The sequence below is a fragment of the Anser brachyrhynchus genome (assembly GCF_964034855.1).
Source record: "Anser brachyrhynchus genome assembly, chromosome: 24".
In the NCBI taxonomy this organism is placed as follows: domain Eukaryota; kingdom Metazoa; phylum Chordata; class Aves; order Anseriformes; family Anatidae; genus Anser; species Anser brachyrhynchus.
This window is the reverse complement of record NC_137717.1, coordinates 3,202,378-3,270,887: the sequence shown is the minus strand read 5'-3', so window position 1 is coordinate 3,270,887 and position 68,510 is coordinate 3,202,378. Positions and strand designations below refer to the sequence as shown.

Here is a 68,510-nt window from a genome sequence, read left to right as displayed (position 1 = left end):
GGTAAAGGGAAAAAGCTTTTCAAAGAGCGTAAACAGCTGCTTGCGATCATGGGGAATGATGAGGAATGCCTGTGGTTAAAAACCTCAGCCTTGAGGTGAGGGCTTTGCTCCTCTGGGGCTCTGAGCTCTGTAACTCCCCTGGCTGACCTGGGGGTGGCCAGGTCCCCACCTGCCCCACGGTCCAAGCTGCAGTGGCGGTGACATTTGTGTCCCCATCCTCTGCCTAGGCCATGTCTGTGGCCAGACCTGGCTGTGGGGCTGGTGGCAGCTCAGGGCTGTGGGCATGGCACAGCCCCCAGGCTGCTGCTGGATTAGCGCTCGGTTCCTTATGGCCCCGGCCCAAATGCCACTTTGCTGACAGCATCACACGTGTTTGCCAAGCAGGACCCAGCCTGGATGGTAATGCAGGGGAGATTTGATTAGTCCTGATAACGCTGCGTTATTAAAGCTGGCGTTATGGCAGATAATGGTCCCGTCTGCAGGGGCAGGGCTGATCCTGCAAAGCTCTGGCTCAGAGGGCAGCCCCACAGCCCAGAGGCAGGAGAGGGGCTTCTGCCTCCAGGATGGGTGGGCTGCTGCGGGCAGAGCTGGCATCTGTCCTTGGAGCCCTGCTCGCCGTCGAGGGACTGCTTGGCCACCCCAAAAGGTGGCTCAGACACACGGTGTGATGCCACTGCCTGTTATATGGGCATCTGTGGCTCCATTGTGCCAAACTGCCCACAGGCCTCACAGGCCTGCAGGTGGGACAGTGCCAGAGCCCCTGTGCTCCAGGCCAGGGTTTCCCAGAGGATTTATGGGTGGCTTCCAAGGTGGTTTTTTTTGTTTTTTTTCCTTTATGGTTCTTGATGAGTAGATAAAAGGCCCATTTCTCCTTTTAATGGAGTCTCTGATGTTAATGGCCTCCCTCCACTCAGAGTAAGTCACTTTGGCCCATTTTAGTCTAATAGAGGGTGATTGAGAAGCGTCTGGCTCGTACAGGTTTGGCTCCCTCACGCCTTGCTGTGCCGCTGCCGCCCGTGCCAACTGGGAGCTTCCTGGAAATTAAAAAAATTAAAGGCTGGAGGAGCTCCTCCTGTCCCTCCCCAGGGGCTGCAGCACTCCCTGGTCCCTGTATCCTCCTTGTTGTGGGCACATTTGGGGACTGGAGCTGGGCAGGGTGTTGGGACAGGGAGCCCCGGTCTGCCCGTGGAGCGGCCCTGAAACCTGTCGCCGTCATCTTGCATTAACAAAGCCCCGCATCTGCATTTCAAATGCACGCTCCTTGATGTTGTTCTGCCTCCAAATGATCCTGGAAATGTATCGCCAGCTTAACTACCTTTTAATTAAAAGTCAGGGATATTAGAAAAGAGAAATCAATTCCTGTCACAATTAAGACTTGGTTTGAACAATCGCGGCGTGTTTCAGCAAAGGATCCTCTCTGGACTTATTGATCCATATTGTCATAATGCCTGCTTTATTACCATGGCTCAGACGGTCTTAAATGAATATTTTGTCTGAATTATGTGTGTCAGCTGGCAGACAGGGGACGCTGCCAGTCATGTCCGCGGGGCCCGGGCCCCTCTCCCTCTGTGCAGCGGGGCTCAGGAGCTCGCTGGTGCTCCCTGCAGAAGGGAAGGGAGGGCAGGAGGCTGATTAATCAAAACCTAACGTGATGGAGAACCTTTGTAACGGTAAGAGATGTCCCGCTTATGGCTCCTCTGCCCTTTAAAAGTTCTTGGGGAGCTTAGGGGGGTCTTGGAGGAGAGAAAATTGATTTCTCACAGTTGCTTTTGTAGCTTGGGGCAGGAAGTAAATTCAAAGAGGCCCTGACGTGAAAGGTCAGAGCCTCTGTTGCAGAGGCTGATAATAAGATGTCTCACAGATAAATCAAAACACCTGGACTCCACCGCAGAGAAGCTGCTGGCTTTACCAGGATGCTGGCGTTAGGAGGGGCCACGTGCTGGAATCTCGCCTGCCGTGGAAGCAGGCTTGGCAGCGGGACTGCCACAGCCCCGGTTATCCTGGGACCGGGGCCGCATCCTGCTGTTCTGTGGTGCTTGGCTCATCCAGTGGTTCCAGGCAGTTTGTGCTGGGGCAGCCCCGATGGCAGGGCACAGCCTGAATCCTGGGGCACCTGCAGCTTCCAGGGAAGCCTGCGTGCTGCAGGTAATGGTGCTGCAGGGTGAGTGTCCCGCTGGAGCTGCTTTCCCCGCTCTGTGCTTCCCCTCGTCCTGCCGCTGCATCACCCACGGGATGGCAAAGGAGAAACCCCGTGGCTTTGCCAGCATCTCTTGGAGCCCTGTGGCCGTGGCTCCCGAGGCTTCTGCCCGTTAGATGCCATCTGCTTTGTGATAAATAGGGCTCGTAATAATTTCTGGCTGTTATTAGCGCTTTTAATCTGTAGACCTCAGGAGTGCTCGGGCTTGGAAAGGTGAGCCAGAGAAGACCTGGATGAGAAAGAGATGCTGAGGGGGGAAAAAAGGAAAGCAGCAGAGAAAAGTGAGGAGGATGAACTCTTTACCTCTCTATCCCATTAGCACACCACCACAGGCTGCAAAATCCTGTTAGGAGCTTGCAGAGCTGGGAGGAAGCAGAGGTGCCCGGGACGGGGGGGCTGCAGCTCTCCTTGGCTCTGCTTTGTGCCATCCCCATGCACACGGGGAGCTGGGGGCATCCAGCCCTGCTGGTCCCTGAGCCCACGGTGAGCAAAAAAAGGGTCTTTGCTCCTCTTGTTGGTGGGTTAAGTGACTCTCAGGCTCGGCGCTCGTGCCTTTGATGTATGACTAATTGGAGAAGTGTCTAATCTCGTCCTCCACCGATGTTGCCGTTACGCAGCCTGTGATTAAACATGCTGTCAGGCTTTGCTGTTTACAGATAATAATGCTGCTTTCTCGCCATTCCTACGCTATCAGCCTCATTAGGAAGGTTTACAGATAAATTAGGCTGGGTTTGAAGAAGCCCAAGTGTATCCGCTGAGCTCCGGGTGGCCAGGTGGTGACCCTGGCAGCTCCGAGCTCCGTGCGGAGGAGAGCGGTGTTGGGCAGGGACAGAGGAGAACGGTGTTGGGCAGGGACAGGGCTCGGCCCTGTGCCAAGGTGAGCTCCAGCTCCCGAGGCTAACCGCTCTGCTTCTCCCCCTCGTGACCCTCCGTGGGCTTCAGGCCGCTGCTTCTGCCTCCGGACTCCCAGCTCTGAGCACGGCAGTGAGCGGCCGGCTTGAGAAAACTCTCCGATGCTTCGTTGTAGGGGAATCTGCAATACATGCAGAAAGATGTTCTTTTTTTTGCCGCCTTTCCTGAATGAAACACTCACGCGTTTCCAGAGAAGGCTCCTGCTATGGATGGTGCATGGCCTTTCAGATGCACCAGGAACAAACTGCAGCTGCAGCTGGGAACAGGTTGTTTCTGCCATTTGTTATTCTCTCCCCTAATTATAATGCAGATTGGACGCTCTCTCCCACATTTCCTCCCTTTCTGTTTATTTAAGCAGTATTTTTGCAAACCTACATGGCAATCTCGCCCTGGGACGCGAGCGCACCATTATAATCAAAGTGAATTAGGATTTATTGCCTTCCAGCGCTGCTGGCCGTGCTCCCACCCCGCTTCTCCTGGCCACCAGTAACACGCACTGGGGAGGTGCGGGGCCACGTGTGGGGCTGGAGAGCTCCGCACCCATCAGTGGGATGCAGCCGGTGGGATCCATGCAATGGATCTCCCTAGGGGTCCCTCCCCAGGGGCCGCATCCAGCCCAGCACTTTGGCAGCAGGGCAAAGGCTCCCCTCGGACTTGGGAAGGCTTCCAGCTCTCCATGGCTCACCCAGCGCTCCGTAATTACCAGGGAGCTTTAACGGAGCTGGACAGAGCGTGCTGGTGCCTGATTTAGAGTCTGCCCAAGTGTTGAGTCCTGGAAAGTAAAATGCATCTAGGAATTAGCCCCAGCTGGAGCAAATTGCTAATTGTCATTTGCAAAGTGCATTCCCCTCTTCTATCACGGACAAATGGAAAGAACTCGCTCTGCGTGCCCTCCCCGTCACCCTCGGGCTCTGACTGAGGAATAATTGGTGAGTGGCTGGTGGGGACGGCATTATGGAGCGAGCCCCTGTGTTTCCTTCTTCATCGGCGCGTCACGCAGCTCGCATCCCTGATTGCCTGCCGAAGGGCAGCCGAAGCTGCGCTCCCCCCAGGGAATCTGCAGCGGCACGCCGTGCTGCGAGCAGCTTCAGCGCCCGTCTCGTTAAGGGAGGTTTATTTTCACGTTATTGAGGGCCAATAAAGTTAGAAAACTTGGTGATTGATTTTGAATGGTGATTCAGTGCAGAGACTTAAAAGTGAAAAAGCTGTTAATAAATAGGGGAAACGCTGTGGAGCAGGGACATCCAGACCCTAGAAGTGCTAACGCTTTGGGGTTCCCCGCCTGAGGTGGTGCAGGCACGAAGCAGGGAACAGCCTGGCCAGTGGGGTTTTAATTTAGAAAGATTTGGGTTCAAAATTCAGCGCGGTGTTACTGGAACACGCTGCCTTGCGGCTGGCAGGACTGGCTCTGTGACTCGTCCGTCTGGCCACGAATGCTGACCCACGTTGCACGGCCCTTTGTAAAACATAAACAGCCCGCTGGGAAATTATTTCCGACGCCACTGCAAATGAAAACCCTAATGACAGCACTTCAAACAGAACTGCTGCAAATCTCTATAAGTGATTTTAATGAAACCAGCCAGGAATACAAGGAGAGCAAATCAAAGCTAGGACAACTCCTTTGTTCAAATTACATGTAATTGGTATCAAAATTATGATAATGGCTGTTTGCACCATTATACTCGAGGTGTATCATCATTTCCATCACAGACCTCAGCTCTCAGAGGCTCAGACACCTGAGCTCTTAGCCTGAAATGCTGCGTTTCAACCAGAGTAGGAAAAATAACGAGCAGAGGGTCTGTTTGCGCAGAGAAGCCCGTGTGTGCAAAGGCAGGGTGCTGGGGTCCTGCCCTGTGCTCAGCACCACCAGCAAAGCTTCCCGGCAGGGCAGGATGGTGCTGGGGAGGGAAGAGGCTCTCGTTCCTTTCCACTGCCCTGAGCTCGTGCTCTGTGTGGTGGCTGCTGTGAGCCCTGGGGACGTGCTGGCCCCGTCCCCTGCCTGCTCGGATCATTTTGGGATGCGCCATGCTGTGCCCGAGGAGGGCAGGGTCCCAGTGCCGGACCCCCCAAAATGCAGAGCTGCCTGTCCATGTGCTGGCTTGGGTTTGCTGGAGCAGCACTAGGCAGGTCTGGTGAATGCAAGCCATCATTTTCTCCTAGAAGAAGAAAAAAGAAGTGAGTGTTTCTCCTCCGTGCGTTGAAGCCCGGTGTCAGCACCGTGCCAGGATCCGTGTTGCCGTTAGGGGCTGGGATGTGACTGGATTTGTGTCACTTGTGTTGTCGGAGATTGATGCGACAGGTGTGACTGCCTGAAACCTCCTCGCAGATAACCGATTCTCTTTGTTTTTTTTTTTTTTTTCCTAATCCTTCGAAATCTCCTTTCTGATCTGGGTGACCTGTGCGTGGCTCTTGCCCAGGCGGCCCCTGTGCCGCAACCTCGTGCTCCGGCTCTGCCGTGCGTCCCCGGCACCGTGCGCCACTGGCACCGAGCTGTCCCCCGGGAGCAGCGCGGGGAGCCTAATTAACTCCAGTAATAAATCTGCAGAATTGGATGGCCCGTCTGCACTCCTCCGGCTTCCTCCTCCGCAGAGCTAATTGCATCAGACAGCTCCTAAAATAGGGTGCTTTCTGCCTCCCGGGGGCGTTGGGGCTGGCCCCATGCTCGGAGCAGGAGGAGCGCGGGGTGCTCAGCGCTACAGCGTCGGGGCACGATGGAGCCCGGAGAGGTGACAATGCCACCCTCCGCCCCGTGTTCCTGCTGGTGTCTCTCTGCCAGGAGGGAAAGGCGACAGGCTCAGCCCTTTGTAAGCAGCAAGCAGAGTCCTGGGGAGGAACCGCTCCTGAAAAAATGGTTTGAGCTCACCTTTTGCCTGGCTCTGCACAGCAAAAAGCCTGCTGCGGCTCCCTCCCCGCTAGGGCTCGCTCCCTGTGCGTGCGGACCGAGCTCAGGGCAGCTTGTCCTGCGGGTGCTGCCACCAGCGAGCAGAGCCTGGATCCCTCCTGCCTGGCTCTAATTAATAGCGGGTGGTAATTTGTCTCCAGTTGAGTTGGAACTTAACATCGACTGGATGCTTGCCCCTAGTGAAAGGCTGGGTTTCCTGTGCGTGATGACAGAATGGAGCATTACTTATATAAGTATGAGGATCTTACGCTGCCCAGAGCTCTGGATTTTCTCAATCTATGACAAATCTGAGGCATTTCAAAAAAAAAAATTAGACGCTTACTATATTTTTTTACGTTATTTTCTAGAGCGCGGATCCCTGTGGGCTGCCTAGAAATCCATTAGCAAGAAATGTAAAGATGTTTAAAGGTGCTTACCCAGATTAGCCGCATTTATGTAGTCAAGGATCTTTTATATGATTACCTTAAAAGCTAAAGAGCTGCTGCAAAACATTTATAACGTGGGGCTTCTGAAGGGAAGAGCACGCATCTGACAGAAAAATTAAGGCGTTAAAAACAAACGCGTTGCTCTGGCTGCTTTTATTTCCAGACAAACAACGTGGAAGGTAAAAAGGAGTTGGTACATATGGAGCCTTTTCCTTTTGCAGCCCACGACGGCAGGCTGTGCGGATCTGACTGTCCTACTGCTCTGGGGCTGAGCTGGGTGCTGGGAGCAGTGCCCGAGCCCTGGGTGAGCCTCCCGAGGGGGTCACCTCTTCAGAGCAGGGTGGCAAAAGGTTTGCTGAAATATGTTTCCGTGACATGCCCCAAACGGCACGAAATTGCACAAATCTCTTGTTTTCACTCGGAGGAAAATCCTGTCAAGTGTGGAAGAGGAAGGAGAGGTGCAGAAGCGTCTGTGAAGTTTCTGCCTGCTCCTCCTTGCTTCAAGGGCAGCTCTTACAGCCACATGCGGAGGCCTGCGTCCTCCTGGCTCCTTTGTCCTTCCGCATAAAATGTCATTTGTCAGCAAAAGAAACAAAGTTTTGTTTCTCAGTCTAGATCTGGCTGTCCTCCCACTGAGACTTTCAACTCTTTATCTCAGGAATTGATGGTCTCGGATTCTGATGCTCTTTCCTTGGTGTTGGTATTGATTTCTTTTTTTTTTTTTTTTTTCCAGGAGGGTTATTTTCACTGTGGTTTCAGAACTATCCTTCTGCCGCCACTTACAGCAGGTAATAGCTCAGCTCGGGGAATTACATGTTTTCTGGGCTGCGCTGGCCTCAGCTCCTTGCAGAAGTTCTCGAGGCAATCTGAAGCCTGGCTAAGCAGGCGGCTCTGCTGTCCCGCTCCTGGCACTGCGGGCTCGTCCCGTGGCTGTGGCAGGGCGAGGGAAGCTCCTGAGTGGGGAGGTGTGTGTGCCAGAGGGGATGGGACAAGCCCGCTATTCCTCTTTGCTTACAGAAGCCATCCTTGCTATGCTGGTGCTTGGAGAGATGGCTGGTCCCCAGGCACAGCATCCCTGTCCCTCTCCCTGTCCCCAGGCACAGCATCCCTGTCCCTCTCCCTGTCCCCAGGCACAGCATCCCTGTCCCTCTCCCTGTCCCCAGGCACAGCATCCCTGTCTCTCTCCCTGTCCCCAGGCACAGCATCCCTGTCTCTCTCCCTGTCCCCAGGCACAGCATCCCTGTCCCGCTCCCTCTTCCCAGGCACAGCACCCCTGCGCAGCTCACTGACCTGCTGGGGACATGTCCCTGGCACTGGCCTGGCATTACAGCCCCCCATTTGGGTTCAGGGGGCTGTCCCCGGTTTTCAGCTGTGCCTCATAATGAATAAATCCAAGCGTCTCAGTTTAAGAAGCTGCGCCGATCACCCCAGCAATGGCTTTTAGTCATCCAGTCTTGCCAAAGAAAAATTCATGAGATCGTTTCCCCAACACAACATGTTACTTTGAAATTGTAATTAAATACCTCTGGCTGTTCTAATATTAAGCTTTTGTAAGTGCTTGGAATAATATTTCAGAGAAATGGAAAAGCTTTGTACTCTATTAGCATGATATACCCTTCTTCCAGTGAAATATCTCCAACATCAAATCCTCCATATACGTTGGAAATCCTCTTCCCTGTTAGTTTCCTCAACAGAAGTGAAGGCATACACCTCCCTCGGGTCTCTCGCTGGTAAATGGAGCTGTCCCGAGGGTCTGTATTGATTTGGTGCGTGACATTAATACCTTCCAATGTACCAACAGCAAGATCCTGTGTGTGAATGCTAAATGGGAGGCTGTTGTACCCCAGAGGCTGGTAAGCAAGATCCCATATATTACGGCATGTGAGTCGTGTGTCATATTAGAGCAATCTAGTTTTAAAGGGCATCTTTCAAGCACAAACTAGCTTTTTCCCACACTTGACTGATCACACAAATAACTGTGATTAAAGGTCAAGTGCCTGGGTTTTTCTATTTTACTCCTTAAAAATTTATATGTGAAAGAAAACCTCGAAGTTAACATAGCATGAAATTGTTATGCAGTTATGAGTCTTTAACGACAACTAAATATCACTTTTCTTCCTGGGTGGCTGGAAAAACCTCCAGTAATAATGGGTCACTTCTTCCGGTTCCCACTCGAGGAAGATTATAAATAAATCCCGTCTTTTGCTTCCCTGCCCTGTGACGTGATAAAGGGAAAATTTTAATCATGTGAGCTTGTTACCTGACTCCCCGGGGTGTGCCAGGGGCTGGGCTGTGGGTCCGAGCTGAGCTCTCCCATCGGGAAGAGCAGTGATAAATGGATGGGGATTTTCTTGCCGCCTGGCTTAACACTGAGGAAATGCAGTGGCCGTGTTCCTGGTGGGGGGCTGAGACATGGAGAGGGCTGGATACACCTTCTGGCTGCACGCATCCAGCTGGGCTCCCTGTGTCCCCTTACAGATCCCTACCCCCAGATCTGCTGGGCTAAAAGTAATGCTGCAGCTGAACCGTGGTTGGAAGGGCTGAGCTGGAGTACGTGGGGTCGGTGCTTTGGGGCGGGAGGGGAGTGCAGGCAGGCTTGGAGAGCAAGCAGAAGTGTTAGAGGTCCATATTGTCAAATCCGATTGTGAATACTCGTTGGGCTTGAAAAACGTTTCCTCCCTTTGTGCAGAATGGCCGCAGCAGCAGCACCTGCCTCTCAACTGGCCAAGAGCCTCTGGTTTCCAGCAGATTTGCTCTCAGACGCAATGCCTCCCACACCTCCCGTAAGCAAATGTGCCTTAGGTGTTAAAAAAATGCCTGGAAAGATGAGATTAAAGAAACATTGCCCTTGGGGGTTTGAGCTGGTGCCTAGGTTGCTCGGGATTCCTGATCCCGCAGGGACTTCTGCATATGGTTAAATTTATTCACACGGGTGGTCTCATTGACTTCAGGAAGAGTGTACTTGGAAGCTGGGGCACAAGGCAAATGAACTGCAATCACCATATCTAATTAATCTAATTATGCAACGTGTAAATCTGAGCCTGATTGGCAGCAGGCTTCAATAGGCTACTTGCTCCGGTAAACTTATGCATGTGTGAGGCACTGCAGAACCCAGGCTTTAGTGCCTAACACTTGAAGATGGTTCAGCACAGCGAGTTGGTGCGGATACAAGCTGCTGCTCTTCCTGCAGCGCCGTGTCCCCTGCCAGCTTTCCTGCGGGCATTGTCACCGTGCTCCTGTCTCCAGCAGACCTCACTGCACCTCTCTTTTCATGCCCAACCCAGCCCTCGGCTCTGGCTGCCTCAGCTGGAGCTTCAATATTTTTATTCCCGACTTGCAATGTTTTACGTCTGACAGCACATAATCACAGCGCGGGGAACATCCCCCAGGAGTAAGTGTTGCTACATAAGCAGGCTTTGGCGGCGGGTTGTACAGCCATCAGCTGGGAGGCTGACGGGCGTTCAGCCTGTCAACGTTTTGCCAGGACTTGCGCACCTACAGTTAGCAATAACTGAAGCACGCTGAGTTCCTCCCCGCTGCGGGTCCGTGAGCACCCACGGGCTGTCTGCAAGCTGCAGCCCAGTGCAGTGTGGGCAGGACCTGCCCTGCCCAGGGCTGCGCTTCCCTGGTGTTCCTTTTTGGCCACTCTGACTTTTACAGCAGCTTGGGGGAGCTTGAGATGAAGCTGGAATTGCTTCCAGCCCAGAGAGGCAGAGCGGAGGCTTGACATGAACGTGGCACTCCCAGGTGCAGGTGAAGGCAGTAGTGAGACCCGTGAGTGTTGGTGCAGAGCCCTGACCTTGTCAGGTGCATTTAGTAAGAGCGTAGACAGGGGTGGTGGGGCCAGGGCAGGAGCAGAGATCAGCACAGAGGGACCTGCTGGACACATTTAACTTCAGGTTGCAGCGGACAGAGGCTGAGAACCCACCCCAGCACGGTGGGGGCAGCACAGGGCCCCTGTTTGTGCCTGGAGTCTGCCCCGCTGCAGGCAGATGCGTTCATGCCAGCTGAGCCTCTCTGCCTTCTCCTGTCCCTGTGGTCATGCAGTGGCCATTGCGTGGGGTCGAGCAGGACACACCCCCCCCTCGAAATGGGAACAGGGTGTTAATGGTAGCAGGAGGCAAACCTCATCCAGCGGGGGTGCCTGTAGCCCAGTTAATTAGGGCTGTGACCACAAAACCACCGCATCTCAGCTCCAGCAAGGGCTGCGCATGCCCCAGCAGCCTTTTGGCTGCCGTGGGGGGGCCAACCCCAGCCCGTGGCAGCGGGGACAGGCACCCCAAAGCCCCGCCGGGGCACCTCCGGGCCCCCCAGCCCCCCTGGAGCAGCCGCCTGGCCGTCAGTAGGCTTCAGAGTGAACATCGCCTCCCTCCTCCCCTCCCGCCCGCTCTCGCCCCGCCCTTCCTTCCCATTGGCCGGGAGCTCCTCGAGGCCCCTCCCCCTCGTCGGTTGGCCACGGGGATTGGCGGAGAGGGCCCGGGGCGGAGCGCGGCGGCCGGAGCGCGGCGGCGGCGCGGGGCGCACGGAGTCGGCGGCGCCATGGCCAGGGCGCGCGGCGGCGGCGGCTTCCCCCGGGCGCTGCCGCTGCTGCTGCTGCTGCCGGTGCTGCCCCGCGCCGCCGCCGAGCAGGGTGAGCCGGGCGGGGGGCGGGCGCGACCCCCGGTACCCCCCCGGTGTCCCCCCGGTCGCGTCCCCGTGCCCCGTACCCCGGTGGCTTGCAGCGCCCGGTGCCGCCGCGGCTCGGTGCCGGGTGCCGGTGGCGCTCCGTGGGTTTCGCTTTGGTGCCGGTGCAGCCCCCGGTGATGAGCGGGGACCCCTCGGGAGCCCTCCGGAGGAACGGGGCTGGGGGGGGCGCGGGGCACCGCGGGGAGGGTGGAGAGCCGGGTTGGGGTGCGGGAGGCAGCGACCGGAGCGCGGAGAAACGAGGGGTTGGGGAGGCGCTGCAGGGCGCCCGGGGCCGGTGCGCATCTCCCCGGGGCTCGGGACGCATCTCCCCGGGGCCGGTGCGCATCTCCCCAGGGCTCGGGGCGCATCTCACCGGGCTTGGGGCGCATCTCCCCGGAGCCGGGGCGCATCTCCCCGGAGCCGGTGCGCATCTCCCGGAGTCGGTGCGCATCTCCCGGAGTCGGTGCACATCTCCCCGGGGCCGGTGCGCATCTCCCCGGGACTCGGGGCGCATCTCCCAGAGCCAGTGCGCATCTCCCCTAGGGCTCGGGGTGCATCTCCCGGAGCCGGTGCGCATCTCCCCGGGGCTCGGGGCGCATCTCCCCAGTGCGCATTGCCTGGGGTCGGTGCGCAGCCGGGCTGTGGTGGTCCCCGCTCTCACGGAGCTCTTGCAGGGGACTGGGGGATGCCACCAAAATCCCCCGAAGCGCAGCCCCTCGCCGCTGGCAGTGCGGGTACCGGGTGGCCCTGCTGGCGGAATGACTGTCGGAGGACACGGGTGGCACCCAGCGTGGTGGAGCTGGGGCAAGGCACAACTTGCTGGGCAGGGACCGATTCTGCTCGCTGCCTGTGGGAAGCTCCCGGGACTCTGACTTCAGGGGAAATGCATCTTCATGTCACGCAAAGGATTGGCTGTTCCGTGGAAAAAGACTTATTGAGAAGCTAGGGTGCAGGCTTTCAAGGAAATTTGGGTCTCAAAAGTGCCATCGGTACCTGCTGGGACTGGGCTCTGGGATGACCCTGCTCCAAGCTGGTTGCACATCCCCCAGCCCCGGCTCTGCCCCAGCCCCGCAGCGCCGGTACTGGGCAGCACCTTGTGGCAGGAGCTGCCCACGGGGTGGGATTTTTGCAGGGCGTCACGCGTGGGTGAGCTGGCTTGTTAACGTGTTGTCCTCCCCGCAGTTGTCCTGCTGGACTCGAAGGAATCGCAAGCAGAGCTGGGCTGGACCTCGCACCCATCCAACGGGGTAAGAGCGTGGGGCTGGCGTGGTGGGGCTGGAGAGGGGCTGCCCGTGGCTGCTTGGCAGCGGTCGGTGCTTTTTGGGTGAGCACCGGCTTGTGGAGGGGTCCGAGAGCCAGAGGCCAGGTATTGGTTGTGTTAATGGTGCAACGCCTCCCCAGAATGCATGTTAAGCTCTTGAGATAAGCGAATAAACACCAGCCAGTGAAGTCTGTGTGTTGTGGTTTGTGCCCCAGCTTGATTTCTTGGGATCTCGCTGTGTTTGGAAGCACTGGGACAGGGATGGGATCGTTGGGATCCTGCATCGCACCAGGGCTGTGTGATCTGCTCCCTTCTGTGCTGCCGGGGATGGTCCCTGGCTGCTTTTGGCAGGGAATGGCAGGAAAGCCAGAGTTGTGTTCCTCGCTGCTTCAGGTTTATTTTCCAGAAAGGAAGCAAAGCTTTTAGGGTGGATGGCAATACATCCTGGAGTCATCTGCGTTCCCCAGCTGTTAGTCTGCAGAAGAAACTCTGTTTTGGGTACGTTTGGCAATCTGGCATAAATCTACCCCCAGAAAGAATTGCTTTGGGAAGTTGCCAGGTCATCCTTGAGGCTGTGAGGTTTGAATCATCGTTTTGCTAATCAGAATCTCTGCTGGTAACTTTGGGGAAAACCGTTGCGCTTGGCAGGCAGAGGATTTGTCCTGTTCCAGCTAAAACTTCGCGTGACAGAAGCTGCTGCTGGTGAAGGTACTTGTCCTTGGGCTGTGGCACGACTGGCCTTGCATGTCCTGGGCCATCGTTGCCTTCTCTGGGTGGCTCAACACCCAGATGAGCTGCTGCTGCATCGTGCTGAGCTGATGTGCGTCCCTGGGGACGGAAAGTCTCAGGCACGTGTGGGAGATGCTGGCCTCCTGTGGGCTGTTCAGCAGCTGATGTGTCTGCTCTCGTGCTGGCCCTGGGTTCAGAAGGGCTGAGGCTGCTGCCCTCTCCCTGTCTGTGTTGGGTGGTCCCGCAGCACAGCCCCGTGCCCACAGCTCGTGCTGTTGGTGGATCGGGGACTTCAAGTGTCTGTGCTATCATGGCCGGGTAGGTGGAGAGGCTTTTGGTGGTGGTATTTATAGCGATGGCTGTGTTTCTGCTTGGGCGGCTGGTTCTCGCTGACAGCAGCCCCTGGGCTCTCACAGCCTTTGTGCTCTTTCCACAGTGGGAAGAAATCAGCGGGGTGGATGAGAACTACAAGCCGATCCGCACCTACCAGGTCTGCAACGTCATGGAGCCCAACCAGAACAACTGGCTGCAGACGGGCTGGATCGCCAGGCGCGACGGCCAGAGGATCTTCATCGAGCTGAAGTTCACCCTGAGGGACTGCAACAGCATCCCGGGCGTGATGGGCACCTGCAAGGAGACCTTCAATCTGTATTACGTCGAGTCCGACTCCGACCTGGGCCGTAGCATCCACGAGAGCAAGCACACGAAGATCGACACCATCGCTGCGGACGAGAGCTTCACGCAGGGGGACCTGGGTGAGCGTAAGATGAAGCTGAACACGGAGCTGCGGGAGATCGGCCACCTGAGCAAGCAAGGCTTCCACCTGGGCTTCCAGGACGTGGGTGCCTGCGTGGCGCTCGTCTCTGTGCGGGTCTATTACAAGAAGTGCCTCGCCACCCTGCAGAACCTGGCGCTCTTTCCGGACACGGTGGCAGAGACGGCCTTCGCCACGCTGGTGGAAGTTAAGGGCGCTTGCGTGGAGCATGCCCAGGTGGACGTGGATAACCCCCCGCGGATGCACTGCAGCGCCGAGGGAGAGTGGCTGGTCCCCATCGGGAAGTGCGTGTGCGGCCCCGGCTTCGAGGAGAGGGACGGGAGGTGCAGAGGTAACGTGGCCATTCGCATCCTTTTGCAGCCGGTGGCTGTGCTGCGCTCCTCTGCCGGGTGCTGAGCACGGCTTGGAGCGGTGGCTGTGCCCTTGGTCAGTGACGTTGTTCATTTAGCTAACTGGGAGTCTGCCGCTAACAGCCAGAGCTTTGTCTGAAGGTGGCAGCTGGGGACGTGGGGTGTGTTGCTGGTGGCTGGAGCGTGGTGTTGGCCGGGCAGATGTGCCGGCACTCTGAATGCCGTCAGGCATTTCCCCGAGCTTTATTGGTAGCCGTAAAATTACTCGAGCCCGTTAATACCCCCACAGCAGTGCTTTAGACGCAGCGTAATCATTTGGTGGCTTTACAGCTCGCGAGGTCACCTTTAATGACAGCTGTAAAACCAGATCTAACCCCGGCCTTCACGGGGGTCTCTGTAGTGGACCCGGTGCTGTGAGGGATCGGTCTGGCTTTCCAAGGCAGGCAGGAGCTGGGTGTGATTCTGGCTGTGCGCCCGTGGGATGCGGGGTGTGCGCCCGTGGGGGCGGGGGGTGCGTGCGGGGTGAGGCCTCCTCCTGCTGATGTCCTTCTAAGGAACGCGTGGGGCCTGTACGGAGGGACTGGTGTGACTGGAGCCACTTTGACTGTACTGGTGTGAATATGTTTTGGGTGGAGAAGCCCCCTTTGGTGTCTGGGGTCTGTTGGCTGGGTCTGCGGCCTCTGGAGAGGCGGCTCAGAGCCTGAAGCCTCTAAGCTCTATGGCTGGAGGTAGGTGGAAAGTAGGTAAATATGGCCCAGACAGGTACAGGGTGCTCCGGGTCTGTGGTAGGGGAGCGAGCTTTGCTGGAGGAACCCAGCTTTTACGGAGCTGGGTGAGGCTGCGGAGGCGTCAGCGGTGCCGGCTGTGCCCCTTCCCCCTGACCCCGACAAGGCTTTCGCCTGCCCCACTAGTGGCTTTTCACTCAGTGCCCTCCTTTAAAAGACCTTATTAAAACTATCGAATTGAAATCTCGGCATTGTTCATTGCTTCAGTGGCTGCATGGCAGCTCGCCATGCTTTCCCCATCTGTTTGGAGTGGGAATTTACATAGTGAGTCCCAGAAGGCTTTTGCTAATGTTTCAGGTTTCTCTGTGTTGAGTTTAAATAATTCATATTCTCTAAGGAAAAATATTTGAAGTAATTTAATGGACATAATTAAGTTTTTCCCCCCTCTCACAGAAAGCAGGTCATTAGTCACTCTCTGCGGAGCAGCGTCTGATGTCTGGTCAAATATCAGAAAATAGTTTTTAAGAGTTGAAAGTTTTTATGCGTGTGTGTATGTGTCTTTATTTTTTTTTTTAAGCTCTGCATCAGCACGGCACTATGTGAGTAACTTGAAAAGATTCCTGATGAAAGCATCCCGGGCTGCAGAAATTCCCCAACAAGGACAGAAGCCCTTGAGCTGGAGGTGGATAAATGCAGTGGGTGTTGGAGGATGCTCGAGCAATCGGGCGACGTGCAGCAGGGCTGGCTCTTCCGCCGTGGTCCGTAAGAGGGCTGTGCTGGGAGTGAGCTTGATGCATCCTCTTGTGGTCTCTGCTGTGATTCTTGCAGCCCAAGAGCATGGTGCAGCTCACCGGGTCTGAATTCAAAGGAAATGGGATGGCAGGAGTGAATGAGGAGTCACCTCCAGGGCAGGTGCCTCTGCTCCAGGAGCACGGGTGTGCACTGATGATCTCCGTAAGGACAGGGTGATGCCACGAGGCTGTGCAGGTCGTGTTAACGGGGTAAATTCCACTCTGGGGGCCTTTGGCCAGTTTGAATCCCCGCCAAACTGGTCAATGGGGCTGAGGCATGCTGCTACAGGAGCCGTTGGTGTAACGAGGGTGATGGGGATGAACGCTGGTGAGAGGAAGGGTCACAGGCAGGGCTGGGCTGGGTTTGAGCTTTGTGGCAGAAGCAGAGCATAAAGAGGAGGCCGGGGAAGTGCAGGGCTTCTGTGTGAGGAAGCATTAGCTTTATTTCCTGCTGAACTCGGGAATCCGCATTTGAATGAAATCCCAAAGCTCCTTGTACTGGTGATTTAGGTGCTGAAATCATCCTGCTGCCGAGAGAACATTTGTATCCTCACACTGAAATTAGGGGAGATGAAAAAAGACTAATAGGATTTATGGCAGTGCTAATTACTGCTGCAATAAAGCCAAGCCTTTTTACTGTCCATCTTCCTATATAACACCATTTCTCTGAAGAAATCCCGGAGTACCTGACAGGCTTTCCTGGGTTTGCACATTTCTGATGAATCATTTCGGTGATCATTGAAATGCAGCCGTCTCTAGGGTGGAAGCGAGCAGCTTTAGCATCTGTTTAACATCTACGCTCAAATAAGAGGAGAGGTTCTGTCACTGTAAATACATTTAAACTGCTTTTCTTGTCTAATATATATCTATAGCCAGCTGCTGGCCTGTGCTCACTCTGATCTTAAACCCTATTTCCAGCAGATGCGTGGTGGGCAGGTGGAAAGTCTCGTTGCACTGTGGATGATCATCTGTCCATCCTTATTTCGTTGGCAGTTGGCTTCTCGGCGTTGATGTCTTTTACCCTTAATTTTGCCAGGCATGATCCGTGGCCCCTTCATGCCATTTGCGTTGCAGGGTATTGCAATAGCTTCTGTAAATGAAACCGTGATGCGGAGGATCTGCCTGGTGTTTGCTGTGAAGTTGTCTTTTGTGCTTCATCTCTTCCACCCGATCCCTTGTAATATCTGCAAGGAGAATTTCAACAAAGCCCAAGGTTAATATTTACCAGCCAGTTTTGTTGCAAATGAGACAACCTCAACCAGACGTTGAATTAATATGATGGAGACCGGTTTCCAAAAATAGCTGTCAGCCACTCTTCTTTGACAGAGACGTAAATTTGGGCTGTAGTTAGGTCTCCTCAATTTATTTCCCTCTGCTTTTGACGGGAGCGGTGGGAGCTGGCGCTGTGCTGCCAGGGCAGCCTGTGCCGGTGTCTCAGCCCGTAGCGGGCTGCATCCCTTCTGTGCAGGGATGATCTTACTGAAGCCAATTTTAGGGAGAAAATAGTTGCTAGTGCTTTGCTGGGATTTTTAAAATGCAGTTTCAAGTGATTTTGGTGTGGGTAGGAGGGGCAGGTTTGGTGCCTCCGGCGCAGCTTGCGATGCTTCCCCAGCATTCCGGGACCATCCTTGGTTTGTTCATCCCTGGTACGAGTGTGTGAAGGATTTTGGGGCTTTGCGAGGTGAGCAGCTGGCACTTCTGGTCTTGAAACAGAGGGATGAGGTGGAAGGCACAGGGGGGCAGTTAGAAGAAAGCAGCCTTTGCTTGTGGTGATAGGAAATGTAACGCACGCTGGATGCTGCATGGCAGGCACTGAGCAGCTGCAGTGAGCTTGGGGCGGTTCATCAGAAACTGCCCGAAAAGATCCCAGGGAGCATCACCGGGCAGAGCAGTGCCTCTGCCCCACGGCCAGATCCGTCCTCCTCGAAATTGGCTAGGGCAGGACGTTTTTCTGCAAAACCCAAGATTACAGTAAAAGTCCTTGATTTGTGTTTTCCAAAGGGATGCACTAAAATAGGGCAAGTGTTTGCTTTTTTAAAAGAGCAGTCTTTCCGCTTGGGTCCCCTTGGACCTCCCCTTCGACTCCTTGCCTTTGCGCTGCTGAGCATCACAGGCTGAAGGTGGAGAGAGCGATGGCTCTGAGGTGGGAGCCGTTTGCTTTACAGAGGTCTCCTGAGACGTCCGTGAAGAGCCTTTGATACCCGGCTGCTTGTGCTGGACGGAGGCACTTGTCTCGCCCTTCTTTGGGAGCGGGGAATGAAATTGTGCAGTCCTTGTGTCCGCTGCGAGGTGGGGATGCAGAGGGAGGCAGCACCGAAGGCAGGAGCTGGGACTGTGTCAGCAGAGGAGCTGTGCCTGCAGCCCCAGGACCCTGCCATGGCTCTGGGAGCTGCTGTGCCTTGGGGGCTGCTCCTGCTTGGGGAGCAGCCCTGCCTCGGCTGCCACCCTGCTGCTGGGCTCACTTGGTGCCTCCCAGACACATGTGTTCCTTATACTGATGAAATGCAGACATCAATTTAAAATAAAAAAAAAAGAAAACACCGATGACCCGGCTCTGAGAGCTACAGCTACCATCTTTCTCGTGATGACAGTGCTGCGAGCAAGGCTGGTGTCCTTGCAGGTCTCGGGGACTGTGTGCTCACCTTGCACGTTGCCCCGCATGTCAGCAGCCCTGCTGCGTGGGGCTGGCGGTCAGCGATGCGATGCTCCTGCTGCAGGTGCCTGGGGAGAGCCTCGGGCTGGAATTGCAGAGCGTTGAGTGCATTAAACCAACTGCGAGTCCTTCGTGTTACTCCAGAAATCGGCCATGTGAATTTGTCTGGTGGCAGAGGATGATGACGGAAATCATCTGAAGATGTATGAGCTGGAGACTTTCTGAGCAGGGGTTGTCTGCTTCAGGAAGTTGTTTTTGGAAAGCGAGAGCTCTGCTGATAAATAAATGCTAGCTGAAAGTACTACAGGCATTCAAATGCCAAATAGGAACCAAAAATGACCCCTCCAGTGGTAGGAACAGAAGCAGCACACATGTAGGCTGTTGGGATGAAGGGAGACTGTGCTGGCTACAGCTGGGGGGAACCTCTTTGTCTTCCCTCATGTACTCTTTCCCCCAAAGTATTGCCTTGCTGGGGAAGTTGGGGTGTCAGTGCCTCCTTCCTCCTGGCTGCACATGCGGGTGTTTGGTGTTCTGCGTCCCCAGACGAGGTGCAGGGCTCACAGGTCCCTGTGAGCCGTGAATCCTTCAGGGCACGTGGTCGATGATGCGGCCCTACTCTCGCATCTTTTTATGCACTTACTGGTGTAAAAAGGCATCCAGGCTCTGGCACAGCACAGCACGTAACGTGCGTGTGTCTTCCTCCGTTGTGTGTGTCCCATCAAAACGTTGTGTCTCTACAGTGTCTTCAGTTGGGAAATAAATAGTTTGATTGAGAATTAAAGAGATTTAGGATAAAAAATTGCAATATTCTGCCATTTAGTACACAGATACCTCCTGAAGCCTGAGGTCTGCTTTTCCATTTAAGTACAAAAAAAGATGGATCCAAATGCACAGCGCTTGGGGCTCTTGATTTGTTTCATCTTTTATACATTAGCTTACAAACCTGCATGTGCTCCTGGAGTTTATTTTATCCTCTGACTGATGCCAGGGTATTATGCATAATAAATTTCTTTTTTCTCCCGGGACTCCGCACCGAGCACTAGGCTTTGCTTCCATCCTGCACAGCCATGGTCTGCTCGCGGGACGGAGCTGAAGCTCAGATTTAGCGGTGCTCATCGGGGCTGGAGCTGGGTGCACCGTGGCCGTGCTGGTGGAAATGGATGTGAAACGAGGGCAGCGCATCAAGAGGGGGCTGAGGGAGTAAATCTGCTGCTGAAGGAGGAGTTAGGGAGGAAATTTATACTTCGGTTTCCTCCCTGAATTATGGTTTGGCTTTCACCTTCTGGGTCTTGGGTTGTAGCAGAGCACGGCTGGAGCAAAGTGACCATTTGTAAGGTGTGGAGAGCGTGGTGCTGAATGAGTTTGGAATATCCGCCTCCCTGCAGCCATTAGCAGCCTCCGGGGAAGCTGTGATGCCTTATGGTAGACGCCGCTTTCCATCAGTTGTGCAGATGAAACGCCCATGTAAAATATGCTTTCTCTTTTTGGAGTAATGATCAAGCTTGGAGATATTTATTATTCTGGATTGCATGTTATATTGCTGTATTATAGTGTGTCTGAAATAATTATGGCTATGGAAATTGTGGCAGAGCCAGACACAAATTACTCTATGACACTTAATTTTAGAGCAAACTACTCAGAAAATTACAAGCATCACAATTCGTTTGCGGAATTCTTGTCAGGCTTAAGGTTATAGATACCTGGCTGCTGGACGGACACCCACTATTCGGTTGAAATACAGAGGGAAACCCGTCTTGCCCACGGCGAAGGGAGCTGTGCATGGACTAAAGCCCTTGGCAGGAGCGGGGTGCGTTGGGCACGCGGGTCGGCCAGCCCTCGGCACGGGAGTAATTTGGGAGGTGCATCAGGGAACTGGGAAAGACAACAGTAAATTGCACTTGGCTCAGTGGATGTGCCTGCCTTAGCGTGTCCTTGAGGAAAATTCCTGCATAAATAGCAATGAGTTTCTCTTCAGTGCTGCTGTGGCACTGAATTCAAGCGAGTGTATTCTTGGTGCTGAATGAATTTTGATATTTCAGGCCTGCCTTGCTAAATATACTCGGGTATTTAATTTTCCTCTAGACTAAATCACTGAATTTAATTTCAGCTATTAAGAGCTCATTGTTGGAGACGCACAAAGATCTAGCCTCTGGACGTAGGTTTTCATTTCAGTACTTCTCAAATTATTTAACAAGAGCTAAAATTATAGAGTAGTGTTGTCCTAAAGGTTTCAGGGATGCTGGAAATGCGTTGGACTGAAGGCTGCTGAGCAGTATTATTGAAAAACGGTTATTAGAGAAAAAATCAGCACAAAAACTGCCTTTGAATTCTCTTTAGGCTGGCACAGCCTGGAATACCCATCCTGGTAGGTAAGGCACCAAGATGAGAGGAGCGGGGACCTGATCCGGTGCTCGTATCGATCTCTCCCTCCCGCTGACTTTGTCCCTCCTGCACAGGCACGGAGATTGGACAAGATTTCTTTCCCTTCCTCACAGTGGGGCTCTGTAACCGTATCGCTCGCCGCCTGCACAGTATTGATTACAGTTTTTGCAATAAGACGAGGCAGGATTGCAAACCCAGCATGTACGGGGAAGGCGGGAGCCTCTCTATTACCCGAGGCCGTGTGTTGACAAGGCTTTCAGCAGCTCAATATACCGCTGGAACTTCACCCCGGCGCTGTGTTTTGCACAAGGTGCCCTGTCTGCTTTGCGGCGACTTGTCCTTGTCTGCGTGCGCTCCTTGACAGCCGTCCTTCCAGGGCATCAGCGCGGATGCTGAGCTTTTTGTTGAAGGGGGGGGGGAAAAAAAGCAATTGTGAAGCAATCGGAGAACGATGCTCGCTGCAGCGCTCAGGGAAATAAGGTCTCTGAGATGGGAAAGGCTCCGAAGTCTGTGTCTGGGATTTAATTTAATTACATGCTGTATGAAGGGAATGTTTGTTTGTTTGTTTGTTTGAAGCCTGCTGCTTGATAATTGCATTAGCTGCACCCTCATCCTTGTGTTTTGCGAAACGCTGAATAACAGCACTCTCTTCTCCACGCTGTTAGTGATTTTATGGAGTTCAGCGCTGCATCTTCTTGGTTATCTCATCCAAGCTGAGCCACCCTGCTCTGCTAGGGCCCAGCTCCCATCTTTTGGCTTTTAGGGTCCCTTGGGTTGAGCAGATTTGCTGCCAGAGCTTACGGCAGCCGCCGTCTCCCTAGGGTGACGGTGGGCAGGGTGCAGGCTGGCATCGTCTCGCATCTTGCGCCCGCCCTGCCTGCACACCCAGCTGCCGGATCACCTCATAAAGAAAGCGCGAGAAATGATGTGCTCACCTGAGCAGAAAAAACAGCTCAGCGGAGGCTGAGCGCTCGGGCTGCTGCCTGACTTTCCTTCGCCCTCCCGGAGAAGGTTCCCGGTGTCAATTCCTTGGTACTGAGAGCCCGAGGGGTGTTTCGTGGCTGCTTCCTTCCCTGCCAAAAGTTTGCAAAAGCAGTGTGGAGACCCAAAAGTCAGCCCTAGGGACGAGAACTGCTGTTGAGGCTGCTGAGATGTGGACAACTGCCTGCATGGCCAAATCCTGCTGCTGGTGGGATGGGACGGGTGGGCACGGACCACGTGGGTGCTGCTGGGGGTTGTTGGGGCAGCTCGGTCAGCAGAGAGGGTCTGGTGGGTGCATGGGGGCACCCAGCCCCTCTGCTCCAGCCCCAGGAGGGACAAGCAGGTGCTGTGGACCCCTGTGCAGAAGCTTTTGGGTCTCCAGGAGCCCACCTCATCCCCAGCTTGCGAGCTCGCTGGCAGCAGAAGCACCCAGAGGTTCCCCTGGGTGCTGAGCCCCAGGGTGCTTGGGGGACGCGGGCATCTTCGCACAAAGCCTCTCCCTGTCGCTCCTGCTGTGCTGACATGAAGCGCATCTCCGCCGATGCGTCGATGAAATGTTTGGAACATAACAACCAGTGACTTGCTCGGCTTGATAATGGAATTAAGACGGATGGGGGCTGGATGTGCCAGCCTGGTCGGGGGGGGTCAGCCTGGCAATAGCTCCTGTGAGAGAAGGCAGTGAGGACAGCTTCATATTTTATATGACTGGTGATAACAGAAAGTGAGTCTGTAGAGGCAGGAGGGATTGATACGGATGCAGGCTCAGCGTGTGCCGTTTGCTGGCAACCTGCGTCAGGAGCAGAGGGTGCTCCTTGGTGCTCGGGAAGGGCTCGTGCGTACCTTAATGTGTGTTATTCACAGGGACGGGCACATTTCTTCTTGGTCCTCCTGGAAATAATGTCTGTGTGCACCATCTGCACAGAGATCTGCGTTTCCACAGCAAGAGGAGTGGATTTTTTTTAGCTTTTGCCCTCACTGCGGTGCAGAGCCACTCTGCTGGGGTGTCCTCGTGTTTCAGCCCTGCTCGAGCTGGGGAAGCGATTCTGGGTGTGCTGTTAATGTTTCTCGTGGGACAGGGTTTGTAAAACCTCAACACAGTGTTGTAAGGAAAACCTCTGGGAAAAGCAAGCCCTGAGGGCTGAAAAGATTGTGGTGAAGGTATGAGGGGAGGTGAGAACGCAGAGGGGCTGGGAGGAGATCCTCCAGAGCCTGTCTCCTTGTGATCTTTGCAAGGGCTGCCAGGATTGGAAAGGAAATCCTAGAAAAAGCAGTGACAGAGCTGTGCTGGCAGGAGGACTGGAGACCCTTATAAGTACCACACAGACTTTTGTATTATATTTTTTTCCCTTCCTATTTTGATGGTTGCAATCGGAGGTTTAACCGCTGCCAGATGCAAACCAAACGGCTCAGGAAGGGAAGGTCTTCTGAGCCGGTTGCTCCCTGGGGGGAACCCTTGGATTTTTTGGGGTGCCTCGACCTCTCCACGTCATGCAGCCCTCGGGATGTGCTGCACCCCTGTGTTGAGGCCAACCACACTGCTGTGGGATGGAGGAGCCCCGGGAGGTGCATGCCAGTGCTGCTGAGCAGCAAATATATGATGGGGATGCAGCTGTCCTTCCCCTGGGAGCCACTGGTGTTTGGTGCAAGACCCAAAAAGCCTCAGAAGATGCTGAGCAGGTGTTGGAGGGTGCTGGGGATGTGGGGTCCTGATGCTGCGCTCCTCAGCCCCAGCTGCTCCCTTACCTGGCTGCTGCCCTTCCTCATCCGCTGCCTCCTGGATGCGTATTCCAGCAGAGGAAATTAACACGCATTAAAAGTGGATGAACTTTGTCAAATACAATTTCTTGACAAAAAAAAAAAATGGAAAGGAATTGATTTTGGAAGACAACCGAGTTGTAGTGTTAATTATAAATGACTGTATAGGCGTTTTTGGGTGAAACTGCAGGCGTTATTGATTCCTGCTGGCAAGCACGCGGCTCTTCCGCTATCTGCAGGAATTCAGCAACACGAGAAAGTTCAATAGTGCTAACTCGGGCAGTGCCCTCCCTGTTTTTCCTTTGTTCTCAGATATCTGCAAGGTTTGTGGGTCAACAAGCTGGCTCGAGACAGCCTGGGTAGAAAAGCAAAGAGGCAGAGCTCATCAGAAGCATTCAGATTGAATGCTGAGAGGGCAAAACCAAGCTGCCAAAGTCTGACGTGAGGAGATGGTGTCAAGCAGCACGTGGCCATGAGCGTGGCCATGAGGGTGAGCTCCTCCTGCTGCCAAGGCGCTTCGTGCAGGGCAGCAGGAAACCATCCTGCAGGGCTGGGAGCATGTCCCGGAGCTGCTGTGTTAATGCGGTTAGGAGAAAAGCAATTGTCCTCTGGCTGCTGGTAAAGCCTCCTTCTGGACTTGGTGCATCCAAAGCTTTCCAAGAGCAAAAGAGGGGAGCAGAGGGGAGACAAACCCGGCGAGCGTTTCGTTGTGCTCCCAAGTTCCATTACAGTGTTTGTGGTTGAAGCTCTCGGAGCTGAGATGAAGCGTACTACTGAGCAGCTTTCTTCTCGGCAGAAAATGCAGTAGGTGCTTTTAACTTTGGGTAAAAACTAGAGCTTGCGATTCAACGGGAAGCTTTCATATGATCTGGCATAGCACAGCGTGGCTGGGAAGGCAAAGACGTAAACACACGCCTGCACACACATGCACACACATTTTTCCAGCGATGGAGGCAGGCGGGAAGTGTTTGATAGGTTTTGTCTGATTTTTGTATTGACATTAACACAAAGTTGTCTGGGTTAAGTAGCTTTATTCCTAAATCCATGATACGATGCAATTTCCACCTAGTATTTAATCTTCCATCTATGCTCATTCTCTCAATATTTTATGCTAAGCTTCAGTATTTGCTTAAGTCTTGGCCCCTTCCTCTCTGCAAAATGATGAACGCTTTTTAATTAGAAGCCTGATAAGCTGCAGGAAATAGATTTTTGGTTTCTCTGGGCCCTGCTGACTTGTCTGGGGCGGTGTCAGTGACTGTCTCCTTACTGGCATTTGTCTGTTAAAGCCCGCTGCCTAGCTCACAAAACATTTTGCAGCCGATGCTTCTCCATTACGCGGAGCGGCCAGACACTCGTGCGAGCCTGGGGAAGGACGGACGGATGAACAGAAGTGACAGACGGACGTGACGGACGTCTGCAGTGAAGTCGTGTCGGAGGAGACGTGGGGGATGAGTGTGCCAGGACCGAGCTGGGGAGCGTCTGCTCTGCCTTCCTCTGGGGAGGCTCACCCAGGTCTCTGCTTGTTTAGAGGATTCCTTTTCCTAGAGGCCACTTGCTGCCAACTCAGTCAAGACAGAGGCATGCTGCTCGCTGCTGCTCTCCATCAGGTTGCACAGGGCAGCCGTGGCGCTTCGGGATGCTCTCTGACAGCAGCTTTGCCTTGAGCTTATCTGCTCCACGGGGTGCAGCTTGCGGGAGCCGTGCCTGCACGGTAGGCTGCTGGGGTAGGACCCCAGTCCTTTGTTCTCCCTTGGTTAAAAACCTTTTATTTTTCTCTGTGTGTATAAACCAACATTTGCAAAGGAAGACTGTGAATCCTGAAGGGTCAGCTTCTCTCTTTGGCTGTGAACAGCTGAAACTCCAGAGACCTGAGCCCCGTTCTCACTCCTGTTTTTCTTTGACTCTGTGCAAATCGTGCAGTTGTCCTGCCACAGCTTCCCTGCTCGAGTGTGGTCAGTGTTCCTGTACTTCATAAAGAAAACAAAGGTTAAATTAATTGCTGGAGGTAGTCAACTGTTGCAATGATGGGTTTCATAAGTGCACCTAATAACAGGCTACTGGCCAGCTGGTAAATACAGCTGGGGTGATTAATAACTTCATTTCACTGCTGCATGCGAAATCTTGGCCATGCTTCACTTGAACAGAAACTGCAATCAAGTCCGCAGCTTGCAGAGCTGCAGTCAGTTGTCCTGCTTGATGCACTTAGTGAGTCGCTTTTAATCACTGCTCATCAATTAACAAGATAAAGCTGCTCAAACTCCAATGCCTCTCTGCCGATAAATAAGGATTTCAGCCAGGGATCTCTCTTGCTATTTTTAAAGGCGAAATTTCTACGCTCAGCTTGCTGCAGCTTAGAAAATGCCGAGGTCCTCGGTGGTGGGGGTGCCTCCTCCGTCCCTTGGGGCTGTGAGTCAGGGTCCAGGCTGCAGAGGGAGGTTTCGCCTGGGAGTCACTGCTGGGGAACTCGAGCGGGCAGGCTTCGTGGTGCTGCGGGGTGGATTTGCCTGAGTGCTGCTGGGGAGGGGGAATTAAAGCTGTCCCGTGACAGCTGACTAGGAAACCATGTCTTTGTCATGCCTCTCTGCGACCCTAACTGCCCCTGCTCTCCCTGTGTCCACGATTGTGCATGGGAGAGGATGCTGCTTTTGGCTTTTGATAGAGTCATCTGCTCGTGTCCGGGAGCTGCAGCAGATGCGTCTGCAAGAGAAACCCTTCCCGGGGGTGCGGCGTGCCAGCTTACCTGCCAGCCTGCAGCCCGAATCCACGCTGCTTGCGCTGCTGCTGGCTGGGCTGTGTGCGCGTGCAGTGTGGGAGCAAGGAGGGAGCGTGGTGCTCTTGGTGAAACGAATCAGGAATGCCTGGCGGACGGGCAGCATCTCGCGTGGGCAGAGATGATGGAGATGGAGAGAGGCAATTAATCTGTCTGACCCACCCAGCTGCTTCTCTTTGGCTCCTAGCTGAGGCATTATTGGATTTTATTATTTAATAATTAAGTTGTGATAGTAGCAGAGGACAAGGATAGAAAATTGTGTACAAAAAAGAATTTCATTCTATAAATGGATGGCCTGCTCTCTCGAGAGCTGTCACATACCCAGTGCAAAAATGAGCAGTGCAAAATAACAGGGATGCCTAAAACAGCTGGGGTCCGACAGAAGCACTTATGAGATGAGGTGGAGGAGACAGGGAGTTTAGCTGAGAAAAGAAACTGCGATGCACGTACGATGCATCAAATGTTCCAGGGTGCTTTTGTTCTCCTTCTGGAGCATGGGAACAAAGGAACAAAATTACCAAGTGTGCAGAAAGTATCGAGATTGCAGCACTCCTTGTTACTGGCTGTGATTTCACTAAAGAATTTGGCAACTTCTAAATCGTTTGGGCATCGGTATGTGTTGCAAGAAGGTCAGGGGAGTTCTGCTTCATCCTGATCTGGAGAAGACTGAAAAGAAGGTAAAGGCTGTGGGCTGCCAGCCTCCAGCCCTGCAGGCGGGGTGAGACCTCCCTGGGGGTGGCTGTGATGGTACCAGGGGCTGTGCAGCAGCTGGGGCTGAGCCCCACAGCGGCATGGTGCCTGGGATCCTGGGAAGTACAGACGGAGGTGTTTCATGCAGTTATTAGCTGACATGCTGTCTGGGAGAGGCTTTTCTACGCTTACTTCTAGCTATTAGAAGTCAGGGAAGAACTGCCTGAAAGATGCTTCTAATTGAAAACGTTCAATTTCCTAACGCGAGATGTCAAATTTATGTGACTGCCAGGCTCGCCGTTCACTCTGGGCTATGACGGCCGTGTATTCACTGCTTTTACTGCTCAGGTCCCATCAAGTTTGTAAACAAGATTGATTTTTCTGTTCCGCCTGACAAAGGGTACGAGCAGCAACCTGATGCTGGCGTTCAGGCTTTGATGCCGTAATGAGCAGCTTCTCCCCGTGGAGCGCGATGGATGAGCAGCAGCAAAGCCCGCGGGGGCTCAGCCCAGCCTGGGGTCTGCGTGCAAACACCACGGCGTGCCTGAAGCGCTGTGGGATCCCTGGCTGATGGTATTTGTGCCCCATGTTGTGGTCAGTACAGCTGAACCAAAGGAAATGCAAGCTAAATACATTGCTACGCTTATTAGTGTAACAGTAGTTTTGCTTTGGTTTCTCAAATATTAAGAGGAAGCTGGAAGTTTTGGAAGTAGTTTAAGCACCTGCTAGTTTTGTGTGTGTTATCTAGCACCCTAAGCAGGGAATGACATTTATTGCGCATTATGGCACGCCATCTTAATATTACTCCTCGGCTGTGTTTGTCAAGCCTGTGCTTTTAAAGGTCATCTTTATCTGGTCGTGGAGGCGTGCAGCCTGCGAACTGGGAGAGGCAAGTGCAAAGCTGCAGGCTCTCCAGTCCCACGCTGGGCTGTTTTTTCATTTTTTTCCCTCCATTTTAAACAATTTTACTATTCAGTTTCACAATGGAAATGTAGCATTGAGTCCCCATCTATTGGAAAATGCTCATTTCCATTCCAGGTACCAGGAAGCCTCTCTTCATTACTTGGGCATAACTGCACTAGGCTCGAGGTGGCCAAATCTGCTGCTTTCTGGGGGCTTTGCTTGCACCGGGTGACAGAGACCTTGTGTGGCAAGATTTGAGGCTTTCAGGTGGCTCCTGAAGGGCTGCATCTGATACGTAAGAAAAGCAGAAATCTCTCCCGTGCGTTGCTGCTCGTGGCTCTGCCAAGCAGCTGGCTGTCCCAGTGCCAGCAGCCGGGGGCGAAGGGACCAGCGGGAGCCGCAGCAGCAGTGCTGGCTCCCCCCCGTCCACGATCAGAGTGCACTGAATTTCTAAAAGCAGATGAAATAACGTCCCCCGTAAACGTTTGCTCGTTTTCAGCATCCCGTGCAAGAATCTTCTCTGCCCCAGTGCTGCCTGGTGCTTTGTCCTCAGATCACAGCCGGAGCTGCCAGTTTTATGTCACGCAGAAAGCTAATGAACCGGAGTGCACTGGAATAATCTGCTTTAAAAGGAACGGTCTCAGCAGCCAACTCCTTAAAAATGATGAGAGAGGGGACTGTGTTCAGGGAGCTGTTCGTCTAGGAACTTCACAAGCCTGAATATTCAGGGAGCTGATGAAGGGGTAGCAGGCAGCAGCCCCACACCACTGAGATGAAGCCAAGCAGAATGCATTTGTTTGCAGGCTGCTTCCTTTTCAGATGTTGTTTTAAGGTCAAACTGAAGCTATTGCAAACCGCTTTATGGGGTTTTGCAGCCTGTTTTCTGTTGGTTTTGTAAAATAACATGTTTTCCGTGCGGAACTAGCTCCTGGGTGTCCTGCTAAGGGTATTACTTGTACTCTGCGTGCTGCTTGTGGTAAAGATCAAGCAAATCCTTGACCACTGTGTGAACCACTTACTTGTATGAATATCAAAGACGCTTTTCAAAGGATAAAGGAAGCCTGTGTATGGCCTAGGAAAGCCAATTTCTGCTGCTGTCGTTTGGCTTCGGTACATACCTCACTGCCTGCAGTGACTGCTGCATAATCTGCAGTGATGAAGCCGCAGCTGCCAGCGACGTGGCCTTGTGGCTTGGGTTTCTACACAAGGCTCTGGTGACTGATGAGTTCTCCAGCTTCTCAATTTGCCGTATTCCTCCCCTTTTTGGGTTGTTGCTAAGTCTTGCTGCGTCTCCCGTGTAATTTCTGCTCTGCTTACCTGACTGTGCACACTGAGCCATGTATTTTCCGTATCCTGCCTCCTTCTGCAGCCGCCTACTCCTCCAAATCCCCCCCAGCCTCCAGCCCCCTTCATGCATCACTCCTGCTGGTGTCCAGCCAGCGGACATGGCTCCTCCTGTGCCTCTACAGCCCCTTGAAAGGGTCCCACAGCCCTGGAGGTCAGCATGAAGGGTCCCTCAAAACGTCCATTCTGGATCAACCCAAATGAGCATCTCCCTTGGTGTCAGGATCACACAAGCACCCATAGCAAGTAGCTCAGAGGGTGATGTGTGCTGTCCAGCAGCAGGCAAAGGATGTCCCAGAGAACAGGGCAGTGCAGTCATCAGCTGTGGCCCCCCTTCAGCTTGTGCTGTTCTTTCTGTAACTTCCTCTCTCTCTTTCCAGCGTGCCTTCCCGGGTTTTACAAGCTTTCGCTCCGTCTTCCTCTCTGCTCTCCTTGCCCTGAGCACAGCTTCACGCACGAGGAAGCCTCCACGTTCTGCTCGTGCCAGAAGAACTACTCCAGGTCCCCATCAGACCCTCCATCTGCCTCCTGCACGCGTACGTCTCGCTGAAGCGCTGACTCTTTGTAAAGCAGAGGGCAGGACTGCGGGGAGTATGGAGGGGTCTCCTTCTTCCATGGGGCTCCCAAGCCGAGTCTGAGGGCTGGTGAGGAGGACACGCAGGCTGGCTTGCAGGCACTCACTGGTAAAACTAGGGTTCAGTCATGTAGTTAATATAGTTTGCAGATTTTAATTAAATGGCCTCTAGTTAATTGGATTGGACGCCAGCTCCTCCAGTGATGGATGTGATAGAAGTGCCTGCGCAGCGGTGAGGAGCTCGCTCTGCCCACGGGTGGCTGGGCTTGAGCCTGGCTGGGATGGCAGGGAGAGGTGCCCATTGTGGCTGGATGCTGCCCACACCTTCTGTGAGCTGTGGCTGGTTGCTCAGGGCACGTTCCTTCAGTGAGGAGCCTGCTGTGGGGTTCTCCATCCTGAGAGCCCACCTGTGGCCACTGCCTGGGGACCTGGGCTTGCTCCCCCCCACCAGTGTCCCTGCTGATGTCCCCAGACCCCAGCTGCGGGAAGCCGTAGGTTCACACTTGATCCCAGGCAGCTCATAGAATCATTAAGGTTGGAAGAGACCTTCAAGATCATCTGGTCCAACCGTCACCCACTAACCACGTCCCCAAGCCCCACGTCCAACCTCTCCTTGAACACCCCCAGGGACGGGGACTCCACCACCTCCCTGGGCAACCCGTCCCAACGCCTGACCGCTCTTTCTGAGAAGAAATGTCTCCTCATTTCCAGCCTGAACCTCCCCTGGCACAACCTGAGGCCATTCCCTCTGGTCCTATCCCTGGTTACCTGTGAGAAGAGGCCGACCCCAGCTCCCCACACCTCCCTTTCAGGCAGCTGCAGAGAGCAATGAGGTCTGCCCTGAGCCTCCTCTTCTCCAGACCAAACACCCCCCAGTTCCTTCAGCCGCTCCTCACAGGACTTGTGCTCCAGGCCCTTCACCAGCCTCGTAGCCCTTCTCTGGGCATGTTCCAGGGCCTCGATGTCCTTCTTGTGCTGAGGGGCCCAAAACCGAACACAGCACTCGAGCTGCGGCCTCACCATGGATGTTCCTCTCCTTCCAGGTCCTCCATCGGCCCCGAGGGACCTCGTCTACAGCCTGCGGCGTTCCTCGCTGGTCCTGCAGTGGAGTGCCCCCGCGGATGCGGGCGGCCGCAGCGACCTGACCTACAGCCTGTGGTGCGGCCGCTGCCCAGCGGCGCGGGGCGGCTGCGAGCAGTGCGGCAGCGGCGTGGGCTTCGTGCCGCAGCAGACGGGCCTGGTGGAGCGCACCGTGACGCTGGTGAACCTGCTGCCTCACGCCAACTACACCATCCGCGTGGCGGCCCTCAACGGCGTCTCGGCCGTCAGTCCCCTGGCGGGGCAGCAGTATGCCGAGGTCAACGTCTCCACCGGGCTCGCAGGTACGGTTGGGGCGGTGAGGATGTGGTGCTGGAGGAGCTCCAGGTGCTTGTCCCTGTCACCTGCTGCCCTTGGTGGCCTCGAGACGCTCAGCAGCTGGTGACGGCCTGGGCTAGGAGAGGGACGAGGCCGCTCCGAGCAGGTTCAGGATGAGTTACAGGTCACCATAATACCTTCAAATAGACAATGTCTTCAGCCCATTCATGAAGAGTAACTCAGATATTAGTTACCCTTTGGGAACAGAAATGATTTTCTCTTTTCTATGCTGGCCTGCAGCACAATTTCTGGCAGTAAGTGTCCCACCTGAGGTTTCAAATTTTGTCCCCTTAGCACGAGGGGAAGCGAGCATCCCTTCTGCCTGTGGCCCTGGCTGGCTGCAGGGGGCTCTCTGCTCAGCTGTCAGCCGTGCCTGGGGAAAAGCAGCGTTGGTTTGTCGCATCCTTGTCTGCTCCTCTGTGGCTACGTTATTAATTTGCATGAAAACCCTTTGCCAAGCCATGGTTAATGGAGACAGATGATCCTCACATACCTCTTGGCAGGAATTGGCCAACAATTTCATCTGAAGGGATTAAACTTTGATCTTGTTATAAATAATTTTCCCACCACTTGATCAAATGGTTTTGCCTGTGTTGTTGCTTTCTCCCCTATCATCATTTCCGTGAATCTGCTTGGTGGACGCTGTGCCACAGACCGCCCTCAGCAGAGGTGTCATTCCTCATTAGGATCGTTGCTGCTCAAGGAGAGGTTTTGCTCTGGGAAGAGCTGTCCTGGAGCCCAGGTTATTCCTGAGCCAGCGTAGGGCAAGAGCTTAACGGTGTCTGGTAACGAGGGATTTCTGCAGAGGCTCCTGCGTGGGTGGCGGGGCAGAGCCTGGGACAGGAGGCAGGGTACAGGCAGCAGGTCCCTGTCCTCCAAAGGGAACAAAGCAACAAGTCCGTGACACCAGCCCGTGCCTTAGCTCTGAGGCTCTTCAGTGCAACTTTTCATCTGGGTAAGTGGGAATCTCAGCCCCTTACTCTACGCTGTATATACTCCCGAAGGAATTGAAGTATGCGTAAAGAATATGGCATAATTAATCTTGTAATCTGCTCCAAATCAATGTCGCTTGTCGAGCTGTCAAGCCTCCGGATGCAGATGGTGGCTCAGAATTAGCTGAGCAGCTGAGGTTCAGGAAGCTTCTTGAAAGCCTCGAGTGGTTTGCTGCTGAAGGTGTCCCTTCGCAGGCTGGAGCTGCTCCTTTCTCCGGCCCCGCTGGCCGGAGCCCTGGGGCTGCTCTTTGTTCAAGCCCAGCGCAGGAGTGCCGGATGGGGCTGGAGATAAGGAGAAAGCGAGACTTCAGGGATGCCTGAAGCAGAGGTGGCTTCTTTCATGGCTGCGATACGATGGTCTCAGGGATGTCATTGGCAGCAGCAGGAAGGCTCTGGCTCCAGATATGCAGATTCAGAGGAAAAATTAAACAAAGAAACAAGACCCTATTTAGCTGTCAGATCCCGGCTCCTCTAAATATAGCTCTAAGTGCAGCTTTCACACTGCCCTTCCCCTTCAGCATTCACAAGAGGGAATTAGCAGTTGTTCATTGTATTTGCAGGGGAAAAGAAAAGATGCTATTTAGCCTGCAGGAGGCAAAATTAATACCGTGTTTTTTCTAATCTGGCCCCAGCATGGGACTAAACAAAAGTGTTTGAGGAGTGAACGGAGCTGTTTACCTGCAGGAGTGGAGCAGCATTAGCTATGTAAATGTACGCTGTGGGACAATGTCATTTATATTCCCGGCAGGGATCGGCTCCTATCTTAAAGGGCTTTTAAATCCATTGCAGATTAATAATGCAGCCAGTGCAGAAAGGCGTTCTCCTCTCTGGGATGGTGGAGAAGTGGATCGTGCTGAACGGGGGGCTCTGCAGCAGGCTGCTCCGTGCACCCCAGCAGAGCCCCCAGAAGGGGCAGTGGGTGGCACTGGAGCCTTGCAGCAGCTCCAGCATGGGCTTTCTTGGAGGCTCCCTGCTTCCTTGGAGCTTGCCCTGTGCTTTGCCACGTGCTTGGGCTCTCCTGGCTTCCCGGGCACCTCTGGGATGCCGGTGTGCAGCTCGCAGCTCTCCGGTGCCAGTTCACACGAATTAACAGGTGCAAATTGCTGCTTCTGCTCCACCGTGCGACCCTGCGGTCAGTCAGGCTTTGCCTCTAAGCAATTAGTGATTGCACTAATCAGGGCCCTGGGGGGCATAATGCCATGGGGTGAAGCAGAAAAGGGGTCTGCACCAGAGCACAGTTGCTCCCCGCCAGGTCTCCCCGGGGGCTCGCAGCCCTGCCTTGGCATCTCTCCGTGCCTCGAGCTCTGTCTGGGCAAAGATCTTCCACTGCCTGAGCTCTGACGTGACTTCATCTTTCCTCGCTGGCTCTTTGACCTCGGGGCATCACCTTCATCCATGCTGTAGCTGTGGGTTTGGCAGCGCTCAGCTCCTGACCCCTGCCTCCCCCGACAGAGCTGCCTAAAGCCTGCTGTTTGCAGGGAGCGATGCTCAATTACCATGTTATTAATGGACACAAAATGGACACTTAAACCAGATAATTAAAGCTCATTTCTCAGGACAAAGATGAGTCAACGGGCTGCAAGCCCACTGTCTGTCCTGGCCTTGGAGCCTCCACGTCCTCGATGGCGCTGCCGCCCGTCTCCTCCAGACTCTCGCTCGGACGCCGTGGGCTGTCCAGGCAGGACGCGGTGCCTGTGCCTGGTTTTGTGCCTTTGCTGCTGGCACAGCGGCTAACGGAGAGGAGGAAACCCAGATGCGATGGAGTGGAGTGTATAAAACCGGGCAGAGTGGTGAATAATTTAATGTTTGCTTTTTCAGAATAGAGGCGATGTTCGGGGAGCTTAAAATATTGATGGGCAACACATTTCTTTTTCTCCACAGTGTGAAATGCTTTATAGTCTGTGTGATTTTCTTTAATCCCTTTTAAGCGTGTTGGAGGCTGGTCCCTGCTTTCCTGGCATGTGCCACGAGCGCTGCTCCACAGCAAAGCACTCAGCAAGCGTGATTTTTCCTGATGGCTTTGCTAACAGCCAGGACCACTTGTTCAGGTTTTTTCAGTCCGTTTGCTGGATACAGAGATACAGGAGGGCATCTGTGTGATGTCTTATTGATGGGAATCAAATAAAACAGCAAGGAGCACTTAACTTAGTTTACAGGAGCAAAAACCAAGCAAAGTGTCAGGCTGGCTTTGGGAGCATGCTCTGCCTGGCCTGGCGGGGCTGCCAACAACCTTTTTGCCTTGCTTCGTGCTGCTGGAATGAGTTTGCTCCTCCTTCTTTACGCGTGAACAATTTGATATCCCCTTAAAGGTCAGCTCTGGGTCCAGCGTATTTATTTGGAGAATTATTTTTTTAAAATGTCAAACCATGTTTAGGCAGATCATGGTGAGGAGGGAGCAGCGTGCAGGGGCCGTGGGCACGAGCCCTGAGCTCCCTGCTCGCCCCTCAGTGTGCGGGGCTGCAGCTCAGGTCCTCGCGTTGTCAGAAGGAGCCGAGAGGACTCGGAATCAAGGAGCAAATCGCCATGAATAAAACATCAGGAGGACGTTTTTCTGCAGCAGAGATTAATGAGCTAAGTAATAAATATGAAATTTCACAGATACTTAAGTTTACTTTCCAGGGACTTGTTCCTCTCCACGGGAGTCCTGGTGGGGCAGCCAGGGTCCTGCTTTGATGGAGAAGCAGGGGGGGACTGCAAACAGCTCATTCCCCACGCAGCTTTCCCTGGGCCTGCTGTAGGGCTGTGGGTGTAAGTGGCTGAATTGGTCACTTCAGACCCTTTACTCTGGTGTTCAGACCCCTAATGTTTGAAGGATGACACAGGTTCAAGGCTTTCCTTGGCATGGGGAGGTCGTTTTTCCTAATTAATCCAGAGCACAATAGGGCTCCAACAGAAGCACCAGGCACAGATTTTATTTTCCCTGCTAAAACATGCAGTGTCTGTCTTGAGGAGCATCCTCTGCAGCAAAGACCGATGCCCTAGCATCTCCTGCATCCTCCCTGCTTTCACAGAGTGAGCAGTGGGCGTGCTGGCCACGGGCAGAGCATCGCGTCCGTGCTGCTTCTGTCTTGCTCTGGGTGAGCATCGCTTCCTTGGCAAGCTCCAGCCATGCTGCAGACGCTCTGGCAGCTCCAGCCAGCTTTTTGCTGGCCTGGAAGGCTGGGGTGTTGGGACAGGCTGCAGGCACGAGAAAGGGCTTGGGGAAGGAGCCGGCGTGGTGAAAGCAGGCAGAGTTGGCAAGTGCATCCTGCACAGGGAGATGAGCTAAATGGGAGCAGAAAGGCCAGGGAGGAGGATCCAGCGTGCAGTGTGCTAGCTAGAAACAAACAGCCGGCTTCGGGGGCACGGCTCGGGTGCTGGCAGCAGGCAGGGCAGGCAGCTCTGCCCAATTCCCAACTCTTGTGCAGGGTGGGATGGCGAGGGGGAGAGCTTGCACAGGGCACCAGGGTGGACTTGGTGTCTCCTACCAGCCCACGGTCTGTGTTCTGCATCTCCTGGACGTCGTTAGCAGCAGGTGCAGAGCACTCAACGTCAGCCGGTACCCCTGCAGCACCATGGGTGGAGGGTGCCATTAGGTGGTTTTTTTTTTTTTCCTTTGGGTAGAGCCTTACTTGCTGCCCAGTTCCTAAAGCAGTTGAGCAGTTGTATTTGGACGATCACCAGCTGGGAGTTTGCCCTATTCCAGTCCTGGTTCAGAGGGAGGGAAGTGCAGTCTGCACAAGGTGCATGCTCTTCAGCCATTCAAATTATTAAAGTTTTTACTGTGACAACAGAGGACAAAAGCAGAAAAGAAGTGGCCATGAATGTGAGGATGGTGATAAAACCGCCTCTAACCCGTGCTCTCGTTGCAGTTATTAATTTGGCTGTTCCTAACACGCAACCCGGGCTTGGCAGTGCGGTGTTCCCAGGCAGGCAGTGCTGGGGGGTGGGTGCTGGGGATGCTCTGCCTCTGCCATCACCCTTTTTTCCTCTCCACTCTTCCAGCGCCAACTCCCGTCACCGACATCCGCACGGATAAAATCGAGCAGAAGAGCGTCTCCTTGTCGTGGCAGGAGCCGGGCTTCCCAACCACCAACAGCACCGAGTACGAGGTCAAGTACTACGAGAAGGTAGGGCTCTGGGGACATGCCCAGCCTCTGTCCATGCAGCATCCCAAATGCTTCTGCGTGTGGCCGTGCTCCTGCTGCTCTCAGCACCCTGCGGCTTAAACAGTGTGCGGTGGAAAATGGGACGTACGTGCGGGGACTGCGGCACGGCGATGATTTTACTGGCACCTAAGAGTGGCAGGAGCGCTTCCAACGGGTGCCAGTAAAGGCTTTTCCTCTCCAACAGCCTTATGCAATCTGCTTATGTAAGTTTTAGGAAATTTGGGTTATTTGTAGAGTTTATTTTAATTAGTGGTTTTTTTTTTTACCCCATCTGTGCAGCAAGATTTCATCTAGTCCTAATGTTGACATCTCCCTGGGAGAAGGAGTAAAGCTAATAATTTGCGTTCATTCATTCTTCGGATGGCTTTTTTTCAAGAATATTAGAAATCCGGGGTTTGGGTTCTTGCCATTAACCAGCTAGGAAGTATAAACCATACGGTCTTTCCAGATCTGTGATGAGATGACACCTATATTCATAGCCTGTTCTCTCGGAAAGTGTTGGACCTGTGGTCTTCACTGCTTTAGGACCGAGTCCCACCAAACCCATGACTTCAGTGAGCTGTGAGTGGCCTGGCACACTGGAGGGGACACGAGCAAACATTTTTATGACAGCCTGTTAATTCAAAAAATAGCTCTTATTTGACAGACACAGTGGGATGAGAATTTTAGAAAAGATACCAGTGGGCAGAGAGCAGGGACAAAGCTCTAAATCAAAATAAATGCAGTTTATGACACAGTTCTGCAAATTACCTTATCTGCGTGTGCTCAGGCTCGTTATGAAACTGATTGCATGTCAAGCAAACCGTGCAGGTGACATGTTGGCATTCTGTATTTAGAAACAAGCTACCTTGAAGCTGATTCATATTAATGTGATTTTGAGCATCTGATAGATTTGAAAGGAGGAATCTGGGAGTGAGGGCGAGCGCCGAGCATAATACGGTAATTCCTTTGCAAATGGGCTGCAGCAACAAGATACTCAGGGTATGTGAAATGAGGAAACATCCTGCTCGGGTAGAAAATTTAAACTACAGTTTAGCAATTATTCACTGCAATGAGGCTTTTGATGCTGACAGGAAAATCAACTTCGTTCCTAATCTATGCTTTTAAAGCCATACTTGAACTACGGAGATTCGAGTGAAGGAGCACATCAAACAGAAAACCCATTTCACGGTGACATCCCCGGCCCCGGGAGCGGCAGGATGCGCCGCCGCCACCGCCGTGCCTCGTGCCAGAGCGCGGGGCTGGTCCGGAGCCCAGCCTGCTGCCAGCTGCACGAAGGCTCTGGCTGTCGCCGTCTCCCTTGGTCGAAGCAGAGACATCTCCAGGTCTCTGGGCAAGGGAATAAAAGCCCGGGGAACAGGACCGTTAGCGAATGCATCTGCCAACTGCGATTACTCAGTGTGTGCTAACGCACGCTTATTTACTCCCAAGAGAGCATCCCTGTTGCTGCTGCCAGCAGCTCCCGGAGCTCAGCACCCTGCAGCCGCGGCTGCTCCGTGCCCTCTCCAGCCGGGCTCTTCCCCGACGTGCCAGCCGAGTGCAGGGAGCTCAGAACCATCTCCCCACGGCTTCGCTCCTGTATCGAGCAGTGCAGGTCGGAGTGCTTGCACGCATTTGCTGTGGCACCTCATCCTCAGCCCTGCACCATTGCCCAGTGCAGTTGCTCTCCTGCTGCGTGCGTGCGGCGCTGAGAGCATCCGAGGCTGGTCCTGGCGTGCAGGGGTGGGGGTGGAAGGGATCTCACAGAGCTCCAGGCCACCTGAGGCAAGAAATTGCTGGTACCTGTGTGTGGTTGGTAGGTCAAACCCATCAGGTGGGGCAGTGACAGTGCTGAGATAAAATCACTGCAGGTGGGGCACAGGGGGTTGCTGGTGGGGCAGGAGCAGGTCTGTTTGTTCTCACTGGGGCTCAAGAAGCCGTAGCAGGGGAGTAGGAAAGGGTCTGAGGGTGCCAGCAGCTTAGCCCCCGCATTTGGGGCAGTGCAGGGTGGCCAGGAGGGATGGAAAGGAGCCGTGCAGGGAACACAGCTGCTCCCCACCGCCCCGTCCTCCTCTTGTCTTCATAGCACATCATCTGGCCCTGCCATTTCACGTGACCTACCCATGTAATTTCTATTAAGGAGCCATCTAGGAAATGCATCCTTTCTGTTAAGGGCTGTGCTGGTGGGACCTGGCGGCGAGGCGGAGGTGCGGCTGGGCTGGCGGGACCGTGGCGCAGCTGCTGGTCCCATCCAATGTTGGGCATCTCATTATTTCGCAGGATCAAAGGGATCAGAGTTACTCGACCGTGAAAACCACATCAACGGCTGTGACAGTCAATAACCTGAAGCCTGGCACCCTCTATATCTTCCAAATCCGGACGTCTTCCTCGCAGGACTACGGCAACTACAGCCCCAGTATCGAAGTGGAGACGCTGGCAGAGCGTGAGTGGGGGCGATGCTCGTGGTCCCTCGCACACACAGGATGCTCCTGCTCATGATGCTGCTGGTTTCACACTGTTGGTTTCTCTCCCCTTTGAGTGAGACTCATTTTGCCACCCTGGATCTCAGAGCAGGTGCTTTCCAGGACTTGCTTTTAATCGCATTTTCCCGTTCTGTTTTAACACAATTGCTGCTGCCGGCCTGCCTGGCCTGGAGGTTTGTGTCCTTCCCGTGCAGCATCAGCGAGGGCAGTCAGTCTGTGGCTCTTCTGCTCTGCTCTGGAGGCTGGGGACGGTCTGTTTTTCTTTGGATCACCTAAGAAAATGCCCGTGGAGTGGATTTTGCTTTCCCTTGGTGTGGCGTTAGCACCAGAACAGATCTCACTGGGGGCCGGCAAGCAGGCACTGGAGGGGAGCAGCACATCAGGAAGGGAGCACATCAGTCCCTGCCAGCGCAGTGACAGAGGGGACGATGCCAGCCCAGGCTCTGCGCAGCTGTGGCAGGCGCTGCAGAGCCGGGGTGGCTACAAAGGGGGGGACAAGAGCAGCTCGGGCAGAGATCTGGTGCAGGATGTGTGCCCCAGGCACGGGGCGGCTGCTTGCACCCGCTGCCGCCGGGCTCACCGGGCACTCAGCTTCTCGGTCCCGTGGCTGAGTAAGGGCAGCCAGCATCGGGGTTATTTGCTGGGGTTTTACTTTTCACAGTTTCCATTCATAACTATAGGCCAGAAGCATCTTATTTCACTGCCTAAAAGAGGGCTTGGAGAGATGGTAGGGTTTCAGTTTAATAACCTACCCTGGCTTGAAATGAAAGCCCTGAGATGGCTGGCTCAGTACGACTCTCACAGATTGTGTTTAACAGGGCTTTAAATTGCATCCATTTACCACACAGAAGACATTTTCAGAATGAATTGAAGCCAATAAAAACTTTATATAGAATGTAGCTTTCTAATGCCCCTGTTTGCAAAAGCAGGAAGGGGAGGGATGAGCGTGGTGAAGGAAAACCATTGGTAAGCCATCGATTTTAAGTCGTTCTCCCCACCAAGCAGGAACTTTTGCTCAGTGCTGACTGGTGGCACCAGCCTGAGATTTGAGAACTGGTCCAGGGTGTGAATCCTCGTGTGGATGGGGAGAAGTAGCCTGGCACTGCTGGGGAATCGTCCCCTGCCTTGCTGGAGGCCGCAGGCTGGCACGGGGAGGTGCGGGACCGGGGACGTGCCCCGGGCGCGATGCTGATGCCTCTGCTTCCCTCCCGGCAGTGACGGTGGCCTCCAGCGAGCAGAACCCCGTCCTCATCATCGCCGTGGTGGCCATCGCGGGGCTGACGGTGCTGGTGTCCATGGTCATCGGCGTGATGGTCTGGAGGAGGTGAGCGGAGCGGCGTGACGGTGTGGAGGAGGTGGGCGGGGGACCCAAGCAGAGCCCCCGTGGTGCTGAGCCCACAGGAGATGCAAGCAGGCGGCGTGGGTAACACGGAGGGGCTGGAAGCGTGGGTTGGAGCCTGTTCGAAGCCGTGCCCAGGAGCCCCAGCGTGGGAGCTGGGTTGCTTTTGGCTTTGGTTTCCCGTGGGAGGCTGCTCCCGGTGCTGATGCCATCCCGATTCTCGTTGCAGACAGTGTGGGTACAGCAAAGCCAGCCAGGACGGGGACGAGGAGCTCTACTTCCACTGTAAGTGCCGTGCGGCCGCCGTGATCGGGATGGCTGGTGGGGTCCCCTGTATTTCTTGCTGCCACGAGCCCTTGCTGTTGAGGCGTTGTCACCCAGCCTTGTCCCAGGGCAGGGCTGAGCGCAGCGATGCTCCCTGGGGGCCGTGGGCTCAGCAGCATCCACGCCAGTGTCCGTCCTTCACGCAGGTCCCCGGCGTGCCCAGGAGGCTGGGATGCTCTCAGCAATCCCTGGGTCACACGAATTATTCTGTCAGCTTTTTCCGAACGGCTACGGGAGAATGCAGCTTTGTTTTCTGGGGCTACTCTTGGTTACTGAGCAGCAGTAATTTTACAGACAACAGTTGTCAAAGGAAATCCAAATGCCAGAACGGATGAGTTTAGCTGATGCCTGGCATATGCCCGTTAAGCACACACAGGCTCTTCTGCTCCCTGGAGTGTTTCGGAAGCAGCAGAGCCCTCGTGCTCTTGGGATGCATTTTGGCTGTTTCACCTCATCACGAAGGGTGCTGAGCTGCTCACAGGGGGGGTTTCTGCCCAGCACAGAGCCAGGGGAGCACAGCAGCCAGCCCATCCCAGCCAGGCGAGCCTCTCACATGCTCTTTTTGTATTCCCCTGCTCTCCTGCAGTTAAAATACCCACCAGGCGGACGTACATCGACCCTGACACGTGCGAAGACCCCATGCAGGCCGTGCACCTCTTTGCCAAAGAGCTGGATAACGCCAGCATTAAGATTGAGAGGATCATCGGGACAGGCAGGTTCCTCCTCGCGGCCCCTCCATGTGTCCCCCCCCTCGGCAGCCTGGTGCCGCTGCTGCCACCCTCCTGCCTCCCGAGCTGCCCACCTCACCAGCACCTTCTGGGGAAGCTCCTCGCCCCCCGTCCCCACCAGTGCCATGATCCCGTGAGGAATGGGGCTGCTTTTTTGTCCAGGAGCTGGGTTTCTTGTTCCCTGTTTCTTTTTCTGAGGCACCAAGTACGGGCCATGGATTGAGGCGCGCACCAGAAAGCATCAGCAATTATCTGCATCTGGGCAGTCTGACAGCAGCACAGGAACTATTTATAAATATGGGAACTTAATGATTTATTGATTTTCATCAACCTCACTGCCTAAAACTTAAAAGCAAATTAAAATCCCCACACCGGGCCCTAGAGCTTTAATCGCTAATGTGCGCCAGAACACGGGAAACACGATTATTCTTTGTCATTTTTTTCCCTAAAGAGAAATTCAGCTATGGAAAAAGAAGAGGTGGAGGAAGGGCAGGGGTGAGGGTTCTCCCACCAGCTCAGAGGGCAGCGGTGGAAGTGGAAGAAGTCATCTTGGTAGCTGCTGGGTGGAGCAGCTGAGGCCGCAATCCCACATAACTTTCAGAAACAAATCAGCGTTTGAAAGATCAAGAAAGAAATTAGTCAGGAAAGTGTTTAAACGCAAAGAATTTAGGGCTGTGTTTGTCTCACTGCTGACCTAACAAGTACCTGGCTTTGAAATTAGTAAAGCTTTTCAGATCTGCACTTTTTTTTTTTTCCCTATAAAGCCGATATTGGCCTTTTGTGTTACAAACTTGGTAGCTCCTGTTGCCGAGCGTGTGGCCGCGAGGAGCGGGATGCTCAGCCTCAGGCGCTGCAGAAACGTTCCTGGCGCTGGTGCTTTGTTGCTGTGGAAAGCAGAGAGCTTGTGTTGGCTGAGCTTGGAGGCGGAAAGGGCCGAACCTGGGGAGCATGAGCTTGGTGGCTGGGGGTTAATCTTCTTTTCTTGGAAAAAAAACCCACAGTATGCACTTGAGCAGAGCATGGAGAGAATGGCTTGGAGAGCTAGGCAGAGGAGGAATCTGCATCCTGCTGTATGTTTTTGAGTGTTGCACGCTGGTGCTGGCCTTGTGTGCAGGGCTGTGGGGTCAGGGGAGCCAGCACAGCAAGCTCTGCAGGGGGAAACCTGTGTCTGTGCAGGGCACCAAGCGTTTCTGAGGCTAAGGACTGGCAAATCCTCTGGTTAGCAATGGGAAGTGTGCCTTGTGTACACAGCAAGGACATGGCTTGTGCTGGAGAAATGCAATCGGTGTTCCCAAAATGAAGGAGGGGGGAAAACCTGATGGAAACCCCCCTTCCCAAAAGAGGAGTGTTGCATTGCAGCAGCATCACCCTCGCACGCCGCTGCTCACAGCTTCGAGGGAGCCGTAGGGTCTGCTTCAGGCAGCTCCTTCTTTCCCGGTCTGGAAAAAGACATCGGGCTGGTGCAAGGGGCGAAGGCGAGGGATTTTATGGCGCGGGTGCCGCTTAACGCGTCTCTCTGCCGTGCAGGGGAGTTCGGCGAGATCTGCCGGGGCTGCCTGAAGCTGCCCAGCAAGCGGGAGCTGCCGGTGGCCATCCAGACCCTGCGGGCTGGGTGCTCGGCGAAGCAGCAGCGCTGCTTCCTGGCCGAGGCGTGCACCATGGGCCAGTTCGACCACGCCAACGTCATCCGGCTGGAGGGGGTCATCACCAGAGGTAAAGGGGGCCTCGTGCCGCGCGGGACGGCTCGGCGTGCTGGAGGAGGGCTTCTGTATACGTTTCCAGGAGAAGCGAAGCAAATCCCACCTCTGTGTTGTGTTGTTATCCTGTTAGTACCTGCTGACAAGCCCTGCCTGTTCCAGTGCATTGGAAAAGGATGAACGAGCTCTCTCTGTAGGATTTGATTTTTTTTTTTTTTTAATATCTCCAACCTAAGGTGGCACTGCTGTTTGCCCTGTCATTTCAGCCTGCTAAATGCCATTTTTCTCGCTCCCTGCTTCAGAGGGTGACGTTGTGGGGTTGCACAGAGCTGCCCAGCCTGCAGGTATTGGTCTGGGGGGGTCCAGCAATGTCAGGGGGCGTGCAGCAGCCTTCACGCAGGGTAATTAAAGCACCCCCGCAAAAGGCACGATGTCGGTGCTGTCTGATGGAGACACGGCATGCAAAATGCTCTAGAGTTTTCCCCACAGGGCATTTCTGCAGCTTTAATTTCTTTTTTCCCAGCGACTTTCCCACGTGGCAGGAGTGTCTGGGCGTGCTGGCAGCCGTGCTGCCGGCACCTCGCTCTCCAAAGAGCCCTGACAGCGCGATGCTGCTGTCAGCGGGCTCCGGTACTCCATCAGCATGGAAACGGTGCAGTTGTATGCTTCATGCTCAAAAAATACCCAGTGCTGCTGGCAAAGCACAGAAATGAGTGTTGTAACCTCTTGAAGCTGTAAGGAGGCGTTTGGCTGACCTGCAGCAGCGGCTGGTGGGTGTACGGTGGGGTGTGCAGCGGGCAGAGCGCTGCTGCGTGGTGCTCGAGGAGATTTCGGTTTGATTTTCCTGGGAGAAGGCTGCAAGGATGCTGACTTGTTTAGGGATCCACCGTGGATTTCAGGCAATGTGCTGAACCTGCTGCTGCGGAGAGCGATGACCTGCTGCTGCAGGTGCCGAACTGTTGCTCTCTGGATATCAGGTGTTTCCTCACCTATTAGCCATTTTAGCATTCCGATGATTAATAAAATGCTTACAGCTCGATTAATAAAGCCGGGGAGCGGGACTGGTTTAGCAGCAAAACAGCACACTCTTAATAAAAGCAAATTGCAGTGAGGTTTTGTCAGTAAAACGGATGAGGCTGCCTGCTCCCAGCCCTCGTGGGAGTGCTCGCTGAGCTGCGCTCGGTGCTGCTGGTAAATGGATGTTCGTGGAAATCCAAAGGCATGCGAGCACGTGCCTCGAACCAGCCCTTTTATTAGGTAAGGAAGTATTTCTGTCCCGAGTCTGGGGCTGAGCTGGTCACTTTTGTGTAGTTTGGTAAATTAATAACGTATTTTTTCTAATCTCAGCTTATCAAGAGGCGCAGAGTCCCTAAAAGCATCTTGTCCTGCTCTTTGATGAGTCTGTGTATGAGCTGCAGGCTATCTCTGAGCCTGTGTCTGTGTCACGATCTTTGTACCAAGCTTTCCAGAGCAGCCGTAGAAATGAGAATGAATTCTTCAGCTAATGAGAATTTCCTATTGGCGACCGTGTTTCCGTTCCTGTTAGCCGGATCTTCACTTTATCATGCTTAATTAATGCCGGCAGTGCCTGCTCTTTAACTGCAACGTCTCGTGCGCAGGCAGCCTCAAGCTTTGCAGCAGGGGAGGCACTCATCCTTCCACCAAACCTCCGCTCGCACCGTGCTCAGCCCATGTGGTGGTGCTGTGCCAGACCCCTGCTCCTCCACGGGCCTTGCTGGCAGCACAGCGAGCCTGGCGCAGCTCTCAGGGTCCCGTGCTCATGCTCCCAATAATTCTGGAAGAGAGAATCGTGTCTTTAATGTGCAGCATCTTCCACTGCGAGCTCCTCTTGGGCGAGCTGTAGCAATGCTTCCAGCAGCAGCTGCAGGTTCAGCGGTGCCAAAGCATCGGTGGGGCTCAGCAGCAGGAGTTGCCATTCCCCTCTCACCCATCATAATAATAATCAGGTTAATCTCCTCTGGTTGTTGCCTCGTTGGTGGAGTTTATGATGCAGGTTGGATACATCAAAAATCCCGCAAGGAAAATCTGGCAAACATACAACGTTTATATTTGGAGGGGAGGTTTGAGGGCAGGGAGGTTCGCTCCGCGTTTCCGTTACCACTGGCACGGAGCTGCCTGCGGCAGGAGGCAGGACTCACGCGGTGCTCCTTGTCTGTCCGTGCAGGGAACACCATGATGATAGTGATGGAGTACATGGGGAACGGAGTGCTGGACTCTTTCCTCAGGGTGAGTGCTGTGGAGCTGGTGGGAACTGCCGGGCTCTGTCACCCGCCGGGCTTCAACAGGCATCGCTCAGCTCTGGCTTTTCCTCCTCTTTTTTTTTTGCAGAAACATGAGGGACAGTTCACATCCACCCAGCTCATCAGCATGTTGCAGGGGATTGCCTCTGGCATGAAGTACCTGGCAGAGATGGGTTACATACATAAAAGCCTGGCTGCCCACAAGGTCCTTGTGAACAGCAGCCTGGCGTGCAAAATAACGGGTTTCAGGCAGCCGCAAGAAGATAAGATGGAGACCATCTTCACCACCATGGTAAGAGGCTTTTCCAAATTTAGTTTTCAGTGCTTCCCAAAAGCAAAATGCTGACGGCACACCTGCGGAGATGTCCCCTGGTGTCCGTGCCTGGCCGTGGCCAGCATCCCTTGGACTGGCTCCTGGCAGCGCTGGGGAGGCTCGCAGCCTGCTCTGAGCGTTGAGGAAGGATCTGCATCGTAACAGTTTCTTTCCCAACTGGAAATTAATGCGTTTAGCTGGGGACCTGCCCCACAGCAGTGCTCTGTGCGTGTGGGGGCAAACCCTAGGCGGTGGCTGAGGGCAGCCTCAGCCTTCGTTATGTCTATTTTATCACTCATAATGAAGTTCATCGTTTTCAATTAAGGACCGAAGTCCTGCTCGCTTCACGCTCACGCCTCATCAGCTCGCCCCGTATCAGCTGAATCTGTTAGCGCGTCGCATTAACCAGGCATTAATATTTTAAAAAGCACCGATTCCGCAGTCAGACGAGCCCTTCTTGTTTGCAGGGAGCGTTGCTCCAGGGAGGCAGCAGCTGGTGGGCACGGCCACAGGTACCCGGTGCTGTGTCCCAGCACCAGGCACGGCCATCCCAGGGAGAGGAGCCTGTTTGTGGGGTTTGCCCCACAATCTGTCGGGAGCTGTGGTTTTCTGTCAGCTCTGAGCAGGCTGATGACAGAAAGAGTCTTGCGATATGATTTTTTTAGCCTTTATCGTGAGCTCCAGGGAGACACCTCGGGGAAAGCATCCCTATCTTGTAGACTCCCTGGCGAAGCACGACCAAGTGCTGAGCATCCCGCAGCGCTGCGGCTCAGAGCTTGGCTGCCGTGCCCGCAGGGATGGGAGAAACCTTCCCTCGGTGCCAGCGTGGGCACGGAGCAGCCTGCTGGGTGCAGGGACCCGAGCTGTGGCTTTGCGTTTGAGGTCTCCCTCCTGTTAATTGCAATTAGCTGCAGTGTCTGTCACCTGCTTTGCCCAGTGCATCTAGAGGGATCTGCAGAGGTGGAGGACAGGATGGCTAATTACAGGAGAGCAAGCTGGGGTGCAGGGACTGTGTGTTTGTGCAGCTCTGAGACGGGTTTTGTTAAATATTAATGTGTAAAATGCCATCAGCTCTTCCCAGAGCCATTCTCTCTTCCATTAATATTTCAGGACTCACATTCCCATGTAGCATACTGTTGCATGCCCATTTTAAAACAAATTGAGGCACAAGTTTTCTCTTAGTATGAAACCTGTGCATGCTACACAGGCTGTGAAACAGGGAGAGGGTGCACCAGAGGGCCACCACGTGTGTCGGCCTCTCCCTCCTTCTGTCCTACGTGACAACGCTGTTTTACCCCCATTTTCTGCCCGGCCAGCGTGAGAAGAGCCTGGTGCTGTGGTCAGCCCCCGAAGCCATCCAGTATCACCACTTTAGCCCGGCCAGCGACGTGTGGAGCTTTGGCATCGTCATGTGGGAAGTCATGTCCTACGGCGAGAGACCCTACTGGGACATGTCCCACCAGGATGTGAGTCCCCCGCTGCGTGCCCGACGGCGACGTTGCTGTGGCTGGTGGCGGGCGGTGGGGAGGGAAGGTCTCCCAGGTGCTGGATTTGGGTGCAGTCTGTATTTTGGCATCTCAGAGCTGGCCCCTCACCTCTCCGCCCCGCTCTGCAGGTGATGAAGGCGGTGGAGGACGGCTTTCGCCTGCCGGCCCCGGCAAACTGCCAGCCTCCCCTGCACCAGCTCATGCTCGACTGCTGGCAGAAGGACCGCAGCCAGCGCCCCAAGTTCTCGCACATCCACGACGTCCTCAGCAAGATGGTGCAGAGCCCGCAGCCCCCGCCGTGCACCAGGTGCCCGCTTGTCCCTTCCCCTGCGGGTCCCCGCCACCGCGCACCGTCCCCGCTCCCCTTCACCCCCCGTCTGTCCTCAGGTCCCGCGGTGCCGCCGTGCCCCTGGCTGAGCGCTCCTTCGCAGCCTTCCCGGCCTTCAGCTCGGTGGGAGAGTGGCTGGAAGCGATAGAAATGGGCAGGTACCGGGATAACTTCACCGCCGCGGGCTACTGCTACCTGGAGTCCGTGGCCAGGATGACGGCGCAGTAAGTGAAAGGGGCTGGCCGCAGCCTGGCGTCGTTGGGTGCGGGGGGAGCGAGTTGCGCTTTTAAATAACAGCCACTTGGTGCTGAATGGAAGGGCAAATCTTCCAGAATACGTCTGCAAGAGCAAGAGAACACGTCCCAGCGATGGTGTGGGTCGGGCTGCATGTGCTGTGCAGCTCAGCTGCTGGGTTTTGGAGCCGATTGAAAGCTGTGCTTTGGATTTTAACTTGTAATTTCTGGCAGGCACAGAGTGTTACCTGTCCCAGACGGAGAGCAGGGTCAAATCGAGGAGCGATTTGCCAACAGCCGGCTCTGCAGGCAGCACGGGGCCTCCAGCTCCAGCAGCCGGGGTGGGAGCTCTTGTGTACTGTGGGCTTGTGTCACCCCAAGCTCCCTGCCAAGGTCCGTGCTGTTCAGCTGGGACAGCAGCTTGGGGATTTCTTACTCCTGCATGTCCGCAGGAGCCCGATGGTGTGAAATCCTCACTGCTCTGTCCTGGAGAGCAGTCAGCACAGGACGCCGCAGTTAGGGCTTGTTCCTTGTGGCCGATGCAGGGTATGTTTTGCAGAGATGTCCTGAGCCTGGGGATCACGCTGGCGGAGCACCAGAAGACAATCCTGAGCGGCATCCAGACCCTGCGGGCCCAGGTGATCCAGATGCACGGCCGGGGCGTGCAGGTGTGACGGAGCACGGAGCACCGGAGTGGGAGGAGGCGCCGGCCACGTGCTGGCCCCAAACCGGACCAAATCTCTGAAACCTCACAGTTTCAGGTGGGATGTAGGAGTCACTGGGCTGCTGCCCAGCGAGTCATTCCATGTGGCAAGAGGGCAGGGCGTCCCATCCCCTGTGCCAGGGAAGCCGAGCATCCCTGGGACACCAGGCACGGTGTGCCTGGGCGGCTGTGGTTCTCCCGATCGCTGCTCTGTAAGACGAGTCAAATGTAACGACGCCATTTCACATGGTAATTAGGTCAACAGGGTGGATGGACATTTGTGCACTGTCTTAATCCAGAGCTGACAGCGTTTTCCTATCTAGCATCCTACTGCTGAAATCCATGGGTATTTTTATACAGGCTGACATCTTCTACCGACCCCACCAGGAGCTTTTATTGCTTTTATTTTTAGAGACTGGAGCAGAGCTCACACCCAGCGCCCTGCTTTGGGAAGGTGACTTTGCCCATCTGGCATGCTGAAAGGAAGCTTTCTTTCCCAGCCACATCCCTTCCGCTCCAAGAGTCACCTCGCTGAGTCTTGACACCACTGTTGGTGAACAAAAACAAATGTTCTCCACCGAAGCGCAGAGCAAACGGTGCTGAACGTTTCTTGTCCTGGCAAGGCAGTTGCAGCGGAGGAAATGGAGGCCGCAGCCAAGGGAGGGTGAGCACTGGCGCCCTTGGGCTGCCCTGCTGATGCTCTCAGCCTTCAAGCTTTCTGCCTTGCAAAGTCTCTTGGGCAGAGCATCCTGCATCCTTCGCTGGCTTGGTGGGGAAGCGCGGTGGCTCCGACTGCTCTGGGCTGCGGCACAAGGAGGGATGCGAGGCAGTAGGGCGGTGGGGAAGGTGTGCAAGTTGTGTCCGTGGTGGCGAGCTGCTGCTTGCTGGGCAGGAGGATGCAGGTAGGAGCCTGGAAAAGAGGGGTCTGCTCACCCTCGGCGCTAACCCAGACCCCTGTAAGGTTTGGCAGCGATGGTGCTCACTTTGCAGTCCTAATGCTGTACCGAACAGCCGGGCACAGACGCTGTGGCTCAGGGCAGCAGCGGAGAAATAACCACAGCAAGGTGAACGCTGAGAAAGGGGGGGCTTCGGGTGGATGCGGCCAGTGATGGGGGGGCGAAGTGGGCAGAGCATCGCTGTGCAGCCGTGAGCTGAGCCACCTGGGTGAAGCTGGAGCCTGGGGATGAGCATCCCTCCGGGCAGGTCGGCACATCAGCACTTTATTTCGTAGCAGCCAGAGGCTCAGCACTGTGTGCCTCACGCACTGGCGGTTCCCACTGCTACAGGCCTGATCCGTGACGGAAGACTTTAATTGCATCTGCTTAACGCTACAAGTTTCCTTGAAGTTGGTTAATTAAATGGGTCTTTGCAGCCTTGTTCGGAGCTTTGTAGGCCTTTTATTATCATCTCTAAGTATTGCAAGTGAATTATTAATGATGAAAGGCAAAGATTTACAAAGGGAAAGAATGCTGTAGAGGATGTTCACGATGTGGTTGGAAGTGTGTTTGCATTGGGTTCGGATGCTCTGCAGGTAGTCTGCACCGAGGGGATGCAATCTAAATGGCAATTAGCTGAAGGATGCTAATGCAGCCTGCTTGCAGGGCGAGCGTCGCACCCACCCCACCCAGACACATGGTCGCATCGTTCCAGGGATCCAGCTTTTGTTCAGTAAAGCCTCAGTCCTGGTGGTTTTCTTCGAACCAGCACACGTGTCCCAGGGGAATGCTGTGCCCTCGGAGTCTTCTGGCTTGGCTGCTGCCACTGGCTGAAGGTCAGGAGTGCTCAAGACTACAAGATTTCGCTTTTTTCAACTATTCAACATGATTGCATTGGAGATCAGAGCTGAACTTCACCAACACGTGGTATCAAGAAGGTGCCAGCTAATGTTTACTTCTCGTTTTTCTGCCTTGTGTTGCCATTTCCAGGTAATGTCAGTGAGCTGCCACCAGCTCTCGGTGCTCTCCTTCTGAAGTTTAAGCAGCATTCCCCAGTGTCACTCGGTCAGTTTTTTATGGAAATAACTCACCTTTAAGTTTCACCTTTGTCCGGTCCGGGTAGTTGCTCAGCATCCTGATGTTTCACACCCAGAAGAGTAATAATTGTGAACTGAAACCTTCATTTGGTAGAAATGCCAGATCCCAAGGATCAAGTGCAATTTGTATGCTCGTTATGTTTACATTTTATCTATAGAGAAAGTATATTCTAGTTCTCGAGGCAGCGAGCTGAACCAACGTGATTCCTGATCCTCTCCCACATCTCCTGCTCTTGTCCCTTTCGTGGGAGCTCCCCGGAGCCTTCTGCAGGCCAGGCTGTGTCCAGGCTGCTGTGCTTGCTCTCCGGAGCTCTGGGCAAAGCCAGGACTTGGTGACAAGGTGACACCATGCCCTTGGTCTGGAAAATGGAGCTGGCTATGAGCACACAGGCTGCCTGGTGCAGAAGACCCCTCTGTGACATGCAGGAAGGTGCTGAGGGCACTCTGAGCATCTCGAGCCCAAGGGTAGGGAAGTGAAGGCAGCAAAAAGGAAACTCTGGAAATGGTGACAGTAGTCAACAGCTACAGAGACCTCAGGGGAAGTGTCCCAATCACTGTAAATAAACCCTGTAACCTGTTGAGGGAGGCTGAGGTGATTTTGAGGACAGCTCCGTGAACCAGCTGGAAGGCAGCTGCTGGTAGCAGGATGCTCTTGGGCAAGGTGTTCGTTGTGTTTGGGCGGTGGTTGAGGCCGTGCAGGTTTCTCGTGTGCCTAGCGAGGGAGATCAGGCGGAGTGAGAGCGTGCACAGCTCTGCAGAGGTGCCCGAGAATAATGAATTCTCAGCAAAAGTTCGAAGAGAGTGTGGCGTTCCCTTTCCAGCAGATTAAATGTTATTCCTTGGGAATGCTCCTGGGTTTTATTTGTCATTTAAGAGCCTTGCAACCAAAGGCAACGTTGACAAAAGTGGCAGACCTGGCAAGCTTGGATGCATTTTCTGCATTCCCTGCAGAGGCAATGTGGGACATTAGGGTGAGGAAGAAGTCCTTGTCCTTGTCCTTTCCCAGCAGCTGAGCCCTGCAGCAAAGCCCTGGGGCCTCTTAATCCACGTGGCTGGGCACTTGTACAGTGCTCTCTCTGTGCTAGAGTGCTCCAATTAAAAATGAGACCATTTCTCAATCATTTAAGAGTTCCCCCTGCTGAATTGGGCTCCTGTACTGCATTCTCCAGCACAATCAGAACTGGAAGTGACATTTCTTCATCTGAGTCTCTCTAGCTGGTCCCAAAAGAAATTCCGTGTTTAATTACTTTCCTGATTTACTACAGTGAGGGACTTGGGCTCGGTGTTTCAGCGAGCTCTTTTTCTTCCAGACAGCAGCATTCTGTGGCTGGGACCGTGCTGTAAGGTGGCAGAAGCACGGCGTGTTGGCTCTCCTGGTCTCTGCTGGAAGGGAGAGGAGAGCACGTAACCAAAGCGTGCTTCCTAGCCTAGCTCGTGGCAACAACAAACACCTCTAACTGAGCTCCTCATCAGCCCTGGAACTAATCAGATCAGCAGATTAAGTTATAAATTGTTACTGCGATTTTAAAATTAACTTGTGCCCTCTCAGCACCTCCTCTTTGGGGAAGTATTCAATGCCTGATAATTAAATTAATTAGCAATGCTGTTTTGCAGCTGCTCGACCAAGGGAAATGCCTCAGAACGATTTCAGCCTCTTATTCCAGGCTGTCTCTGACACAGGGCAGGGTTCCTACTGAAGCTGATAAATGGGTTGGGGTCGCATGTTTGGGTTCCTGCTGTGCTTTTGGAAGAGGTTGCTGGAGCTCGTGTCCTGGACCTGGGGCTAGCCCCCAGGGCATCACGAGGAGCATCAGCCCCATGCAGGCACGCTCAAGGGCTTTGCTCTTCTGGGCTTTGCTCTTTGGGGCTTTGCTTTCCTCAGACCGTGGTGCATTTGACCCAATGCATTTTGTTCTCCGGCTGCGGCCCTCTCCAGCAGCAGGCAGCCGCCTGTTTCTGGGCTTTTCTTTGTATTCCTAACGAGGATGTCTCCACTAGATGTTCCTCTTGGCCAGCGAGAAACGGCGCAGTACAGCCTCTCCTGGGGGTCTGGCTCTGCCTGTGCTGGAGGAATTCCTCTTTGGGAATCCTCCCCTTCTGGGCTGGGTCTTGTTTTCCTTGAGGGCGGCAGGACAGGTCCCAGCCGTGCCCCTGGTCAGGAACAATTTTCTGGAGCCAGAATTAGGACAGTGCTGGACACAGCCCCAGGCAGCATCACAGGCAGGGCACGCGGCTCCTCGAGAGCTGGTGCATGTAACCTTCCCCCCCCCAGCATAAAACCAAAACTGGGGTCACATTGGTTCATCTCTAGCTGCTTTTTGATATTCATTAACCACATGTTATATACTGTAAATACATACTTGAGAAGTCAATATATATTTTTATAAGCTTGGAACAAATGTAATATAAGATTGTAAGGGACACTGTGTACATTTCATGATTGAGCTATAGTCAGACATCTCCAGGGAATCACCATTGATTTGGAAGAACAATAATAATAATAATAGATGGTAATAAAGATCTATTGACATTTTTGTTAATTTTGTATTTATTGAACTATGTTTGAAGATTGCAATAATGAGATACCTAAATATAACTAAGTAAAAACAACCACTAATTCTGCCCTGGCTTGCACGTGTGGGTTATTTCTGGCATTGTGATGAAAAGCACCGCTTCAGCGAGGATAGCAGGTATCAAGTAATGAACAGTTGAAGTGGCAGCAAGGTGTGAAATGACGCCTTGTTTTATTAAATAGCATGTGAGCTAAAACAAGAGCCTTTGCTCCTTTTTGCAGAGTGTGCAGGAACAGTGCAGCGGTTGTTTCTTGCTACTGATGTTTCCGTAGTGAAAAAAAAAAAAACATTGTTTAACTGGTACAGCTCGTGTGTTTTGAAGAGGGAGAGGCCAAGCCCTTGACCGGTGGGGCCAGCTGTGGTCAGGCAGGCAGAAGCCCCCTGTTCCCCTGGGAGCCCCCAACCTTGGACGTGATCAGAGCGGAGCTGCTGGCGCGATCGTCACCCTGAGTGCAGGATGCTGCTGAGCAAAGGGAAAACACTGCCGAGCTCCCGTGCTCAAGGCGTGCAATTAATTGTTTAACTGAGTAAACGAAAGCAGGGTACGGCCAGCATGTTAAATGCAAGCGCTGCACAAACAATAATATTTAGAAATAATGCAGCGCGACTCTTTCAGCGGTTCCCGTTTCTTCTCTTTTTCTTGGGCTGCTTAATGCCAAAGAGCATGTACAAAGCCTCGTTTCAGTGTGCTGACAACAGTGACAGCTGCTACGAAAAAGGAACTGAATGGGTGCTTAAAACGGGTGAAGTCTATTTGCCTTCTGTTGATCAATTAATTCAGCCAGTCTTCACTAGGAGCCTGGCCAGGGCTATATTGGCACTATAAAAAAATAATTAGAGCTCTGAAGCAGGGTTATGAATAGCGGATCGCAAGCCCCAGCCAAGCAGAGGTATTTTTTTGCCCAGCCTTACCTGCGCTGCTGCCTCCTGTGCCCCATGGGTGATGTTTTCACCCCTGTTTTTGTGATCTTCCTGGTAGGGACAGGGGCTTGGGCATCCCTGTGCTGCTGGGGTGGGGGCTGGATGCTTCCAGCATGGGTTGGGGGGCACAGGAGGGGACAGGGAGGGATGCTGGGGGTGGTGAAGGTCTCCATCAACCCCCCTGGGGCTGGCAGGAGCATGGCTAAAGCCCCTTCCCCTCTCTGCCACCAAGGAAACGGCGTTCCCCAGCCCTCCCAGGGCAGGCCCACGCTCGAGGAGCTCGCTGCCTTTCTAAAATGGAGGCCGATTTTCCGGCTTCCTGGGTCAAGCGGTTGCGCCGCGCGGTGTCAGCGTGTCCCTGCTCCGAGCTGGAAGCTTTATCTTCATAACTTATTGCTCACTGCTCTGCGACTGCCCTGTTGCAGTGATGGATTGCACGGGCTGACATTGAAGCTCCTGCTCCCTTCTTCCCCCCCCCCATTCTCTGCTGTTGGAGCTGACTGGACTGTGAATATTTTCTGCACAACAGACCTGAGCAAACCTCTCATGATCTAATTTTAGTCCTCTGATACGGAGGTTTGAGGGGGAAATTACAGCCTGGGCTGCAACTGCGCGTGTTGTACAGCCAGCAATGGATGTATCAGCTTCTGACACAAGCAATGGCTTTGAGGGAGAAAACTAGCTCTGGAAAACATCTGGAAAATCATGTCACCGCTCTCCGAGGACAGCAGCGTCTGTCACCTTGATGTTTGCATTTTGTCCCGTCTCCCTTTGGGCACGCCGTTGCCTTCTGCTCCCCTCCGTGCACATCCGAGGTGTCTCCGGGTACCAGCTGTGGCCAGACTGGGAGCAAAGGAGCCTGAGAAAGGGGCAGGTGCCGGTGTGGCAAGGGCATACACGGTGCTGGCACAGCTGTGGATCATGTTGGGGCTCTGTGTGTGCTGCCTTGCCCTGGGACGAGCCACAGGTGCCGTGGCAGAGGCAAGGACCAGCCCAGCTCTGCCTCTCGTCCTCCATCCTCCCTGCTTTAGGGTGAACATGGGAAGGGGGAGAGCGATTCCCAGGGGACATTAAAAGGAGCCTGGCTCCGGAGGGAGAGTTACATTTAAATATGAACACCCGCTAATTATCGGGAAGACCCGGTGCTATCTATCATCATAATCAGTGATCTGTCACCTCAAGTGTGGTGTGAACGGGTGCATCGGCCCTCCTTTGGTTAGTGTCCCACCATCCCTGTGCCTCTGCCCTCCCCAGGGACAAGTGCACCCAAGGGTGCTGTGTGAGGGTGGGGGCCACGTCCTGGGGCCTGCAAACGGCCCCCAGCGGTGGAGGGAGCCCTGGGGATGGCAGCAGCAGGCCCAGCAGCAGGAACAGAGGCTGCATGGCAGCTTTTGGCATCTCCTGGGAGCAGCTCTTGGGCTTCCATTTAGCAGCCAGTGCGTGTGGCAAAGCAAAAGCTCCCTGTGTCTGCCTGTTTCCACCTCTTGCACTCTCTAGCTCCCCCGGAAAGCCTCCCAGTGACCTCCAGTTTCCTCTAGGATGCCCAAGAGGCCTCCAAGGGCACTCTAGGGTGCCCTATGAGCCTCCTCTTGTACCCTAGAGGCAAAATAAGGACTCTTCCAGGAATCTCTGGAGGCCTCGCAGTGCTCTCTAGTGAACTCTCATGCACACTGCAGGCCTCCTGTTGTCTTCTGCACTCTAGATCCTCCACAGGACCACCAGGGCCACCCAGTGCCCCCTAGCTCCCCCAGTAAGCCTCCCAGTGACCCACAGTGTCCTCTAGGATGCCCTAGAGGCCTCCCAGGGCACACCGGGATGCCCTACAAGCCTTCTCTTGTACCCCAGAGGCAAAATAAAGACTCTTCCTGGAATCTAGAGGCCTCACAGGGCTCTCTAGCATTGAAGTTAATGGATTAACCTGGTGGTCAGCAGAGTCACGATAGAGAAGTTTAAGAGACAGAGCTTTTTCGGGATGGGTTCACCTATCCAGCTCTGGCTTTTCTCTTCGCTTTTTCCCAGCAACACCTGCTCAAAACACTCTGAACGAAACCAGGGGATGCAGGAACATCATTTCAGTGCAGAGAACAGCCTGCAGGGACTTGTGCCTTCTCCTCCCCGTGCTGGGGATGAGACAGGGATGTGGCCACCCCTGATGGGCAGAGCGGTGCCTGTCGGGGGCACATCCAGCAGGAGCAGAGTGGGGGGACCCACGAGGTACCCCCAGGCTCGGCCACACGTCCCGGTCTGGGTGCCACCACCCCCACGGTGACCTCAGCTGCCTCTGCACTTCTTCCAGGCTGCTGGCATTAAAGCCATCTGCCCAGCTGCACGAGATGCCTGGAAGGCACCGGAGCCATTTAATTACACAATTATAAATGTGTTTGGCCTTTTTATCTTGCTGAGGTTGACAAGCACCTTCGGAATCAGACAAAGCAAAGCCCTTATCGCTTGGCACAGGGGCTGCTGTCCTGGGCTGCTGCCCACGTCTGACAGGCGTGAACAAAAGCAGAGAAACGGAGTCAGGGGGGTGCGGATCAGTCCCGGAGCTGCCTGCTCTGCCCAGGCTCTGCTGCTGCACGGCCACATCTCGGGGATCGGGGCTGGCCCTTCTCCTGCCTTGGTTTTTGTCGCATTCCAGCAGCCTGCCACAAACCGAGCCCTGACAGCAGGAATCCGCGGGCTGACGGGAGCTGTGCCCCCGGTGTGGCCTTTTCAGCTTTGTGTGGTGTTTGGAAGCAAAATGCACCTGCGGCAGGGCTGGCACGGCTGGCTGGGGACGTGTGTCCTCCTCCAGCTGCTTGCTTCAGGCTGGGAACGGTCCTCTGGTGGCAAAGGGAGAAAGAAAAGGTACAGAGAGGGGTTTGGGTGTTCCTGTGGCGATGAAGAGCCACCACAGTGGGGTGTCTCCAGGGCTGGGTGTCCCCATGTGCTCTGCCTGGGCTCAGGGTGGTCCTGGCACCCCCTGCAGTGCCTGGGAGCACCGCTGCAGCTTTCTCCCCGTGCTGGTGTCACAGTGCTGCTGGCTCTTCAGGCACTGTGGAAGGATGCCAGTGGGATGCCGGAGCAAGCAGGCAGCTTTGGCACTCTCAGAAGAAGCAGATGTCCTCTGCTGAGGGACCAGCTGGCACCCCACGGCCATACACAGGGCACCAGCACTGGCACCTTCCTCTGACAGCCCCGGGGGGGGTCCTGTCCCCAGCGGTGCACCCGGAGCTGCAAGAGGCGGTGAGACAGGAGGGGGTCCAGCAGTTGCGTGCACACATCTGTATTGCACCTCATCAGACCTTCATTAGAGGAGAGAAACTCCACGAAGTGCTGGCAGTTGGCACCAGCTGAGCGAAGGCAGTCATTAGCAAAGCATCCACACCGGGCTGGGGGAACGTCACCCGAACACGGCTCTTCGTTAAGTCGCTCTTTACAAACAGGCAATTAAAATATTTCCCTGCCAGCGCTGGGCACAGACGAACAGCGTGGGGCTGCACCGGGAACAAAGCCCAGCTCCCTGCAGGGCAGCCGGACACGGGCTCTGCAAGCCGAGGGGCAGGATCCGGCCCCCACCGGGACCCTGGGGTGCTGCGGGTGGCACCGCCTCCCCCCGAGCCCTGGCAGCGGCAGCAGGGAGCGAGCGGCTCCAGCTCGCGGCACAGCGGGACGGGAGCACAGCTCTCTGCTTTATGTGCAGCCATAAACATCTCCATTAACTTGCCCAGTATTTAAATTCCATAATGGAACCGAAATAAAGCAGCAGCAGCTTATCCCCGCTAGAGCCCTAGATCATCTGTTACAAAGAGCTTCTTTGGGAGAAACCGTGTGCGTTTGGGTAAGAATTTCAAACCGAGCAATTCAGGTTTTTCTTGGGCAATTCAGGTTTTTCTTGCGAGTCTTTTCTCTGCCGTGAAGCCTGTGCTCCCAGGGGGAATACAGCACCTCTTAGCTGGGTGCTGAGCAGGGCGCTCAGGCACAAGGGGCAGCAGCAGGGCAGCAGTGGGGTTTTTGCATTTGCTGATGCCAGAAGCAAAGGTCAGGATGGGTTCTCGCTGGCCAAATCAGCACCAGAGGGAGGGCACCACGAAAGCAGCCCAAGGCAGCGACACAGGGCAAGGTGCTCATGTGTTTGTGCGTCCCCTGCACCCTCCTTGTGGCTGTGGCCGGTGAGCTGTCCTCGTCACCGCTGCACGGGGGTCAGAGGCAGCAGGGACACCGCTGACCTGGGACACGTCTTCTGCTTTTGAAAGCAAAAACGTAAAGCCAGGAGTCAGGGCAGAGCCAGGAATGTTCATGTGAAAGTCCTGCCTCCCGTCGGACCGGTGTCCATCCTCTGCCTTCCATGCTAGAAAGACATCGTTGTGGCACCCACAGGATGCCTGGGAAGGGAGGCTGTGATGGGCTGTGTTGAAATTAGGGAGGCGCATCTGGTGCATGGGGAATTTCCCCTAAAACCACCCCGCTCCTGGTGTCCCCAGCACACAGGCAACAGACGGAGCAGTACCTCAAGGCAGCCAGAGGAATGGCACTCAGCCGTGGGGGGCTTAGGCTGTTAAATATTTTTAAGTGAATTCTATTAAACAACGGGAGAGGGAGAGATTAATAGGGCAATAAAAATGCTTTTTGTGAGATTTAGGTGCTCTGGGGTGACGGCAATTGGCGTGCCGGATAAATAGCGGTTTGTGACTGTAAATACAAGCTCCCGGGGTAAGAGGTATGTAAATGGGAGATGTTTTACATCTCTGGGGAGGAACAAGCTCGGGGACCCAGGCTGCTTTCACTGTGGCTGCTTCTGGGCAAAGTTAAATTAAGTGACGATGTAATGCAGCTTTGCAGGAGAAGCAGAATTATTACAGCAGTTGGTGTGAGACACAGCGACGGGGTTATTCCCTCTCCATCATCTCCTAACCAGGATTTCTGAAGCAATTACTCTGTGCTTGTTCTCTTCAGGGTCACACGTCTTGCAGCTCTCCTCCCCAGATGGCAGCTGAACTGGCACCAGGCGTGCAGGAGAGGCTCCGTGGTCACCCCACAGACGTCCCCGTGTCCTTTCCAGCCGCAGCACAGGCGGCGGTGGGGTTACTGGGGCAGCTGGCTGTGCTGAGCTGGGCAGGAGGACATTTGCATCAGCTCTGCAGCATCTTTGATTTCCTAATCCTCGTTAAGCGCAGAGTGGGGTGCACAACGCCTGCAGCTGGGGCAGGTCCCGGTTCCCGCTTGAATTATTTTATAAGGAAGCTTCTGACTGTAACATTTGCCTACAAAAGGCTGAGTTTCCCTGCATCTGTTAAAATTATTGTCAGCAGAGCATTGTCTTGCCCAAGAAGAGCAGGGTGGCTCTCAGAAGCTGACGCATAGTCTCGCAACACAAAGCAAAGTATAAATCTCTGCTTTGTCTTGCAGGGAAATGCGACGTGTCAGGTAGCACATCGCGCCACATCCGAGTGTGACGTGGCACAATGAATCAAACTGCCAAAAATAAAACTTTCCTCTAGAAATAAACTTGTCGCTGTCAATTTAAACTCCTGCCAGAGAATCGTGATTTGATATGAGTTACTTTTGCCAGCAATTTGCAGAAGTGGGTGGTTTTAATTACTATTTATAATGTGGGTAGGAGTACAGAGAGAGGAAGGTGTCTCTGTCTAAACGTGTGTTAGCTGTACAACAGAAAAACCCACATCCTTGACGTAGCTCCAATATAGCAGAGCTTGAGAGAGAGCACAATCTTTGTTGAATAATAAAGGGAAGGAACATTTCCTCCCTTCCCATTTGCCCAAACAAGCGGGGAGGTAACAGCGGCATCTCCTGCAGGTACCCCCTGCAAGCATCGCCCCCTGCACAGGGGGCTCCGTGGCCCCGAAGCCCCCAAAACCCAAAGCCCCAGCAGCAGGGGGGCTGCAGCAGGCAGCGGGCAGGGTGCCGGATGGCGGGATTAGGAGGTGGGAGCAGATGGCCCGGCCCTAATCTGCTCCTGCAGAAACCCTGGAATCCTCTTTGTGGAAGTGCAGCAAAACCTGGCGGTCTCTGCTCCTGCTCTTTGCCCATTTAGTGCCCAAAGCAGCACCCGGGTGATGGGGTAAAGAGGGGGAAAGATAGAAAGTGAAGGAATGTGGGGCAGGACCATCGATGTGAACAACCCCACAAGTCACCCTCTGAGGCTTCCCTGACCTGCAGGCGTGTGGCCAGCTCACGCTCAGCAGCCTGGGGAGCTTGAAAAGGGATTTTTACATTTTATTTAACTTCAGTTGAGAGTTGTGACTTACTGAGCCATTTCGGTTAGTGACGATGCAGCGGGAACACGACTTGTCCCAGGTTACAGCCTCGTCCCCCAGAAGCAGAGGCAGTAACCCCAGCCCTCCTGTAGCAAGGTCCCAGCAGAGGAGGTCCCGTCGGCCAGACCTTCCCCAGCAGCCAGCAGGGACGAGGCCATGGGGAAGGCTGCAGCAGCTGCCCGTGGGTTTTTACACTACTGCGGAGACGAAAAGAGCGAGCGAGATGGATGGGCTGGAGTCAAAATGTTGTCAGGGTTCCCTTGTCAGCGAGGAGCTGGGACTAAGAGGAAATCGGTCAGAGGAAGGCTGAGATCCTAAAAGACAAGGCACAGCAAGATGTTGCTGCTGGAACCTGAAACTTGGCTCCATGCACCTTCAGGTAACTGCGCTGGAGGATGGCTGTGGCTCCTCTTTGATTTAGTCTTTCAGAAGGGCAAGAGCAGACTTCAGTTCAGCAGTCTGGGATATTTTAACGGGATGGAGGTTATTTAGAGACAAAAACTACACGGTTCTGAAGGGAGAGAACCGTTCATGTCGTGTCCACTGCCACCTCCGCCCTGCTTGTCGCATTTCTAAGGGCTCGATGCGGGACCTCAGCCCTGCCGGGCACAGCTCCCCTGCACAGGTGGGGAAAATACAGGCTTTCCTAACAGCAAAACTCAGGTGAGAGGAGAGGGCAGAGCAGGGGAACAGGGTGGCAGGGACAGCCCGCAGCCCATCCTCGCCGCCGTCCCCAGGCTGCCCTCCGCCCAGGACAGACGTCACCGGGGGCAGCGAGCAGGGACCAGGGTGACAGCGCCGGGAGCCGAGGCGGAGCAGCGGTGCCTCGGACTCCGTTATTGATTTGAGGAACGCTTCAAACAGATCATTTATTTTCATTAGACTTCTGCCGACGTCTTCATATCAGTGTCCCCTACGTAGGTCGACATCTGTCCTCAGGAATGCTTTAATTGCATTTTCTTCGCTTTACGCAGCTCTTAGCTAATGCATTCTGGCTTCATTAGATTAGACACCTATTGTCCCGAGGATGTTGTCATGTTTTCAAATGGCTTCAATCAGCACCTCCCAGGCACTGGCTATTTCAGGAGATAATAAAACCGAAACCTCATTCAGCCTGGGTGAGTAATGGAGGTGCATTTCCCACCCCCATCCAGCCTGGCTTTAAATTCGGCTGGCTGACATCCCCCTGGATACCGACAGAACACAATTAAGTCTCTTGTCTTGCAGGCATCGTCTGCGTGGTTACACACTGCTTGGGAGGAAGAGCTCTGCAACATTAACTCGGTTTCTAATGATCTTGTCATAGTGAACACCACAGCGAGATTAAATGAAAGACCGGGGGAACGCTCAAGAGCAAAACTCAGCTCCTCGGATGGCCGGAGCCATGGGCCAGTGCCACCAAGTGTCTGCAGGAAAGTCCTGGCCCCAGGAACCCGACTGGAGGGCCGGGAACCCCGTGGGGAAATGCAAAGGGAAGCAAGGGAAAACCCATAGCTGCGGGGCAGGCACAGGACAGCGCCAGGACTTCCAGACCCGCTCAGCTGTTGGTAGAGAAATGCCCATGGCAACACGTGTGGTGGAACATTTCGTTGCTTGTTACCTGCCACAAAACCTTTCCATTTTTATATATATATATATATAAATGTAAATGCATTGCAGGCATCTCATGCATTTGGTACCGCCCCAGTAGCCCCCAGTGGGGATTTGGCTGCCGCAAAGCTCACCAAGACAAGCAACAGGCAAGTCTGGCCAAGCACGACATCGAGTGCTGGAGAGAAAGCGTTAAGGCTCTTTGTACAGCAATGGCTTTTTCCTCCTGTCCCCTGTGTATCAGCTAATACTGCCATACATTAGTGTTCTCGGCAATGGATGGCCTATATGCCACCCCGCTTTTGTATGCTTGCTTCTCTCAAGCCTTCCCAGCCGCGTGTGCATGGGTGCTCTGGACTTTTCTGCCGAGGGATGCCCCGCTGGGAAGCCCCAGCACAGCCCCAGCCCCACGGGTCGGGGTCCTGGGGTGCCCGCAGGCCCCGTTATCCACCCGTCATCAGCAGGGCTGGGGCTCCTCTCCCTGCCAACTCCAGCAGAGGTGGCACGCACTTAGCCCTTGCTTTGCAGAAGCTGCTTCCCCCTAAGGGAACAAAGCTTGGAAATTCTCCGTTTTTCTCTGCTCAGCCCCAAAACAGTCAAAGATTTAGGAAAGGAACCAAGGTAAGAAAGAAACACCAGGGACACTGAGCACGGGGACAGATGCATGTTGCTGGCAGAAGTGTGATTCTCTGCTCAGCCCCAGGGGGGTCGGTCCCTGCGTGCAGCACCAGGACCCCAGAGAAGCTCTAATCCCCCCTCCAGCCGCTCCCCTCCGGACCAGCTCAGCCCTGTCCCCTTATCAGAGGCTGCCACAATGCCCACATCTATCCTTTTCACCCCACAGGCTGCAGTTCCACTTCCTACCTACCAAGGGACTCTAGATATATCCCAGACAATTTCCTCTCCTCATTTTTAATAATCTCATTCAGCCTTAAATTAGTTTTTGAAAATATGTATTGGGGATGATAGGCTTTTTATCACAGCTGATAGACAATATTCATCACACCCGTGTCCTAATCCTCACAACACGTGTACATTCATTACAGCAGCCCCACATCAATTTCACCAACGTTTAATTCATTACGTCTCTATCACTGGGTGTGCATATTTCCCGTGACACCTTCACGTGCCATTTGTCACCCGCCCCGGCCGGTGCTGCAGCAAACCCTGGCTGGACCTAACCAGGAGAGATGGAGAGCAGCCTGGAGAAGATGTGGGAGGATTCCCCGTGCCCCTCGGCTCAAGGATCCCAGATCCCAGCGGAGATGAGAGTGCCGGCAGAGCCCACTGCATCAGTGCCTCCTCCAGCACAACCAGCCCAGCAAACCCCAGTCCTGCGGGAAACCTCTCTGTGAGATAAGGAGGTAACCAGATAAGGAGCCACGATGCTCTTTTTGGGCCAGAGCCGAGAGCAAGGAGAGGAAGCTGCCTCGCCAGGAGAATGGTGACAAAGTGGAAAATCACCAAAGCCCAGAAGCTCAGCAAGTTGCGTCGAAATGAGCGGCGCAGGGAGGGTGAAGCTGCAGCATCTGTCGCGTCCTGGGAGCGCGGAGTTGTCTGCTTGGCAAAAAATAAATGCAGCCAGGCTAGCTGGGAGATACCAAGGACACGGAGACACAGTGCCCCGGCTCCCCGTATCACTCGTCTGAGTCCACACATTGCCCCTATCATTAGCCAGCACATAAAAGAGCTGGAGCAGGATTTACGCTCTGCAGCCTACGTGCCGGGAGGTTTATGGCACCGTAAAATGGCTGGGCTCTAAACAAACAAAGCTGAACACTTCTGCACGGCTCTGTGGTTTTCAAAGCTGTTTTACGATTCTCCTTTAACATGACTGATTTCCTTTTACTGCCCAGGCTGATTAAAAACATCACGAGCAGCTTCACTGCTGCTTCTTGCTCGGAGAGCTCCTGCGGCGGGGCAGAGACGGATGGCAGGGCTGGGGCCGGCCCTGCAGTTTGCCTTCACCTCCCTTCCCTTCTGCATGTGGCCTTGTCCCAAGCCCCAGTGGTTCTTCGCCGAGCATCTTATTGCTGCTGAACTGCAGAGAAGGAGCTTTAAGCATTGCTTTAAGCTGTGGGTGCCCGGAGCACTCTCCTGCCACAGCCAGCCCGTGGTCACGCAGGAGTTAGCCCCGAATGGATTATACCCGCTCCGTCAGGAAGGGAAATACCTCGCAGCTCTGTTGAAACCTCCTCTATGGCCAGAAGAGCATCGCTATTGAATACCCACAGAGAAATATTCAAAAGTAATCTTTGGAGCTGAAAGGAAATTATGACTGTAGCAAATAGTTTCAGCCTCCAAAGAGGAAGAGGATATTGTCTGCAGGAGGTGATTCTGGGAAGCAAGAAAAGCAATGCAGCGGTTCTGCATTAAAATAGTATTTCTACTTCTACCCGAAAGAAAATAGATTTTTTTTTTTTTTAGGACAATAATAAATACAAAGAGCAGAAACTGACTGCGGCATCAAGCCAGAAAAGGAGGTGAGAAGGTAAAGCCAGGTCATTAGCAAATGGAGGTAGAGGAGAAAAGCTGAGCAGAGCCCTTCCCCGCAGCCTGCAAGCCCCCGCCCGCACCAATTACTTAATGAAATCCTCAGCTCGTTCCTGCATTGCCTGGGCTGCCCCTGCCCTTCCCGGGCCTCCGGCGCTCGGCACAGAGCAAATTCCTACAGCAGCCCTCCGGTAAGGCGGGGAGCGTGGTGCAGAGCAGATGGCAAGTGCCAGATGGGTGAGAGCGAAGGAGGGAGATGTCAGGACGTGGAGCGAGCTGTAGGCTCCACTAAGCCCGGCTCCCAACAATTGGCAATTAACTTGGGCTATTAGCATCAAACTTTGCCTCCGAAGTTTCCTCCCGTTGCCATCGGGCCTCCTTGTTTCCAGGTGAGCTGGGTATTGGAAGAGAAAGCGAACCCGTAACTGATCTGCAGCGAGGTGCCTTGTTCCTCAAACACGCAAAAAAAAAACAACACACCTGCCAGGAGTCTTATTTGCCAAAAAGTATGGGATTACTCTCAGTCGGCACTGTCCCAAGGGGAAAGGGAAATTGGCTCTACCTTGCAAGGGCTTTTATTCATAGCAAGCAAGCAGAGCCTTGTCGCTGTTTTATACCGTGCTGGCACGGGACGGGGACGCGTCCTTCCAGGGGCAGGAGGTGGCACCAGCTGGAGCATCCTCTGTCCTCCATCCTCGATCCTCCTCGCTGCCTCCTGCCCTTGTCCAGGGCTGCACAAACACAGGATGGAGCAGCCCCGTGCTGGCTGCTGCTGGGTTCCCGTTAATCACCCTATTTCCTAACCAGGCCGTTTAACAGCTGTGATTACCACACAGCAGAGCCCCTCTTGCTGCTTCCCAGCATTAATCCCATCAGACGAGGTGGTTGCTGCTGGAGAGGGACCCCTGGGACTGCCAGCACTGCCCTGCACGGGCTGAGCTGCCTCTGCCTAACGGACCAAGCCAATCTGCGTGCTGGGAAATGACATTTATCTACTGCAAATAAAATTTACGGCTTCTGTCTGAGCTCCCCTGCTGCTGAAATGCTGAGCTGGGAGATCCCAGCTGCAGCAGAAGGGCCCCACGGAAAAATGAGCAACCCTTCTGCAGCCCCATTCTGCCTCCTCTTCGTGGCTGCTCAGCACTGCCCGGCTTTCCCTTCGTTTTATGCTCTTCTGTCAGGGCTGAGCCGTGCGGGAGAGGATGCACTCCCATTATCCCAAAGGTTTTTTTTGCTCTTTGAAGGCTCCTCACAGCTCTGCCTTGCAAAGTGCTCTCCATCACTGGTGATGGATCTGCGTGGCTGGAGAAACCCCGCTCCTGACAGCCCCAGCTTCCGTCCCACCGGGTGCCTCTAATGCATTTCATGGCACCGGCGCTCTCTGATGGCCTTTTCCATCAGCAGAGCTCCAGGAGCTAATGCGTTTGAATGTGCCCGAGGCAATTCCCTATAACAAACTAATGCAGGCCTTTAATTTTAACAAGTGTTTCAAATGCAGCGCTCGAATAGCATCACTTACGGCACTATTTTTCTGCTGACATATGCTATGCCCCAGTCTCTGTCAGTTAAAGTTAAAATCGCTAAATTCCTCTTTAAAAATGCCCTGGTTTCCCTAGGAAATACGGCTTTCCCGAGGGTTTTCTCCCACGTCTGCAGCCCTGGCCACAGAAAGCAGCAGGTTCCTGCACCATGCGTGGGTGATGCTCAGCTGCGAGGGGCTGCACCGAAAGCCTCGCTGCTGCCCAGCTCCCTGGGGACGCTCAGGTGGTTTCAGAGCAGCTCCGCTCCCCAGGAGCTCTCACAGCTGCCCGGTTCCTTCTCTCTGCTCTGTGCTGTGCAAAGTGCGAAGCTATCGCTCTCACAAAATGCGAAGCTATTGCTTTCCAGAGCCGTGCCCCTTGCCGGCTGGCGGGAGGACGGCGTCGCCTCTCTTATCTGCGAGAGCTGCTCGGAGCTGGCAGGACCCGGAGCTGGCAGCTCTTGGCGAGTGCTTTCCTCCTTCAGCAGGTTCCTATGGAGATGCAGCTCCTGTCATCTTTGTGTGCGATAATTGAACAGCAGAAAGGGAAAGCGAGAGCGTTCGTGAGCCTGCACGAGCCGGGCTCCGCGCTGCCCAGCCGAGCTCTCCTCCCGGGCCGCACAGCCCAGACAGAAGCGTTTCCAATTGCACTTTCCATCTGGCATTGATTACTCTCCAATTTCTTGTGCCTTCATTTGCAGTCAGCGGAGGCGAGCTGACTGACATTGAGGGAGAACGACTCCTCGCATGCCATCAATCAAGTGCCATCAGGCCTCAGCTTCCCAGGCTCGCGGGCCACAAGGTCACCCTCGGTGGGAAATGAGCTTTCCGTCCGACGCTGCGCCCGCCTCGCGCCCCTCTCCCACCGCATCCCAGCTGCGCGGCGGCAGCGAGAGGGCCACCAGTACACGAGCTGCCATTAGTCACTGTCCCCCCCGCCTCCCAATGCTGGACCCCCAGAAGGACCATTTTGTGGATAACCAGGAGGAAAATTCACCATTTATTGGCAGGAAATTGTGGGGCTATGTGGAGGAACGTCCAGCGCTTGTGGCCCCTGCCTCTAGGGATAAATTTTGCCCATCGCTTGCTTTGGGTGGGATTTAAAGCTCCCCGTTGCATGCATTTATCTCATGGGGGGGTGCACAGCATCCCTGCTCCCCCCAGAAGTGCAGAGCCGAGCTCCCCAGTGCTGGGAGCGAAGTCCAGCTGTGGCGCTTTGCTTTCTTTTTGCTCCTCCAAAACTGCTTCTTCTGCCTACAGCCCTTTCAAACAAACCACGTGTCTGCTCGGAAAGTCACAGCACTTGGGAAACACGAACCCTGCCAGCGATCCGGATCCGACCTTCTCCGCACAGATGAGTCAAAGCCACCTGAGAGTGGGGAGAGGCAGAAGAGGGACGGTGCGAGCCAGCTCTCCCCTGACCATTTGCACATTTAGGAGGGCCGAGCTGCATGAGGTACGCCTCCAGCCCCAACGCAGGGCTGCAGCGACGGGAGGAAACCCAGTGCTGCTCCTCGAGGGCACCGTTTGCTGGCGTGCATCGCGCCGAACTGCTCCGCGATGGGCGCTCTTTCACCAAGGTGAACGGAGGCCCCTCGCAGAAGGCTGAGCGCCGCAGGAGCTGGACGTGCAGGCAAGGGCTGGCAGGGGTGACAGCAGGACAGGGGGCACACCTTGGGCTCTGGGGATGGAAGCAGGGGTGAGCATAAGCCCAGAAACCCAGAAGCCCAGCTCGCTGTTTGCTTGCCTGGAGGAAGCACCCAGCCGTGCTCCTGTATTCTCCCTTCCCCAAGTGTCTGCCTGCCTGCCTCCCCGCCTCCCCAGGAGGAGCGATGCTTACCGATGTGCTGGCTCTTTATAAAACCCTGCAATTCCCCCAGCTGCCGAGACCCTTGAGGAGCTCCCCGGCTGCCCATCCTCTCTCTGGGTGAGCCCTCCAGCAGATGCTGCCTGTAACCTGCTAAGCTGGCCACAATAGGCTGCAATTAGCACACAAACCCCCTCGATGCTATTCATACGAGGGATGCAGACAAGGATAAATCGTCCTTTTCTTTTCCACCAGCTTTGCGCCCCAACCCCGAGGATGTACCATCGCTTCCCCCACCCCATCTCTTCCCCGGAGCAGGGACCTGCTGGTGTTTGGGGCAGCCAAGCCCACGACAGCAGCTACATTTTATTAACGTTTCCACTCCCTGCTTTGCAGCAAAGGAATTAAGTTCAAATCGTGTATGAAACGCGTCAGCTTCCCGGCTCAGCGCGGCTCCGAACTGCGCGAAATCAGCAGGCTTTGTACTTTAGAAGGAAAATTGACCCATAACTAGTAAATATCGATTTTTTCCCTTGAAAGCTGCTCTCAGGCAGTTGCTGCAAGGCTGCGCAACGCGAGCAGCGCGGCCGACGACAGCACCGTGAGAACATCGTGCTGCAAGAGCATCTTTTCCTCCCCGAAGATAACCACAGCTCTCCCCTGGCTGCACTCCTGGGCACAGCTGGGCTGAGAGGCGGCACCCAGCTTTGAGGACATGACTTTCCTATTAACTGGCTCACCCTTATTAAGGGAAATTAGATTAATTACACTGTAGCAGGCAATAAATCTTTCCCTGGAGAGACAGGGAGAGCGCTTGGGATTTTGGTCTCTGTGTGTGATGTTCAAATTAGCGATTCTGTCTAATCCCATTTTTCAGCGTAATAACGCTGCTGGGCGAGGGGTGGGTAAAGTTCCATGGCTTATGGGCATTAATTTTCTGGGAAAAAGAGAGAATTTCATCCCCACTCCCATCAGAGCCAGGGATGAAATCGCTCTGAAGTCTGCACCCTGTAAGCTCTGGTTCCCACCGCTGTATTTTAAGAGGACATTTATGCTTTCCCCCAGCTCAGATGTGACAGCAGGGCAGTGGCACCCTGCAATCC

The 68,510-nt window shown here is 54.4% G+C and overlaps 1 protein-coding gene across 3 annotated transcripts; it reads left to right on the top strand.

The window, feature by feature from the left end:
- The first annotated feature begins 10,933 nt into the window (after positions 1 to 10,933).
- On the top strand, positions 10,934 to 52,871 carry EPHA10 (EPH receptor A10). 3 transcript variants are annotated; one of them, XM_080567361.1, is made up of 17 exons: positions 10,934 to 11,066; positions 12,284 to 12,348; positions 13,528 to 14,197; positions 29,591 to 29,746; positions 30,828 to 31,166; positions 36,177 to 36,301; positions 38,600 to 38,762; positions 40,018 to 40,126; positions 40,371 to 40,426; positions 41,052 to 41,177; positions 42,721 to 42,906; positions 45,076 to 45,137; positions 45,240 to 45,443; positions 46,781 to 46,930; positions 47,080 to 47,258; positions 47,339 to 47,503; positions 48,072 to 52,871. In XM_080567361.1, the coding sequence occupies exons 1-17, from the start codon at positions 10,976 to 10,978 to the stop codon at positions 48,184 to 48,186; spliced, it is 2,961 nt and encodes a 986-aa protein (XP_080423487.1). In that variant the 5' UTR covers positions 10,934 to 10,975; the 3' UTR covers positions 48,187 to 52,871. The 3 variants fall into 3 exon arrangements, with proteins under 3 accessions (XP_080423487.1, XP_080423489.1, XP_080423488.1); XM_080567363.1 differs by having other exon boundaries at positions 13,508 to 14,197; XM_080567362.1 differs by lacking the exon at positions 29,591 to 29,746.
- Positions 52,872 to 68,510: the final 15,639 nt, after the last annotated feature.

What these genes read in the sequence shown, in the direction of transcription:
- EPHA10 (XM_080567361.1), top strand. Translation starts at nt 10,976, where the DNA reads ATGGCCAGGGCGCGCGGCGGCGGCGGCTTCCCCCGGGCGCTGCCGCTG. An exon ending in CAGCCCCCGCCGTGCACCAG is followed by an intron (nt 47,259 to 47,338) that starts GTGCCCGCTTGT and finishes GTCTGTCCTCAG; the next exon opens with GTCCCGCGGTGCCGCCGTGC. An exon ending in GTGGCCAGGATGACGGCGCA is followed by an intron (nt 47,504 to 48,071) that starts GTAAGTGAAAGG and finishes TATGTTTTGCAG; the next exon opens with AGATGTCCTGAGCCTGGGGA.